Consider the following 72,089-nt stretch of genomic DNA (forward strand, 5'->3'; position numbering starts at 1 on the left):
TCCAATTTTCTTATAAATATGATCTGAAAGAGACCTTAGCATGTTTGTTCTTTTGTTTCTGGCTTGCTTTGCGCAACACATTGTAACTGTTCCACATTCCGTCATATAAATGTTATCACAGTTCACGATTCTGCTTCTCAGTCATTGTATAATTTGACTCCCTCCATCTTTTGGGTATCATGGATAATGTTCAAAATAAACAAACCATGTCTTATATTATTCTTACTTATTTGTACAATTAGAAGTGCTCTTGATTTTAGATAGTTTTCATTGGTCTTAGAGAGAAAGAACCAACAACACAAGTTCACCAAATATCAAATCAAATCTACCCCTTATCACTTGTCTCTCGCCCCCCCCCCCAATTAGTTGCCCCTGGTAGTATTGTGGTACTGTTGATGTCTTACTATTAACTGTTGGCCATAGCATGCAATTTAAATTTCCTCCCATGCCCCTCTTACTGTTGACTCTTTGTCTAATACCAAACCTTTGAAATAGTTCATATGAGAATTTGTTTATAATTTTAAATTTAATCAGAGGGCTACATGGCACTATACATCCCATTTCACCCATATTCACCTTCAAGATGGCAATGCTACTTATAACCCCACTAATGAGTTACCATCACTTCTATCTATTCCCTTGCATTTAAATTCAACCTCATTGGGTAGACTTTCCCCATCTCTAGCTTCTGTGCGCCTCTAGATTTGCTGTATTTTACAGTGTGACCTCTGAGATTACCTTTACCAGAGTCATAATAGTGAAATAATACAGCACCTGTCCTATTGCTTCTGACTTATTTCACCCAATATTATATCCTCAAGGATCATCCACATTGTCGCATGCTTTGGCAATTCATTTCATCATGCTGCTGCATAATATTCCATCACATACAAAATTCCATACTGCATTTTGTTTATCACTTGATTGCTGATGGGCACTTGGATTGTTTCCATCTTTTGGCAATTGTGAATAGTGATGCTATGAATATCGACATGCAAATATCAGTTGAAGTCTCCCTCTATAATGGTTGAAAATCTATAGCTCACTTAAATTTTTCTCCTGTTTGCTTTAAATACTTTGGCACTACTTGAAAAAAGCATAAACATTTAGGATTGTTATTTCCTTTTGGTGAATTATTTCTTTTATTAATATGTAATGTCCTTCTTTGGCTCTTATGATATCTTAACATTTAAACTCTATTTTATCTGATATTAGTATGGTTACTCCTACTTTGTTTTGGTTGCAGCTAGCATAGAACATCTTTTTCCACCCTTACACTTTCAATCTGTGTCCTTGCATCTATGATGCATCTCTTGTAAACAGCATATAGATGGATTATATTTTAATCCATTCTGCCAGTCTATATGGTTTATAAATGGTGAATGTAATCCATTAACATCCAAAGTTATTACTATAAAAGCAGATCTTGAATCTACCATCTTATCCTTATGTTTGTATTTGTTGGATCTATATATATTTTTTTCTCTCTCTCTATCTTTTCAGTCACCCTTACTGGTACTCTTTAATTCTGTGCCTTCCTCCAGACCTCCCTCTTTCTTTTTTTTCAGCTGATAGAATTTTCTCTAGCATTTCTTATAGAACAGGTTTCTTGTTGACTAGTTCTCTCAGTCTTTGTCTTTGAAAATTTTAATCTATCAATTTTGAAGGATAGCTCAATTGGATAAAGAATTCTTGGCTGTAAGACTTTGTCTTTCAGAATCTTAAATATATCATATCACTGCCTTATTGCCTCCATAGTGCGTGTTGAGTAGTCTGAACTCAGTTTTTTGTGTTTTCCTTTCTGTGTAGTAGATTGCTTTTCTCATGCTGCTTTCAGGATTCTTTGCTTCTCTTCAATGTTTGACAGTTTGATTAGTATGTGTCTTGGAGTTGGCTTGCTTTGATTTATTCTATTTGGGGTTTGTTGAAACTCTTTGATTTGTATATTTATTTATTTTGGAAGTGTTGGGATATTTTCCCCGATTATGTCTTCAGTTAACCTCCCCAGCCCTTTATTCTCCTCTTCTTCTGACACACCAGTGATTCTTATGTTTGTGAACCTTTTGTTGTCCATCATTTACCTAAGACCTAGTTCCATGCTTACCATTTTTCACGCCACTTGTTATTTTGTGTGCTCTAGTTCAACTATCCTGTCTTCTAGCTCACTTATTCTTTCTTTTTTTTTTTTTTTTTTTTTTGAATCTATCATGTCTCTAGTTCTGTTAGTCAGGGTTCTCTAGAGAAACAAAACCAACAGAGGAGATCTGTGAATATAAGATTTATAAAGGTGCCTCATGCAACAGCAGGGATGGTAGAGTCTAAAATCCATGCAGCAGGCTGTGAAGCTGGCCGCTCCAATGAAGAGTCTGAATGAACTCCAGCAGAGAGTCTCACTGGCTGAAGAAGCAGTGAAAGAATCTCTCTTCTCCCTTAAAAACCTTCAATGGATTGGATTATCTCCTTGTGGAAGACATCCTTTAGTTGATCACAGATGTAATCATCCATAGATGCAATCAACTGACTGATGACTTAATACACCAGCATTCTGGTTTATAAACCAGCCAAGAAATATCCTTGCAGCAATGGTCAGGTGATTGCCTCGCTGACCAGACAATTGGGTATAATCACTTGGCCAAGTTGACACCAGAGCCTAACAATCATAGTCACCCCAGTGACTGTCAACTTGGCAGCTATACAGATTACCTTGAAACATGCTTAATTTCCAAATAAAGCACTGTAATAGACATATATTTTGACTAACAATACTCAACTGTCCTGCATATAAACAAAAACACACTACATCTCTCCATAATAGGGTGCAGGTCCTTAGATAAAATTCACTATCAAACTTCATATCCTATGACTTAAATACTATAACATGAACAATACAATTTATGTCATGTAATAAGAGGAAAACAGGACATTTGCTTATGTACAAAAGCAAACATATCATAACAAAACTGGAGGAAATATTCATACAATCACAGTCCTTGTTTCTATAACTGGTGATGTGGTCATAGTTCATATGTATTACTACCTTCTTCTACTACCCGTTCCATGTTCCCTTTATCTTCAGCAAGCACATCAACTGGCCCTGGTTCTTTGCCAGGTGGGGTGACCCAGACCTTCATTCCTGAAGTTTTGGGCCATTGGTAGTCCTGCCTGATTTGGGTTGTTGCAGTTTCCCATTTATTTTAATCACAGGGCATGGTAGTACTAAGAGAAGCCCTAGGGGATCTCCTTTATTTCAAGAAAACTCTTCTTTACCTCCATTGTATAGTTGCAGTTCCTATTTCCCCTTGATAGGAGCAATCACCCCAGACAGAACAGTAATCCCCTTTAATGTCTGTTGATGCAGTGGTATGAGAATCCCAAAGTGACCAGGTGGCAGTCTTACTTTCCAGTTCAAAGGAATCATTGTTTTGTCTCCTAGAAGGAGCTCTCCTCCTTTTGGAACTAAGACATGCAGACTAGCAAAGCTTAGGATTTCAGAGACAGGAAGTAAGAATTTTCTTGTGGATTACTAAGGGTGACAGTAGTTTTACTCCCATTTCTATCCCTTGGTTCCTAGACCAGTGAATCCTGGCAAGGAGGAAAACAGCACTATAGAGTGGATGCTAATTCAGTGAGTACATCCTGGAGAACATTGTCCCAACCCTGTAAAGTTTGCCACCTAGTTGGCACCATAAATGGGTCTTCAAGAGGCCATTCCACCACTCTATCAACCCAGCTGCCTCTGTATGATGGGGAACATGGTAAGACTAAGAATTCCATGAGCATGTGCCCATTCCTGAACTTCATTTGCTGTGAAGTGGATTCCTTGATCGGAAGCAATGTTGTATAGAGTACCATGATGGCAAATAAGGTATTCTGTAAGCCCATGGATTGTAGTTTTGGCAGAAGCATTGTGTGCAGGAAATGCAAATCCATATCCAGAGTATGTGTCTATTCCAGTTAGAACAAATCACTGCTCCTTCCATGATGGAAGTGGTCCAGTGTAATCAAACTGCCACCAGGTAGCCAGCTGATCACCTGAGGAAATGATGCTATTTCGGGGACTGAGTACAGGTCTCTGATGCTGGTAGATTGGGCCCTCAGCAGTGGCCGTAGCAGGTCTGCTTTGATGCCTGAGAGTCCATGGTGCTGAGCCCATGCATAAAAACCATCCCTACCAGCATGACCACTTTATTCATGAGCCCATTGGGTAGTTGCATGAGTGGCTGAGGAAAGAGGATGACTTGTATCCACAGGACTGGTCATCTTATCCACTTGATTATTAAAACCTTCCTCTGCTGAAGTAACTCTTGGGTAAGCAATCACATGGGAACAAATATCTTCATGTTCTTGTCCACTTAGAAAGGTGTATCTACATACCTCTTCCCCAGATGTCTTTATCACTAATTTTCCAATCATGCTCCCCCCATATCCCTGACCATGCAGCCAAACCACTAGCAACTGCCCATGAGTCAGTATACAAACACACCTCTGGCCAGTTCTCCTTCTAAGCAAAATGAACAGCTAGATGAACTGCTCAAAGTTCTGCCTGCTGGGAAGATTTCCCCTCACCATTGTCCTTTAAGGACATCCCAGAATGGGGCTGTAGTGCTGGAGTTGTCCACAACCAGGTGGTCTCTGCATATTATGCATAACCATCTGTAAACCAGGCCCAAGTTTTCTTTTCCTCAGTCAATGTCCACCACCAGTGGAGATCATGCACCCTGCTTTTCCTATCTCGATCTCCCTTTCTTTGTCCTCCCTGTGAAATACTGCAGACACTCTTCAATCACATAACCCCAGGAATGGCAGTCCCAGTCATTTATCCCATCCCCTAGCTTGTTCTATGGAGCAAGTGAATCCAATTTACCTTACTCTGCTATCTTCCCAGAAGTCCAGTTTTTCCCTTTTATGAATCATGTTTTTGGTGTCAAGTTGATGAACTTTTTGCTTAACTATAGAGTCCAAGACTATTCTTCTGTGTTTTATTATCCTGATGTTTTGTTATTTTACATTTGAATCTATTATCCATTTTGAGCTAATTTTACATAAAAAGTGATATTTAGATTTTTTTCCCTCTATGGATGTCCAATTTCTCCAATACCATTGGATGAAAATAAATGGGTATCTCGCCTATGTTGTATTGATTTTGCATTTCTGCTGGTTTGAAAAGGTTTATGTACCCTAGAAAAGCCATGTTTTACTTCCAGTCGCATTTTGTAAAGGCAGCCGTTTCTTCTAATCCTTATTCAGTACTATAGATTTGAAACTTTAATTAGATCATCTCCCTAGAAATGCGAATCAATCAAGAGTGGTTGTTAAACTTGAATAGATAGAGATGTGTCTCCACCAAGTCTATCTGGGTCTTGATTGGTTTTACTGGAATCCTTTTAAAGAAGAAGCACTTTGGGAAAAGCTAGAGAATAAGAGAAAGCCACAAGATGCTGAGAGCAGAGAATACCACAGAACCGTGGAGTAGACAGTCCACCAACCAGTGACTATTGGAGATGAAGAAGGAAAACGCTTCCCGGGGAGCTGGAGAGGAAGCTAGCAGATGATACCATGTTCGCCATGTGCCTTTCTAGATGAGAGAGAAACCCTGATCACATTGGCCATGTACCTTTCCACTTGAGAGAGAAATTCTGAACTTCTTTGGGCTTCTTGAATGAAGGTATCTTTCCCTGGATGACTTAGATTGGATATTTCTATAGACTTGCTTTAATTGGGACATTTTCTTGGCCTTAGAACTGTAAACTAGCAACTTATTCAATTCCCCTTTTTAAAAGCCACTCCATTTCTAGTATATTGCATTCCGGCAGCTAGTAAACTAGAACAGCATCTGATTAAAAATCAAGTGTACATATTTGTGTGGGTCTATTTCTGTGTTGTATATTCAACTCCATCAATCTATGTGTTTATATATCTGCCAGTTATCAGTCTTGATTATTGTGGCTATAAAAGAATTCTTGAAATCAAGTGGACTGATTCTTCTCATTTTATCATTCTATTTCAGTAGATTTTTAGCTACATTTTTCCTTTGCCTTTCTATACAAATTCTGGGGTCACCTTGTCTATATTAGCAGAAATTCTCATGTGGCTCTTGACATTGCATTGAACCTATATATCAGTGAGGGAAGGATTGACAGCTCTACTTCTTTGAATCTTCCAATCCATGAATATGTATACTTCTCATTTGTTTATTTTTTCTTTGATTTATTTCATCAAGGATGTGTACTTTTCAGCATACACATTTTTATGTTTTCCTAGATTTATACCTGTTTTATTCTTATTTTTTGCATGTGATTGTAAATATTATCATTTGTGGCCATTGCCAGTATATAGAAAATTGATTTATTTATGTTTATTCTGTGTCCTAAAATCTGGCTGAACTCACTTATTAATTCTAGGAGTTGGGATTTTTCATGGATTCTTTATATTGTTCACTATAGACAGTCATGTCTTCTGCAAATAGGGACAGTTTTGTTTCTTCCTTTGTGAATTGTGTGCTTTTATTTCTTTTTGTTTCCTTATGGCACTGGCTAGTTGAATAAGAGCAGTGAAAGCTGATATCCTTGCTTGTTATAAGCTGAAGGATGTCCCAGTTTCCTATTTGGTGCTCTTTGATTCCTCCCCCATGGGGTGTTAGGGTGCCTCATTATGGTCTTTAGCTTGCTGATGTGGATGGGATAATATAACAGAGGGTTTTATGTGTGTGTTGTTTTATCTGGAGTAGAGTGTTGTGGCATAGTGCCTGTTGAAAGCCACCTTTTATTGAGGCTCATTTTCCTGTGACCATTGGTATTTCTGGGTTGCTAGCTTCTTCAGCTCCAAGTCTGGGACATATGACTCTAAAAGAAATTGCAGGTAATTCACCCCTGTATTATTCCTTGGGCCCCACATTCCCTAGTTGGTCCATCATCTTCCCTTGACCTTAAATAGTTTCCTTATCCTTGTTTTTTAAATACATAATGTCTAGGGTTTTTAGCTCTATTTAGGAGGAGAAAATGAAAAAAAAAAGTCCAAGTCATCTTCTCAAAAGTGAAAATCTCATATTATACATTTTTTAAATGTCTTAATTGGTTTGTTTTCTATTGTGGTAATTCTCAGTAACTTATATTACGATGCTATTTTGGTTTGTGTTATCTTTCCATTGTATTATACAACTGATTTTTCTGATGAATAAGAAAAGTATTGGCATAGACCAGAATATATATTCAACCATCTTTCTCAACTGATCAGTTTCAGTAGGGTTTCCTTAATTTTCTCAGATATTCTGGGTAGGCAAATCGTATTTTCTTGTTGACAGATACTATTATGTTTCCACCTGGCCAATCAATAGCCACAACTTTTGTTTTTGTTTCATTCTGGAGAAACTGCAGAAAGAAGTTAAATTATTTTAATAATGTAAAATTATTTTCCTGAGTTAATCAAATATTATTTCACATCCTCATCTCCCTTTCATCCCCCAACCCATTGCATTTAACAGTCAGCTCTTATGTTTAAGAAAACCAGTTATCCTAATATTTCCACCTTAAGTGGGTTGTTTTCGTCCTTCTCTTATTTGTTCTCCGTGTTCAGTATATATTCACAATCACTTTTGTTACTGAAACTTCAAAAATTTTTTCTGTGAGGATCTTCTACTAACTCTTTCATAATTTAATGGGCTATCTCCTCTTTTACTACAAGGAACCCCCATACACACACACTACCCCTGCAAACATGCTTTTCCTCAGTGTAAATGCTCTGTGATAATATCATTAGTCTATGATCAACCTGCTGAGATGTACACCTGAAATCCATTTACTTATTTTTATACACTCAAAAATAAAAATAAAATCTACCATCATAGAAATAATGTAGAAAGTATTTAGACATTAGCATAATAAGAGAAGATAGAACTCCCAGCGCTCTATTCACTGCTGATCTGGCCACAGTTGTGACACATATGCCAGCCATACATTTCCATCTAGATGTCCCAGTTGCTCTCACGTTCAGCATACCCAAAGACTTCTTATCTCCTCAAATCCACACCTTTCCTTGTTTTTCTATTCTTTTTCAAGTGGTGGTAACAACATTTTCTTGTTGGTTCTGATGTAATCCTTGCCAGAACCCCTGAGGGAATGAAGCCGCTGATATCTGAGGACCTCACTTTGGTAATTCTCATATATCTGCATTGCCTGGTTATCCCAGAATCCTGCTGTAGGAGGTTTGAAGAGGTGTGGACAGTTCTTTCATTGAGATGAGTGATTATTGGAAGTGGACATTCCAGTGTTGCTGGTGACAGTTTCTGTGGCTTGTACCTCTCAATTGCCTGAGCTAAGAAGTGAGATGCATTTTTGACCAGTCAGAGTTGTGTACCCTGAATTACATTTCTCATTCTTCCAAGAAAATAAAAAGTGGGGAGACTTTAGGTGTCTAGCATGTAATTTGGAGAAAACGTAAGTTTATCAGGTGGGCACCAATTTACCACAATGAAAGAGCAACAAAACATGCCTTGCACGTTCTGATTCCAGCATTACCAGTTGCTCCGAGATAGAGTAGAAGTCAAAGCTTCAGTGATAGAGCATCAAGATGTGCATGTTTGCACCACAGCTCAGAAGCTGACAGAGCTCCTCTCACCACCTTCTCAAACACAGTGGCCTCAGTTTTAGCACAGGATAGGCACAGCTGCTCAGTCCATGGTGGAATTCCAGCAGTAAACAGCAAACAGGAAAGTGCCTTTCCCTGTGTGTGTGTGTGTGTGTGTGTGTGTGCATGCGCGCGTGCGTGTGTATGTGTAAGGGTGGAGGGTTAACACTTATTCAGCCAAGCCTACCAAGTTTGAACTCTAAGCAGGATAGTGCCAACAATTAGAGTACAGACTCTGGAGCCACCATGTCTATGCTTCACTTACGCCTCTATGGTGTGATTTTCAGCGAGTTACCTAAACTTTGAGTTTAGTTTTCTCTTCTGTGAATTACTATTAGAACTTTCTTTCTCGCATCTTGTCCCCATTCAAATCCATCATCCACTGAGCTCCAATTCCAACCCAGACACTTCCCTTTTAAATCTTTTCACTGGCTTCCCATCAGCTTCCAATGAATTCCCAGCTGTTTCACATGGCACACAAGGAGCAAAGTCAGAGTTTTGCAAAGATTGAAGGAGTTGATCTATGGACACTACATATGGCAGTGCCTGGACATGTTCTGCAGTCCAATGTGTTGACTTTTATTACTGTGGCATCAGGGCTTCTTGGTTTCTAGATTGATAGCCTTAAGGGAATAGTGGATTTTCTTCAGTAATTGGCCTACTGTATTTTTTGTTTCCACTAAAATATTTGTTTTCCAGGAACCTAGAACTCAGGCTGGACCTCACCCTTTCTCTTTCCCTCTGCTAGATCTCCTTATCTTTCTGTTCCAGAAACCTGCTGATATTATTCCCTCAATCTTTTTCTCCTCTCTGTGCTTTTGCTCCACTCTGTTGAAGACTCTTTTGTCAATCATTTGAATAAGAGAACAAAGGGAGATGGGTTTTGACCAAAATTGAATCTCAGTGGAATTTAGCTTTTCTCTTCTATAAAATATTATTGCAAGTTTATTTCTCTAATTTTGCCCTTTTGAATACACCACCCATTGAGCTGCAATTCTGTTCAGAAAACTCCCCTTTAAAATCTTCTCACTGGCTTGCCATCAGCTCTACCATAAAGTCTAAGCCCCTGAAGCTGTGCACATCTCTATTCCCATTGGTTTAAAGTTTGAATTCCAGTAAAACTCAGCTTCTTGAAGATACCTGGATGCTATGGGCACCAGTACTTTTCGGTATCGGTGTGATAATGAAATGGTTTGTGTGGGAGTGGGTGCTTATTCGTGTTTTTGTAAGCAGGGATGGTAGAAAGAAATTAAGGGTACTTTCTTACCTTTTCATTACAATGGGGTAAAAGGACTAAATGGAACATAATCCCCTCAGGAAGATCTCTCCGATCTCAGTCTTCCAGCTGAGAAACTTTCCCTAGCCCTCTGGCTCATTTATCTGTACTTAAACTATTCCATTATCATTATTTGCTCATGCCAGACTGAAAAATTTGAGGACATGGGCTCACCTATACGCCATACCATGGTATAGAATAGATTTTCAATTAGAAATCCAGAAATTAATGAAGCTAAAATCACTAAATCCCAAAGAATCTTAGCATTTATCCTCACCCACCAAAAAGCAGTTCCTTTTTCTGCATTTCCTATTTTATTTTCTGAAGCCTGAAAAATGGGACTAATCTTTATTTCATTTTTTTTTCTTACTATCAACCTGTCTCATCTACTGATAGTTCACAAACAAGCTATTGGCATTTAATATATGAAAGAGTTTTCCCCTCTTCATTATATACCAGAGGAAGATGCTTAAATTTATTAGTACTGATAAAAATGAGAATCTCAATAACAATGAGAAACTATTTTACTCTCAAGAGTTTGACAACAATTAGGAAATTGGATACTGCCAAATGGTGGCAAGACTATGGGGTTATAAGAACTGCCATGCATGGTTTAATTGTCATGAAGTTTGGTGCAGCCATTCAGAAGTGTGCATATACTTTACTCAAATTAAATAACACAGGATCACTCTGAAACTTCAGTCTTATCTTTCTCACCTTGGAATATTAATGAATATGGATTATGATGCTCAATGCAGTTTTTTTTTTTGGTGGCAGAAGTTTGGAGCTTATTTGGGGTCTATGTGGAGGTGGCACAGAAGGGAATATCATGGCAGAAGCAATGGAAGATGTGCACAGGCAAAGTGTGGTGGACTCAAACCTCAGAGTGCTGAAGGAAAAATATAAGAAGCACACTGACGTCAGCCCAGTGTCATGTATGTGCCTCTATGACTCAATTTCCTCATCTGTATAGTTCAGATAATAATAGTGAGTGATTACCTTAAAATATCTTTGTGAGAATTGACTGGATCAATGCATGCAAAGCAATTAGCTAGATGACTAGGGCATAGTAAATGCTCTGTAATACTGGTTATTACTCATTTTGTTTTTATTGTACAAATTAGCAAACAAACAAGCTGGCATTTGATATTTGACACATATGCATATTAATGTAAAGTTGCACATCAAATCTTCAGAATTGTCTGTGAGGAATGGGAGTAGGAACTGAAATTAAAAGGTATAAACACTTAGATATAACAAGACAGAAAGGTATATATGTATATATATATGTATATGTGTGTATATAGATGTGTATATGTGTGTGTGTGTGTGTGTGTGTATACACACACACTATATACACACAAGATATTGCAAGACCTTGTGTTAGCAATTGAGGAGTATGATTAACTCAACTGTCAGGACCTAAATTCTCCAGAATGTTAGCACTTTCTTAGACATCCAAAGGGTTTGTATCTTGGGAGCATCTCAGTCGAGATGATTTCAGTTGCAAGCAAAATAAAGCCTGGTTCAAAGTGACTTAATCAATAAAAAGTTTTATGATCACTCAAAGATATTTGGAGATAAGAGGTCCCAGGGACAGTTCAGTTCTCAGTGATATTGTCTGTCTGTTCTCCAATCTTCAAAGCCTTGAGTTTCTCCTCTATGGCTTTTCTGTTATGGTTGTAATAGATGTTATATCTCAGAACCTAAAAAGTAGGAAAAGGGAAAGATTCATTTCACACATCTCTCTCTTTTCACCAGAGGGTCGCTTTGCCAGAATGTCCATCCACCAGCATCCATACATCACCTTGGGCCTAACCCATTAGAGAGGAACCACCAGTGGCTCATGGTTCAGTTGAAAGAATATGAAATCTAATACACAACATCATGAGCCGCTCTGCTGGAAGGCTGGCTTTTACTACAAGGTAGAAGGTTGAGAATGGCTGCTCTGTAGATCACCAAAAGTATTTGCCACTAAGAGGATATGGAATGGAGTGTTTAAAAACTGGATTTCACCCAGTACTGCCTGAGTTTAAATCACTGCTTCAATCCTTACAACCTACAACCTTGGAGAAATTATTTAATCATGCTGTGCCTCACTTTTTCTATCTGTGAACAAGGAATACTAATATCCACCTCACAAAAACTGTATCTCTAATTAGTTTATATGATAAAATTATATAAGGCAAAATGTTAAAATAATCACTAACAAATAATGTAGAAACACAATGAATTTTCAGTGTTTGGGATTTCTACTAGAAACCTAGGATGGCCACTTCACCTGTCATGGTTATCCACAGATATCAGTGATTCTTACCCAGGAGTGCTTTTGCTCTCCAGGGGATATCTGTCAATGTCTGATGTTTTTGGTTGTCACAACTGGCTGGGGGTAGTACAGGAATTTAGTACCTGGTAGAGACCAGGATACTGCTAAACATTCTGCAATGCACAGGGCAATCCCCAACAGCAAAGAATTAACCAGCCCAAAATGTCTCTAGCACCAAGATTCAGAAACATTTTTACCTATGTAGTTGAGATTCAAATGGGTCAGAAAACTGAGGTGCTGATCTCTGCCTTGGAATATTATTGAGAAAATTAAAATCTAACATGTATGTAACACGGCAAATATGATTAGTAAATGGTTGACATTCCTTTGACTCAGTTTGTTCAAATATAAAATGTGGATAATAATGCTTCATTGTAATGTTGCTGTAGGGATTAAATAAAATATGCTTACTTAACATTTCCAGCACACAGTAGATAATGTTGAGTATCTTTTGCTTTCTGGTTTCCTTTCATATTAATCTTCAAAAGAGAGAACTTTGGCCCACTCAGGTGATTAAGCAATGAAGAAACCTCTGAGAAGACAATTTAGTAATGCAGTTCATACTAAAGCTTGGACCCTGGAAATTAAGAAGTACTTTCACAATTAAACAGACACAATATGTCTCTCAGGAATTGTATTAAATCAACCAAACTGTAGTAAGAGTTTGTACATTCAGTTCCAGCATCAGAAGCATGAATTAGGAGCAGATTCTCTTTTCCATTTGATTTTTAATAGGTCACTACTTCCTTAACAGCATTAATGACAATTTGTAACTTCAATGGTTCACATGCTCACCAATCAATGCATTGTAAACTCAATTGTGCATATTTAGAAGAAAACTCTGAATTTTTTCATGTAATTAGTCTTGGTGATAAATAGCATCCAGTGATTCATTTCTCTGTGTGATTTCATGCTGTGAACGTTAAAGGTTTCAAATATGGAGAACATCTTCTCTAAAAAGAAAATTGCACAGAATAGAAACACTATCTGGATGCTGGTTAAAAACAAATGAGACCCGGGCTAATAAACGCTTTAAAGCCTGACCTTGCAGATATCCTCATGCCTTGCACCATTTCCAACTTGACAAAGTGTAATGGTCAATATAACCGTGCTCAAATTCCATTACCGCTTAAAGATTTCAAAATTGTCAGAAGATAAAATGGAAGAGAACCTGTGCAACCACATGTGGGAAATAAAGATAAAAATTAGGTGAAGAATATGGAGATTAGCATTGGGAGGGAGGAGACGGAGCACTCAAAACAAAGCACCAGATTCCAACAGTAAAATGGAAGAGAAAACTCGTGGTGGTCATTCTAACGCCCTTGGAATCATGCCACTAGGGGTAATGAAATCAGTCTGGGCTTGTAGTGTTTCATTTTTGCTGTTTGCATTATGTTCTGTTTGCTTTTTATCTCCTGTAATGATTATGAAGCAAACGTCCAGTAAAAGGGAAACATGCAGAATACACAGCAAAGTGCCAGGTTGATATTAGTTGACAAAATAAGTATAAATGGATTTCTTCCTTTTCTATTCACCTTTGGTGCTATAGAATTTACACCATCATCATCACCATCATAAATATTTGTATACGTTTCTTTCATCAGGTATTCTACATTCTATTGTGTTTAAATATATTTCTTTCTTTTTTTTTTTTCTCAAACTCTTGGTCCTGTTTTTAACATTTGAGTTTTCACATGACCAGCCTTTGAAGAATTTGAAGAGAAAAGCCATATTCCTTGTACACTATCCTATCTCTTGATTGAACATTTCTGTCCTGGTGATATTTCAAGTTGCCTAACCATTCTGACCAAATTTCCTTCAAATTTTTTGAGGTAGTTTAGAATTTTTTTTAAGATAGTCAGGCTCAAAAATGAAAGCAATATTTAAAGGATAGTCTAGAGCAGTGATTCTCAAATTTAATATCAATATAATTCCCTTGCAAATCTTGTCAAAATACTGATTGCTGGCATCTGCTACACATGAAGATTGTAAGCCAGGGCATATAGTGATCAACCCGCCCCATTTGTCCAGGACTGAGGGGCTTCACAGGTTGTGAGACTTGACAGTGATAAAAGTTGGATGATATTCAGCAAACTCAGAGGGTTTGTCACAATAGCCAATGTTGGCTGGATCTGGGATCTAGCATCTTCTTATAATATACTACAAAGGTCTGTTAAAAGAAGCTGTTACAGGTGAGTTATACCATAATTGGGATAGCAGCTTTCTAGATACAAAGGAGAAATGTGACTTAACAGACTTTATTGGTGCATCTGGACCTTCCAATTGATTGATCCCTTTTTACGTTATATTGGACTCACTGCCATTAAGGACCAGCTGTAGTGGAAAGATGCCCCTCCCCTCTTATTACTTTTTTGCTGATAATGGATTTTTCTATTTATAAGTAACAAGATTCTATCCCTATTCTGCAATATCAGCCATGGCAGTCATCTGATAGTAATAACTTAACCATCTGCAACTGCAATCATTTAGTAAAGTGTTTGCAAAAAATAAATCATAAGATGAAATGCAAGTTGCCTTTCAAGAGCCTGTATTTCTCTAATTAATATTGCTTCCTTAGGGAGTTATAGGCTTCTTTTTGTGAGATGCATTTTACTGAAATTTTCTCTGGAACCACCATTTAAAGACCTGAGCATTGCATTTTTAGAAGGAGATAGCATAGTTTCTTCAGAAATGTCTCCAACCAAAGTTCACAACTTAGAAAACAGGAGTATTAATTTTAGAAGTAGAAGTTTAGGAAGTGTCTGCTTCAGGAGAGATAAAAAGGCTTCCTAATGCCTAAGGATGAAATGGAAATGCTTAGTTTGGTTTTACAAAGATCTCCATTGGTAAACTGATAATCATCCCCCAAGTCCCGCCCTCATCTCTTGGCAAATATTCTCCATTTCTTCCTTATGCATCAACAACTGTTCTTCAGACACTGCTGGCACTGTGTCTTGCTCATAGTAGGACCTCAACAAAAATGTACTGAATGGTTGTATACATTATGGCGAAGGAAATGAAGATTTTTGTTCATGATTTGCCCCCTACCCAGAATGTGCTCCTTATTCCTGTCTATGTAAATACATTTTTTTGACCAGAACATCATTGATGTCTTTTAGTTCTGATAGATTATGATTGAACAAATTATTATGCCAAATGTTCACACATGTGGTTCAGATACTATGTGTTTTTATATTTTTGTATAATACTTGGAGATACCATCCAGATTTTAAACTCCTGGTTAGAAGAGTCCACAGTGGATGCCGGTAGACTATTTAGACCATTTATCCTAGAACTTGTCCACGTTTTTGTTGGAAAGATGATGTTTTGTTGATGATTCCCCCTTACGTGTTCTTCCCTGCCCACCAGTCTTCTTCTTTTTTCTAGTTTTTGCATGTTCCAAACTTAAGCATGCTCTTGCCCAAATAACTATATGCCTAAAAACCCCTCCTTCTACTGCCTTCTCTCCCCACTCTACTCCTCAACCCAAATTCCTAATCCTTGAATACATAATTACAACAAAAAGGAGATATAAAGGAGATTGATTAAATTATCAATGTTCACACAAAAGCAATGGCATGACTGCAAGTACGCTAATTTTCAAAAGGTCAGTTTTTAAACCAAATATTTATCTAAATTGTAAAATTTCAAACACTGTGAATTGATTGTTTTCAAAAATTTTGATTAGCTGGAAGAATGAATATGTGCATGAGTATGTGCGTGTTTGCATACCATATAAACATTTCTGTTTTGCTATTAGCCAAGGCTAACCATGGTTTATATCAACTGAAACATGGTCACACATTTGTAAGTGTAAATTGTGTGTATACCCCAGGATAAATGAGAATAAGAATTAAGAGATGGCAAGAACGTGTACCAACAATAGAGATAATAATAGAGATAAGGTAGTAGAGATAAATCTTAAATGAACCTTCCATTAACTGATTGTCAGTGGTAAAGAGTAAGGCTTGCTATGTCTTGCTTTTATTAAAAAGTGAGATATTCAAAGAAATAAAATAATCACAGGAAGCTCCTTTTTTAATTCTTGGGAGGGCTCTGATGTCAGAATAAATTCACATAATTACCTACGTTTTCTAACTTTCTAAGTTCTGAAAATTGTAATAGATATCCCAAATGATGTCCCTGAGCTCCTACATGGGCTGTGACAATGAGACATTGAAATACTATGGATGAAAGCATTCTGTGAATTACAGTGCACTGTGCATAGTAAATTCTCTTCTATCGTAAGACCTTTTAATGTCCACCTATTTCCAACAACTAGGATTTTCCTGTATAGTAAGGATGCCTCCATCTTGAAATTGCCTAATATGGCTGAATGGCCACCATGATTTTTTAAAATGCTATAGGAAAAGTTCCTTAAAGAGTCAGACATCAGCCTAAATCACTTCCATACTTCATTCCACCTCTGATATTCCTTGATAGATTGAAACATGAGCAAGGAAACAACTATTTCAATAATTACAATCCTGGATATGAAGCTGATTTAACTTTATTTCCATTAGCAAACCACTTTCCTTCTGGGAAGCAATGGTCTTGACACTACCAGGTAATCCATCCTAATTCACTGAGTTCTCCATCAACTCAGGATGTATAAGTCAGTTTCATTTCCATGCTTCTCCATGCATGATCTTCTCTGCAAGTGACTAGACCTTCAAGTTGCCAACAAGTGGCACTAATTCCACTGATAACAATTAAAAAAGGGTGAGCCTTTGGGGTTGGTTGCACAGAAGGAGGTTGTTTAAAGAAGGCTGTTACTGTATACCGTACTGCCCCACCGCTCATGTATACATATGTTTCCATTGCATCAGCCACACTTAGTATTGCTGGAGATCAAAATGGATACATGTAAGTGCTTTAAGTATAAACTTGGTTCTGTATATCTTGTTCCGCTTTGGGGATCCTCTGTAAGACTGAGATGACCTTCTTAAAGGCCTAAGACAGGGAGCCCAGCATAGAACTCCCCCAATGGACCTCTCCTTGTCCCATCCCCAAAGGTGCAACACATACTGGTCAGAGCAGTGGAATACGGCCTGACTATCTCACTCTAGCTTTTCAATTATGGTTATAACAGATGCCATATTTCAGAATCCATTCTATTTCATGTGAGTCCTGCCACAGTGGTGCTAGGGGAGGGACTGGGTTGTAGGAAACAATCAAGGACTAGGGTAGCTGTTGTTTTACTATCAGTCAGAAGAATTTCCATTTTAAGAACCAGTCAAGCTATATTGGGGTACATCAGATAGGCATTAGTCTTGTTAGAACCATGGTGGTCTCTGGAGAGGTTCTGCCGCCATCCACTACTAAAACCCAGAGAAATTTTTGATGTCCACTTCCAGGGCACTGTGGAGAATAGGGGTATGGTTTGTGGATTAACTGTAATAGACATAAGTATAGAGGAATTATAGCACAGACTTGCTTCCACATCCCACACTGTCTAACAGTGTGACATTGAGCAAGTTGCTTCACCTCTCTGTCCCCATTCCATTATTTGTAAAGTCAAATAATAATAATTCTATCTATATATTATGGTGAGGATTAAACTAGTTAATAGGCATAAAGTAGTTGGAAAAGTACCTAGCACACAGCAAACACTGTGCAATACAGACTGCTATTATGACTCTGTCATCTTTGCCCAAAGGTACAAGTAACATTTACAGAAATAAGAAGGTTACACTTTCTCTGGTAAGCCTGCACTACCCATTATACATGTGTATAGTCCCAAACTTTGATAGGCATTTACTGTGTTTCTTCTCTTACTTATTCATTACTGGCAGTTAGTACATTGGAGAGAGAAAAGCCAAATTTTCACATAACTCTTATCTTCTATGTCTTCTTTAATTCATTTCAAAAATCTATGTTGACACCTTTTGGGAATTTGAGCTATTCTTTGTCTTCTGGATCAAGGGGTGGAGAAAGCTCTATCTTACTGTGCCCGTGTGACCATCTAAGGAGCCTCAATACCAGGATCATACAGACTTAACCTCAGAGTGTAGTGAATCAGTGTATTGAATGGGGCTCTGTCTCCACAAGTAGGGGATTTCCTTCATGTAGGCTCCATAGACATGTGTCATCAACTAAACAATGGTGTGTACAAATGACACAGACATGGTATCTCAATGTGGTAGTAATATACATTTCCCTAATGGCTAATGATGTTGAGTATCTTTTCACATGCTTATTGTTTGTGGTAGTTAGATTCAGTTGTCAACTTGGCCAGGTGAAAGCACCTAGTTCTGTTGCTGTGGACATGAGCCAATGGTAGGTGAATCTCATCTGTTGCTAATTACATCTGCAGTCGGCTAGGAGGCGTGTCTGCTGCAATGAGTGACGTTTAACTTAATTGGCTTGTGCTTAAATGAGAGAACGCAATGTAGCACAGTCTAGCAGCTTGGCATTCCTCGTCTCAGCACTTGCAGCTCAGCCTGGGCCCTTGGAGATGGAGAAAGAAATCACCCCGGGAAAGTTGTTGGAACCCAGGGGCCTGGAGAGAAGACCAGCAGAGACCATCTTGTGCCTTCCACGTAAGAAAGAACCTCAGTGGAAAGTTAGCTGCCTTTCCTCTGAAGAACAAACAAAATAAATACCCTTTTATTAAAAGCCAATCCCTCTCTGGTGTGTTGCATTCCGGAAGCTAGCAAACCAGAACATTGTTCATTTATGTATGTAATATAAATGAGCTGTTGAAAGGAATGAAGTTCTGCCATAAGCTGCAAAATGAATAAAGCTTGAAGACCTCATGTTTTGTATCTTTTGAAATCATTAAGATACAAAAGGACACATTTGGCATGACTTTATTAAATAATTATAATAAACAAATTAACAGAATCAGAAACCAAAATATAGGTTACCAGGGGCCAGGGCGTGAGTAAGGAATGGGCAGTGAAGGCGTAATTGGTACGAGTTTCTGTTTGAGGTGATAGAAAAGTTTTGGTAATGGGTGGTGGTAATGGTAGCAGAATATTGTGAATGTAATTAACACCATTGAAATATGTATTTTAATGTCATTAAAAGGGGTGAAATTTTAAGCTGTATATTTGTTACCAGAATAAAAAAATTGTAAAAGCCATAGAATTCTATGATGCAATATGTGAACCTTAATGTAACTTATGGACATAGTTCACACTACAACTATAATAATGTTTCATCAATTATAACAAATGTACCATGCTAATAGAAATTATACATGGTTTTTCGGAAAAACTACAACTTCTCTCATGAAAAAATACGTTTTAAAATGGCATGTCGATGATCTAAACAGATATTGGCATGCCACAGTTCTCTGCCCCATCCTAAAGCAACTTTCCCAGTAGTTTTGAATGTTCAGTGGTTTGGGTTTGTTATCTTTTCTTATGTTTTCTAACCACAAATATTACAGAATCCTCATTCCTCCTAGTTTCTGAAATAATTGAACAATAACCAGTAAAGTCGTAGGTGAAGAAAGAGTTAAGAGATGCATAAGCTGGACTTGGAGACAGTAAGAAAGGATCAACAGACCTAGATCAGTTATTATTAGTGTATGGATTTCTACAACCCTCCAAGGGGGTAGATAAAGAGTAGTCTGCCAGAACCCATGTTAATTTAAGGAAACTAGGGGACTAAGTTATGGAGATGCTCAGTGAATTAGAGGGAGAGAGATTATGGAGAAATAAATTTGCTTTTTGGCTTCTTTAACCTCAAATGCCATTAGTTTAAATATGAGTTACTGAGTTTCATCAGCTCGTGCTTTTGGGTGGGAGATAAAATAAAGCATCAAAAGATTTGAATTTCCTTGGCAGTAAAACTAAGGAATAGAAGGAGATTGACATTGATCTCTCCTCAAGAACAGAGCATATATAGGCATTTTGTGACATTTACAGTTGTTATGCATATTTTCTTCAAAAGTGCACAAAAACATATGCTACCTATTGAGTCTATTGTTGAATTAGATGTTTTTCTGAATGGTCATAATGGACGTGATATGACCAGGTTTGTTTGCTCTTATTTTATCGAGCCTCAGATAAACCACAGCTGCAATGCCTCCACCTGTGTTCTCTGAGCTATGGCATACCACTATCCAGCCGGAATTGAACTTTGAGTCTCCTGAATGCTATTTATTACTTGTTTCTGAGTTAGTGATAACAGTCAACCTTTGATTAGAAAAGCCAAATGAAAGAAGCATTTGTAGTGATTAAAATGTATAGAATTAAAACACTGCAGTTTTGTCGATGGTCCTGATTCCTACATTGGTTCACTAGATACAGGCTTTTTATAGTCCTAAAACTCACCTTCCATCTCTAGGGCTGAGGCTAATCTATGAAATCTGAGCTTGGGTCAAATTATTGATAGTGTCGTTCTAGCTCCAGTTTCTATGGTTCTATGCATTACAGTAAAATATAAATTTTATTCAGAAACTGAGAAATAAATTTTCATCTAGGTTCAGACATTGTGAGGGGGCTGCAGATGACATTTCACCTTCCTTGTCTATTGCTTAAGAAAATATTTCTGGAAAACCACCAATTGCTGAAGTGGCAATCTATTCTGAAACTTCATGAGTATTATTTGCTCAGTGTAATAAAGCTTGGTGCTTCATATTGTTCAAATAAAGACAGTTTTATAGCATGATTTTTTAGATGGCCTTATGGAGATATAATATTTTTGGTCCAAACATCTACAAGAAGATGCAAGAGTTCATTGTTTAGGGCTTGATGGCGTTTTGGCTGGCAGGTTCCTTTATATCACAGTGTATTAACTTAGCATGTTAATGCACAGTTCATAGATTTTTACCTCTCTCTTTCCATTTTATTTATATTCTTGAATATCTACTAGAGCTTATTATTACGTCTCTAAATCTCAAGATCATAATGCATGCCAACCGTCTCACTATAAATCTAATCTCCTAAAGTCTGTTTACTCTGAGAAGGGTTTCTGTACCTTGAAAAATACTTACCTGAGACTGTTTAAACTACACAAAATGGGACAATGGGAAATGATTGGTCTGTAAAGGTTTTTGGAATTTTCCTGCTATGATGTCATTGTTTAGCATAATATCATATAATAATCATCTCTATAAACACGAGTTGCGGGGAAGAATGGAGCCAAAGGGAGAGGGAGTAAAGGAGGAAGAGGGAAGGGGGGAAGGGATAGAGAGAGGTGTGGGAAGAGAGAATGAAGGAGGAGGTCACAAAGGAGAAGGGGACACAAGAACAAGGCCAAAAAGGTCTTTGATTTCTCAAGAGTTCCTTTTAAAGGAGCCAACTGGAAGATAACTTAAAGCTGAAACTAGTGAGTGATGCCAGACCCCCTTAAATGGACTCTAGGAGGAGGAACCTACTGTTCCAGAGAAAACAAAGCAACTGGCCTGTTGAAAAGGCTGCTGTTTCATTCTGTTTGTGGTCAGCATGCTCATGAACTGATCTTTGCTTAATCAAGGCTTCATTAGTTAATTCCACAAATATATTTTGATGACACACTGACTTCAAAGCCTGCTATATGACAGTCTCCTTGATCAGTTTTAAGTACATCAGATAGGATGCTTTGTAGAAACACGTGCAGCCCTGAAACTAGCAAACAGATCAGTGCTAGATTAATTTTTCTGCCTCATTCTTAGTTCAAGTTTCAGGGCATGTTTCTTTTTATCCCATAAATAGTTGAGGAACTGGTGATATTTGTGAAATGTGTTTGTTTATATAACATACATATTTGTACAACAAATATTTGAAAGCATCTCCCTTCTAAACCTATGTATAGGGAATAAAGTAGCTCATCCTTATTTTGAAAATCACAGTGCCAAAGAGATATACAGATGTGTACAATCCTAATCCAACATCAATATTTATGAGTTAGTGATACAGATTCAAGCAGAATGCCTCAGAAACCATAAATGGAAATTAATAGATTCTTTGGGGTACCAGTAAAGGATCCAAGGAGGTGTATATTTATTTCTAGGCAGAGAAGGTGGGCTGTAACTTTCTAGGCACTGGAAACAGAAGGCACAAAGACATAGGGTTCTTTAACTTTCCCAAATGTTCATGGAAGGGTGAGAGATGCAGAATGGCTGAGTCACACACTGTACATGAGACATCATAAAAATGCTTGGAAGTTTGCAAAGTGAAAAGACCATATCATCTTAATGGAGGAAAAACATACTTGAATCATGTAAAAATTAGATCTACTTTTTCTCAGTAATGGGGTAGCATTGCTTGGCTGTCTAGTTGACCTGGAATAAATGGTCATTTTGGTACATGTTCCTAAAAGCTTTAAACTCACCTGTGAAATATACCTCAATTCTATCTACTTTCCTTTATAGCACTGCCCTACACTAGCTCATCTCTTGCCTGGATAACTGCTAATCATCTTTAACTCTGCCAACACATTGACTTCAGCTTCACGAGACGCTGAGCAGAGGACATAGTTGAACCCATCTGGACTTCTATCCTACAGAAACGGTGAGATAATTAACTTATTTTGTTTGATGCTGCTAAATTTGTAGTTATTTGTTACAGCAGCAATAGAAAACCAATACTCTACTTTCAAGCTTTACAAAGAGGAATAAACTGTTCATTTGTGTTTTAAAAAGAAAGTGCAGTCTTCAAGAGAGACACAGTAGAAGTAGACCAAAGGTGAGCATGGCTTGGATTAAGGTGATGGCAGTAGAGATGTAGAAGAATGGCTGGACTTGAACAAAGGGAAGTAAAATCTTCTGGGAGAGGGGAATTGGCTCATTCACATTTAGTCTTATGTCTCAAGTTTATGAAACTCATGGATGCTATCATTAGCCAATGATAAGGGAGCTCTCGCAGGAGGAACAGGCTGATGGGTGAACTTTTCCTGCCATTTCTCTAACTAACTAGCGATATATTCTTAAAGAATTGTTCTTACTGAAAAAAATGCCTATTTGTATTTGCAAATATACTTCTCCTGAACCGTTCATCTAACAGTCTTCATTTTTGAGCTACTAAAATGTTCCAATATTGGTGCTATATTTCAACCTCTGAAAACCTTCCCTTGCTTCTATAAAAAGTTAGCAAGATATTTAAACTCATTTACTCACTCAATCCTGAAATTCATATCTACAAATTCCTGGAAGCATTAAATGAACTTTTTGACGATGCAGGATGACATGTGGAATCAATGAAATTCTCCCCAAGTATCTTTACCTGTAAGAATTGTAATAGGAGACAGCACCCTGACTCTTCTCATCATCCATGGTCTGATTTCTTGAGTTCAATGCCCCATCAAAACATCAGAGTATTTTGCTTGGCTTAGCATCTAGTATAATTATATATTTATGATAGCTATGTTCCATATAATGTTTTATTGGTCTCAGAAATTCAGCTTGCTCTTGCCACTCTATTTACACAGAGCAGAGAGTCATAGAGGCAAGAAAACATAAATTTTAAGTGAATGCTCACTAGTATTAGCTTTCATTTGAACTGCATAGACATTTGGTGGCTGTGTGATTTGGGGAAGAAATCTTTTTCAGTCTCAGTTTATTCATATATTCAATGAAGATATAAATAATAACTGCTTCCAAGTGTCCTTTTTAGTATTAGATGAGTTAATGCATACAAAATTCTTAAGCATAGGACTTATCACCTAGAAAGCATTTGGAGATGTTCTTGCAGCTAGCCTACAGATAGTCTAATTCAACCCATTTAATTGACAGATGAAGAAATTAAAATGCAGACAAGTGAAGTGCCTTACACATACTCACCTGACATGAATAGAGGTTGCTTGCATTCTAATCAAGGACTCCAAGATACAGTGCTGCTGATTCCTGCCTTAGTGAAACATGTTTGTGGGCGAGGGTCACAGACATCAGAACCACCTGGAAGTCTTGTTAAAGTATGGATTTCTGGACCCCAGAGTTTCTGATTCAGTTGGTCTCTATCAAGTTCTCACATGAAGCTGATCCTGTGGCTTCCTGGACCATATTTGGAGAACTGAAGTAGACCTTGAGGAAAAGACTAGTTAAGAAGCTACTTCAAATGTGTTGATGTCAAGGATTAAAACAGTAATTTCAGACTTAAAAGAGACAAGAATTTAAAGACCCAGGGAGGTTAGGAAGAGGTATAAATGTTGACATGTCTCTGTTGGACAGCTAGGCAAATGTTGATGCTACCTACATTTTGAAAAGGGGAGTAAATGGGTGAAAGGGAGTGGTGATTGTGGGCTTAGTGTTGGATAAGCTAAATGTGAATTGCATATGTAGCCTGAAAAACAGGAAGAAAATGTCAATTAATCCATTAAAACTTGAATCTATAACATTGGCAAAAACACTGAACTAAAGTTAAAATCTAGAGCTATATATGGGATTCCTGTAGATGTGAAAGTGAAAGAACCCTAAAGAAATTGAAAAGAGGGGGCCTAGAACAAGAACATCAAAGTTCAATACGGGTTTAGAGAGTATAAAGAACGACAGAGACTGAGAAATATTTATCACAACAGAGATTAGGAACAAATAGTAAGTAGGGTGAACAAAAGGAAGAGTTTCAAAGAGAGGGTGATCGCCAGAAGTGTATCTTAGTATATATATATATATATATAGTAAAAAAAAAAAAAAATACAGTGCTTAAGAGGTTTCAATGGAGAAAAGAAATGGAAGCCAGATGGTAGGTGTTGTGTCCTACTCCAGAGTCATTAGCAAGCTAAGGCAGCTTAATTTACAAAGAGAAATTAGACCACAAGAGCCCTGAATTGATTTTTGGAGTCACATTCTCATTTGTCCACTAACATTTTAATGGGGGGGAGGGGGATGCATCACATTTAAAGATTTTCTGAGCCTTTCAGGTTGAATTGACCTAAAGATTAAAATGGCCCACAGATGAGTATTATCTCAGCTCATTCTCAAGCTACTGGTGCCACCAAACCTCCAAACCAGAAATCTGAAAGCACTTGTAGACTCTTTACTTTCCATCACTTCCCGACTCCAATTCCTGATGATGTCACATTGATTCTTCCTTCCTCCCAGACATGACACCCATCCCCATAGCCTTTCTGATGCTGCTAGCCTAGTTAAGATTTCAGTATTGCCTATAAATATTCAATTGTCACCTGCTATGCTACCCTTCCTCCAATCTCACCCTCTTCCAATCTGTCCATCACACAACTGTCAGAGCAATCCTTCTAAACACCCACTGACTGTAGGGTAATTTCCAATGGGCTTGGCCAATTATGCAAGACCTTTGGCAATCAATACCCCTTCCGGGATTCAATTTTCATTGTGACATTTTCCATACTGTGCACTGATGTCCATGCTCAGCCGACACCAGGCTGAGCCTCATTCCAGGCTTGGGGTCTCATAGCGGGAAAGAATTCATGGACAAGAAAGCAGACAGCAGCAAACAGTTAAGTTTATTGAAAGGATAGTACACAGTGGAGAAAGATCACGAGCACCAGGGTGAGGCATGCCAGATTAATCTAGGTATGCTGTCTTGTTACTGTGCTGTTAGGCTAAAGCTAAGTGTGGAAAATTCCAAATTCCATTTCTTGTTCAAGTGAGGCAAAGTCTCCAACATCTGAGGTTTTGCACCTTGCACTTAAGCTGTTTCTTATACTGTTCTAGTTTCTATTGCAGTCACAAAGCTAACCTAACCTTTTCATTCTATGACTAGACTGACGAATGCCCTTAGCCCCTGGGTGACCTATTCCAGCCTGCCTCAGAACTACTTGTAGATAACAATAATTTTTTATAATTACAATAAGAGCTGGTATTTATAGTATCCACTGCAAGTCTTAAACCCTGATAAATATTTTACATACATTATAATATTTAAGCTTTCACTTATTCCACTAGTATACCACATTTCTTCCCCTGCAGGCCTGCAACCAAATTAAGTTCTCAATCACAGTCCAAATCATAAGCCAGAAAGACATTTGGTTTTCAGAAACTTAGACCCAGGAATGCCATTATTGCTCAGGACTTAATGTCCTCTGGTCACTTCTGTGATAATACCTTGGGTCAGGATTACAGGAAATATAATATAATAATAATAAACTATTTGGATGAGGACTGGAAGAGGATTTGCATTTTCACTTCTATGACTTAATTTCAACGGCAACTTTTGGTAGTATGAATTTTTAGCTTGGATTAAAAAACAAAAAACAAAAAAAAACAAAAAAACTTTAAAAGAGAAACCTAGGGAAATGCAACCTGGCTCAGTGGCAAGAATCAAGAATTCTCTCCTGCCGAGCCAGACCTGAGTTTGATTCCTGGAGCCTGCCCACGCCAAAAAAAAAAAAAAAAAAAAAGAAAAAGAATCAGAAAAGAGAAGCCTAAGCCTAAGTGAATTTAGATGTCTGCCCAAGTTTAAATAGATTAAAAAGAGTTCAGACAGACTGCTTTATATGTTTTTAGTTTACATTTTATGGCTTTTGGAATTTTTCTTATGGAGACAAAATATTTCTAATTGTGGGCTATACACATCTTAAGAGTTCACTCACAGTATTGATAAAACAACATAGTAAATATAATTAATGACTGAATTATATACTTAAATGTGGTTGCAATTACATATTTTATGCTTTATATGTACCTTTTAGTTTTTATATACACTTATATAGCACATTTTTTAAGTACAATTATTTTACCAATGTAACCACACTGTACTCTTTATTGCTTTACCTTTATAAGTCTTGAAATCAGGGAATAAAAGTATTCTCGTTTTCTTATTCAAAGCTTTTTTTGTGTACTTTAGGTGATTTGTGTCTCCATGTAAATTTTACTATCAACTTGACAATTTCTACAAGAAAGCTTGCTAGGATTTGTGTTGAATACTTAAAGATTTAAAACTCAATTAAGACATTTGACACCTTTATGATATTGGGTGTCAATATTTTTTGCGATTTCTTGCAATTTTCAATATACATGATTGTCATACACAATTAAAACAATTTTACTTCTTCCTTTCCAAACCTTATTCCTTTAATTTTTCTTACCTTATTGTACAGGCTGGAACTTCTGGTACAGTTTTGAATTAAAGTGGTACTGGAGGACATCAGCGTCTTTTTATTGATCTTGCAAGGACAGCCTTCAGTATGTTGCCATTCAATATGGTGTTAATGGTAGATTTTTTGAGATACTCTGTTGCAGATTGAAGAAGTTCCCTTCAGTTCCTAGTCTCTTGAGAGATTTTATTATGAAAGGATGTTGAAATTTGTCAAATGCTTTTTCTGTATCAATTTAGATCATCATATATTTTCTTTTTACCTGTTATGGTTTGTAAAGAAGGATTTTATAAAGCTTAACAGTAACTAACTTTTCTTAGGTAAAGAAGGGTTTTATAAAGCTTAACAGTAGCTAACTTTTCTTATGTAAAGAAGGATTTTATAAAACTTAACTGTAGCTAACTTTTCTTATGTAAAGAAGGATTTTATAAAACTTAGCAGTAGCTAACTTTTCTTGCCTAATTTAGCTATTTACATGTATTTTAGCTTCTGAATGATAGAAATATCTAGCAAAAGGATTTGTGTCATTTTATATTCACTACTATGCATTTGGTGTGAGTTAAGGATTATAAAGGAAAGAGTTATGGGCCCTGTCAGGCTAAGAAAAACAACTCGGGACCTTCTGGGATGGTTATCTGCCTCTCGCAACCCCCATGACTCCTTGCACCAGAAATGCTTGTTGTGAAAATGATCGTTACCTGCTTCTTGCATGAAGCAACACCTATGACCCATGCTCGACCCCCACCCCCTCCTCCTCCCCCTTAAAAAGCTTCCCCAAACCCAGGCTAGGGGCTCTCTGTTCCTGCGTGTTCAGTGAGCCCCACGCATGTGTGGTAAATAAACCCCTTGCGTGTTGCATGAGAGAACGTCTCTTGGAGTCCTCCTTTGCATGGAAAAACTCTCGAATTCTTACAGGTTAATTACTTGAAATAATTTTCCAATGTTAACCCAACTCTTTATTCCTGGGATTAAATCTATCTGATCATATATTTTGTATCCTTTTATATATTGTTGTAATTGGTTTTCTAATATTTGTTTAAGATATTTAAAATCTGTGGTTATGAGGGTACTAGGTCTGTAGTGTCTTTTCCTGTAATATTCTTGTCTTATTTTGGTTCCAGGATTTTGCTGTCCTCTTAAAATGAGCTGACGAATGTGCCCTTCTTTAAATTTATAGCATAAAGTTATGCATAAAATCCCATTATTATCATTTTTATTCCTGAGAAATTGCATTTATGGCCCATCTTTCATTTATAATGCTGGAATTTTTTTTAAATCTCTTTCTTTCTTGTTCTGTCTTGCTAGAAATTTATCAGTTTTAAACCCTTAAAAAAAAAAACTTTAGCTTGTTAACTCTAGCATTTTTATACCTCATTGATATCAACTTTTTTTTTATTATTTCCTTTAATTTTAGTTTGGCTATATTCTGCTCTTCTTTTCTCCATTTTTAAGGAGGCAACATGAATCATTAAATTTGTACCTTTCCACAGCATTTAAATCTGCAAACCTCTCTCTGAGCACTACTTGAGTTGCATCCTTCAACTTTTGATAAGTTGTAGTTTAATAATCCTTTAGTTCATTATATTTTAACTCCTTGCACAATTTCTTTGACCCATTATTTATTTAAAAGTATTTTGTTAACATCCAGATATTTGAAGTTTTTCTAAACATCTTTTTTTTTATTTAAAACTACTATATTGCTTAAAAAATTCTATCTTCTCAGCTTCCAGTGATTCATAATCATTTTGCTGGTTGAGGATCTTTCTTTTTTAATATTTTTATTGAGAAACACACACATACAGTCCAACCATATTAAACAATCAATGACTCATAATATCATCATATAGTTGCATATTCTTTACCATGATCATTTTTAGAATATTTGCATCAGTCCAGAAAAAGAAATAAAAAGAAAAAAAAAGAACTCATGCATCCTATATCCCTTACCCCTCCCTCTCATTGAACCACAGTATTTCAATCTACCCAATTTTTACCCTTTATCTCCCCCTATTTTTAAATTTATTTTTATCATTATTTTTTTACTCATCTATCCATACCTTGGATAAAAGGAGCATAAAACACAATGTTTTCACAATGTAAAAGCTATATAGTTATATAGTCTACTTCAAAAATTAAGGCTACTAGAACACAGTTCAACAATTTCTAGCCACTCCAATACACCGTAAACTAAAAAGAAACATGTATATAATGAGTAAGAATAACCTCCAAGATAACCTCCTAACTCTGTTTGAAATTTCTCTGCCACTGAGACTTTATTTTGTATCATTTCTCTCTTCTCCTTTTTGGTCAAGAAAGCGTTCTCATTCCAATGATACCAGGTCCCCTCATCCCCAGGAGTCAGGTCCCAAGTTGCCAGGGAGATTTACACTCCTTGGAATCATATTGGGAGGGCAGTGAGTTAACCTGCTGAGTTGGCTTAGAGAGAGAAGCCACCTCTGAGAAACAAAAGAAGCTCACTGTAGCTACACTGGGGATAACTCTTTGATAATTATCAGTATGTTTAGGCTTTCTTTTGTAGGAATAAGCTTCCTAGGGGTAAACCCCAAGATTGGGGGCTCAGCCTATTGAATTTGTTTTCAAGGCTCTTTTCTTGATGTTGATGATTGCTGATTGCTCGGGGTGGTGGTTGCTGAAAGTTGGGGTGGCTGTGGCAATTTCTTAAAATAAGACAAAACTTAGGTTTCCTGATTCAATTGACTTTTCCTTTCCTGAAAAATTTCTTTATAGCATTTAATACTATTTGGTAGCATTTTACCCAAGTAGAACTTCTCTCAAAATTCGAGTTAATCCCTCAAACCCTGCTGCTACTTTATCAACTAAGTTAATGTAATACTCTAATCCTCTGTAGTAATTTCAACAATGTTCTCAACATTTTCAGCAGGAGTAGTTTCCCTCTCAAGAAACCAGTTTCTTTGCTCATCCATAAGAAGTAATTCCTTTCCATTTAAGTCTTATCACAAGATTGCAGCAATTCCATCACACCTTCAGGCTCTACTTCTAGTTCTTGTGCTCTTGCTCTTTTTACTGTATCTGAAGTTATTTTCTCCACTGAAATCTTGAATCCCTCAAAGTCATCCAGAAGCATTGAAATCAAACTCTCCCAAACTCCTGTTAATGTTGATATTTTGATCTTTCTCCATCAGTCATGAATATTCTTAATGGCATTTTGAATGTTAAACCTTTTTCAGAAAGTTTTCAATTTCCATTGCCCAGCTCCATCAGAGGAATCACTATTTATGGCAGCTAGACCATAGAGCCTTACAAAATGTATTTCTTATATGATAAGACTTGAAAGTTGAACTGACTTCTTTATCCACAAGCTGCAGAGTGTATATCATGTTTGCAGGCATGAAAACAACATTCACCTTCTAGTATATTTCCATCAGAGTTCTTCAGTGGCTAGGTGCATTGTCATTCAGTAATCATATTTTGTAAGAAATCTGTGTTTTTTGAGCAGCAAGTCTCAGCAGTGGGCTTAAAATAGTCAATAAACCATGTTGTAAACAGATATGCTGTCATCTGGGATTTTTTTCTTCCATTTTTAGAGTACAAGCAGAGTGAATTTAGCTTAATTCTTAAAGGCCCTAGGATTTTCAGAATGGTAAATCAGCATTGGCTCCAGACTTACATTTACAGCTGCCTTAGCTCCTTATAAGAGTCAGCTTATCTTTTGAAGCCTTGAAACCAGGCATTGACTTCTCTCTAGCTATGAAAGTCCTAGATGCCATTTTCTTCCAACATAAGGCTGTTTAATTTTGGTGGATAATATGTTGTTTAGTTTGGCTGCATTCATCCATTTTCTTAGCTAAATCTTCTGGACAACTTTCTGCAGCTTCTACATTAGAACTTGCTGCTTCACATTTCACTATTACATGATGGAAACAGCTTCTTTCCTTCAACTTCATGAACCAACATCTACTAGCTTCAAACTTTCCTTTTGCAAGTTTCTCATCTCATTCTCTGCTTTCATAGAATTGAAGAGAGTTAGGGTCTTGCTATGGATTAGGTTTTGGTTTAAGGAATTATTGTGCCTCATTTGATCTTCCATCCAGACCACTAAACCTCTCTCCATATCATCAATAAGACTGTTTGGCTCTCTTATCATTTGCATGCTCACTAGAGTAGCACTTTTAATTTCTTTGAAAACTTTTCCTTTGCATTCATAACTTGGCTAACTATTTGGCCCAACATGTCTAGCTTTTGGCCCATCTCAGCTTTAGACATGCTTTCCTTACTAACCTGAATCATTTTTAGCTGTTGATTTAAAGTGAGAGATGAATGACTCTTCCTCTCATTTGAATACGTACAGGCCATTGTGAAGTTACTGAGTGACCTAATTTCAACATCGTCGTGTCTGAGGAAATAGGAAGGCCATTGGTCTCTATGTTTGAGTTTATTTTCTCTGAATCCATGCTGTTGCAATAAACAGAAACGGCCATCTTTTGCCCATACTGAGGTCCTTCCTGCACGTACGGTTTTGGCACAAGGAGGTGTGTTGAATACAAGCACTAAATAGCATATTTTCCACATGCAGAGTGATCTTGTCTGCGAAGCTGGGAAAGAGCCATTCTTTCTTCCTCTGGGCTTCTTTCTCAGACAAAATCACTTTGTCTCCTTAGTTCCACTCAATCCACTTTCCAGTCTTCAGGAAACTCTTTTCTAAATATCTTACTGGTTATTTGTTTCCAGCGTAAGACATTTTGATCAGGGAATATATTCTTGTATGATTTTCAGTCCTTTGATATATTTACTGGAAATTGTTTTATGGTCCCGATTAAAGTTCTAGATACATAATTTGAATCTGTATTCTTGTTTTTGGGTAAAATAGTCATTACTTTAGAAAGAGATCAAGGTAAATTATAGTGTTGGTCAAGTCGCATGTATCTATATGCTTTGGGATCTTAGAATTTCATAGACATATAAGATTTCTATACATTGTTGATAAATGAACACTATTCTCACTATGTAATGCTTCTTTTATCTCTAATAATAGTCTTCATTTGAAGTCTATACTTTTTTATATTAATAATGCCTTATAAGCATTCTCATGTTTAATGTTTGCATTGTATTTGCTTTCAGCATGCTTGTATCTTTATGTTTAAAGTGTGTTTCTTGTGCACAATCTGCAGTAAGATATGTCAGACAAAATAATGTCCCTCCCTAAGATGCTCCACCCTAATCCCCGGAACTCATGAATGTGTCACCTTGTCTGGCAATAGGGCCTACATTAAGGATGTTGGCATGGGGAGAGTATCCTGGATTATCTGGGTAAGTCCAATGTCATCATCTGGGTCCTTGTAAGGGAAATAGGGAGGCAGGGGGGTCAAGGACAGAGAGGAGACGTGATGATGGAATCAGGGAAAGAAGCAATGCGGGGCCACGAGTCGAGAATCCCAGTTCTTAGAGGCTGGGAAAGGCAAGGACCTGTATTTTCCCTCAGAGCTCCAGAAAGAAGGCAGTGATGCCAACACATTTCAGACTGCTGACCTGCAGTGCAAAAAGATGCACTGTTAAATGATAAGTGTTCATTGTGTAAAGCCATTAAGTTTATAGAAAATTGTTACTGCAACAATAGGAAACTAAAACAGTTGGCTCTTGTTTATTTAACCAGTTTTATAATTTCTGCCTCATAGTTATAGCAATTCGTTTATTTAAATTTTGTGGAATTATTTGCAATATTTTCTTTTATTCTCCCTACTTGGTGTTTTGATTTCTATTTTGTTCCATCTGCTCTTTGTTCATCTGTTCTCCCTTTTTGTTAGTCATTAAGTGAATCAATTATTATTTATTATTCTCTTTTATGTTCTCTATTGACCTTTTCATATGCAACATACATCTTCAATTATCTTGCTATCCCTCCAAAATATTCTACTAATTCACAAAAATGTAATAAATTTATGACAGCATACTTCTACTTATCCCCCCACTTCCCCTAAGGGTTTTAAAAGTCCTTTATTTTATTTCTACCTACACTATAAAATAAACAATATGATCATTACAATTTTAACTCTTGACCATCAATAATCTTTTAAAGATTTTTAAAGGATCTTTATACTTACTGTTTTTTCACTATTTGGACGTTCTTAATTTCTTCCTGTCTAAAGTGGGATTTACCTGGAATCAGACTCTAAAGAACATCTTTAGTATTTCTGCAAATACAGGTCTTATGGAGACAAATTTGTTCTCAGGTTTTTTGTTTGTTTGCTTTTTGGTATCTGAAAATGTCTTTATTTTGCCTTCATTTTTCAACAATTTTTCACAGACGATTGCATTCTAGATTTTTTTTTCTTTCATCACTTAGATATGCTGTTCCATTATCTCCTGGCCTCACTTGTTGCTGATGAAACAGTAGCCCTCATTCTTATTATTCATTGTTTTCTTGTATAAAATATATTTTTCTCTCTTTTCAGAATTTTTCCCTTTCTCTTGGACTTTTAATCTACCAATAAGTTCTTTTTGTCTTGTGTATTTTTTCTGCTTGGAGTTCAGTGAGCTTCTTGGACCTGAAGTTGATGCTTTTCTTTAATCATGGAAAGTATTTCTACAACACTTTGTCTTTCCTCCTCAGAGTTTAATATTAAAACTTTTGATGTTTTCCGAATATATGGGAAATTTTATTCCATTTTCCCCCAGTACTTATGTGTGTGTGTTTCAGTTTTGGTCATTTCTCTTCACCTATTTTATATTTCACTGATACTTCCCTCTGCTCTGTCAGTCTATTGATTGATTTATCATAAGAATTCGTCTCTAATCTTGCATTTTCATTTTTCTCTAGCGTTTCTCTGCTATAATGTCTCATCTCTGTGTGTGTTGTCAACCCTTTTCATAAAATCTTTGGCATTTTAGTCATGGTTAATTTAAAATCCAACTCTGATCATTCCAAAAGCTGTGGCATTCTGGGTCATCTTTTCTTAAATTTTGTGCGTATCCTAATTTGTTATTATGTACTACTGGGCATTGCTTGTAGAAAATAAAGTAAATCATATTTACGGCCAGAAAAGAGCAGCCTCTTCTGTTTTTAAGCTGCTTATGTGGGATTTTGGGGCCACGAGGTCTGCAGTTAGAAGTGTCTGGCCTTCGTTTTTTTTGGTGCATGGTCTAGGAATTGAACCCGGGTCTCCCGCTTAGAAGGCGAGCATTCTGCCACTGAACCACCCGTGCACCTTAGAAGTGTCTGGCGTTTGATTTTGATTTAGCCTTCAAATTATTCATGGAGGCATCACAATCTTCATTTTATCAAGCTTCAGATCTGAGTGCCTGAAGGTTTTGTCTCGTGCTACTGACCTACTCCCAGACTTCGGCAGAACCCGCACATGTGCAGCCATGCAGTGTCTTCTCGCTGCCCTCTTCTTCTTGTCATCAGCCATAAATGGCCATGTTCTCACTGTACACCCAGAGTACCTGCTGTGTTTCCTCTCACTTTTCCACCTGCCATCTGTGCCTCTGTATTTCATTGTGTGGGTGTATGTACCCTGTCAGTTGTCTTGTCCCTTCCCAACCAGTAAACAGTTGTTGTCTTGTAATGATTGTAAGGTCTGGAATTTCTGTGGAGCTTCTCTCAGTGCTCCTCACCATTCTCAGAATTCAGTAAGCACCCTGTCACTTGAGCTGAGGTGAACTTCACTGCCTACAGACTTTCTTGTGCACACTCACTGTCTTAGTTTGCTCAGGCTGCTGGAACACAGCCCCACAATCTGCGTGGCATAAAACAGAAAATTATTGTCTCAGAGTTCTGGAGACTAAAACTTTGAAATTGAAATATCAATAGGGCAGTACTGCCTTTGAAGTCAGTGGGAAGAAATTATTCCATGCCCTTGTCCTGGCTTCTGGAGGTAGCTTGCTAACAATCCATGACACTCTTTGTCTCATTTGTCCCATGGTATTCTCCCCTCTGTGTGATTAACTGTCTGTGTCCAAGTTTCTTTTTCCCCTAGGAACACCAGTCATATTGGATTAAGGACCTACTCTACTCCAGTATGACCTCATTTGAACTTGCCTAATTCTATCTAAGGGGCTGGGCATTAGAATTTGTCTTTTGGTGGAAGGCACAATTCAATCCATAACAATTCACCCTCTGGGCCACAAAAATCCTTGTCCTTCCCTCATGCAAAATTCATTCACCTTGTCTCAGTAGCCAAAAGCAATAAGTCATCCACCGTCAACACTAAGTCCAAAACCTCATTGAAATTAGTTATGAGCATGCTCCATCCTGGAGAAAAGTTTCTTTGCAACTTTGGTTCTGTAAAAGCTGCCAAACGAGGTATCCAGTTCTAAAATACAACAGTGGGACAGATAGAAGATAGGCATTCCCATTCCAGAAGGGAGATAGTAGAAGGGAAAACAGGGTTATGAGTCCCAGCAGGGCAAATTGTGTTGGATTTAAGGGGTTGAAAGTAATCTTCTACAGCTCTATATCCTGTCCTCTGGGCCTGCTAGGGTGGCCAACCACCCCTTCTTATCATCTGGGTGGAGGACCTGCCCTGTCCAAATACCTGACATCAATAAGACTCATCAATAAGACTGTTTGGCTCTCTTATCATTTGCATGCTCACTAGAGTAGCACTTTTAATTTCTTTGAAAACTTTTCCTTTGCATTCATAACTTGGCTAACTATTTGGCCCAACATGTCTAGCTTTTGGCCCATCTCAGCTTTAGACATGCTTTCCTTACTAACCTGAATCATTTTTAGCTTTTGATTTAAAGTGAGAGATGAATGACTCTTCCTCTCACTTGAATACGTACAGGCCATTGTGAAGTTACTGAGTGACCTAATTTCAACATCGTCGTTGACTGACCAGTGGCCCCACCCTCGTGGTCTGAGGAGATGCCTTCTGCCTAGACCTCTGTCTCCATAGTTGGACCACTGGGGACATTCTTCCTTCACTTAGTCACATTTCTTACTCTTTTCAGTCACAGCCAGCTAGTAGTGTTTCTGCTGATGTTAAAATAAAGTTAATTGTCAATAACCCTATTTTCTTGCATTTCTGGAAATAAGCCAAAAATGGGGTATATATGTATTTTAGATTTGGTTTTGATGTGCTCATATAATTTCAAGGAGTCTTGCTTGCATATTTCGAGGGATATTTATCAGTAGTTTTTCTCTTGTAATATCTTTGTCGTATTTGTCCATGCTTGTCTCATCAAATGAGTTGAGAGTTTTTCCTCCTTCTCTGCTTTTTAAAAGTATTTGTATGATTGTAATATTATTCTTCCTTGAATATTTGATTGACTTCCTTGGTTAAACCTTATGGTGGTGGCATTTTCTTTGTATAAAAAACTAAAGTGTCAAATTCAGTTTCTGTAATTGATATAACCTATCATGATTCCCTTTATTATTACTCTTATTATTATCTTATTGTATTGTTTTGCGTGGGCAGGCACCAGCAATCGAACCCAAGTTTTCGTCATGGGAGGCAAGAATTCTGCCGCCGAGCCACCATCACACCGCCCGATTCTCATTATTTTGTTTGGTGTTTTTGACCAATTGTTTCTTTCAAAGCTTTTGGTCAGTGAATCTGTTGTTGGATTTATTGGTATAAAGAGGATTTTTCTTTTAATATCTGTAGTACCAAATGATACCCTTCCTTTCATTCCTGATGTAGATCATTTGTGTTTTCTCTTTCCTTGCTCAAAGTGGCTAACTCTTTTATCAGTTGTATTATTCTGTTTATATAATCTTTATTTTCTTAATTTTCATTATCTGTTTTCTATCATAAGGATTTCTATTATCTATAGTCTACTTACTTCAGATTTAATTTTCTCTTCATTTTCTAGCTTCTTAAACTAGGCACTTAGATTTTTTATTTCTAACAATTAATCTTTTCTTATATATATTTAAATATATTAACTAGCTTTTAAGCACTAAATACATTTGAATAAATTGCAATTTTATTATAATTCAGTTCAATAACTTTAATTTTCCTTATTTCTTCTTCAACTCATGAGTTATTTATCTGTAAGTTTTTAAAAATTGCTAAATGAAGATTTTCTACATATGTTATTGTTTTTAATATCTGATTTAATTCTACTATACATAGAACATGTAGTCTGTAAGATTTAAAGTTTAAACAATTCATTGATTTTATTTTACCAAATTATTGATAGAAATTTATTGATATACGGCATATGGTGTATCTTGGTGGTGAATGCACATTATGCACTTATAAAAGTATGCATTCAACGATTGCTAGGTAAGTCTTTTATAAATGTCAGGTAGATTATATCAGTTGAGAGGGTATTTAAAATTCTCTGCATTCTTACTAAATTTATTTTGTAGGGGTTAGGTTATTGTACTAGTTCATGACAGAGTTCTGTCAAAATTCCCGACTCAGAACTCTCTTCAGTTCTGTCAATTATGGCTTCACATATTTTGAATCTTCATTTTTAGGTGGAGCCATTTATGTTTACCATGTATTCTTGGTTAACTAACTCTCTTATCACTATGAAGTGCCAATCTTTATGCCTAGTAATGCTCCTGTTTGAGTCTATTTTATCTGATATTAAACAGCCATTCTTATTGCTGTTAATCATATGCTATATCTTTTCCACTACATTTTCCATTTCAGATTTTTAATTTAAAATGAAGCTAATGCAAATAGTTGATGGTCAGGACTTGATATTTATTGTTGTCCTGACAATCTCTGCTTTTAAATGGAAGCACTCACTCCACTGAAATTTAATATAGTCTTTGATATGCTTAGATTAAACCTATCACCTTTTTTAGGGACTCCAATTCCATATATGTTAGACTGCTTGATATTGTTCCACTGGTAATATAGGCTCATCTTATTTTTTTTTTCCAATTTTGCCTCTTTTTTTCAGAATAAACAATTTATACTAATCTGTCTTCAGATTTACTGATCCCTTCTTTTCTCATTCAGCGAATTTATTTCACATATTGTACTTTTTCCATTGTTTTATTATAGTTTTCATTTCTCTGCTGAGGTTTTTCTACTGGGTCACTCTTAATGACCAAGTTTTCCTATAAGTTCTACAATATATACATAATGGCTGCTTTAAAGTTTTTTTATGCTAAATTCAACTTTTGAAACTTCAAAGGGCTTGTTTCTAATCCACCTGATATTTTTTTCTTGATTATGCCTCATCTTTTTTGCCTCTCTCATATCTATCTATCTACCTACCTACCTTCCTATCTATCTATTGATCTATCTATCTATCATCTATCTATCTATCTAATCTCCCTCTCTAGATGTGTAACAATATTTTATGATAAATATTGAAATGCTTTGTAAAAAATCTGGATTATAATGACTTCTTTAGAGAGTATTATGTGATATTCTGTCAGGCAGTTGCATCCCTTGTTGATTATTTTGAACCTTGAAAGAAATTTTTGTTATTTGTTAACATTGTGGTGGTTTCTTCTTCTTTTTTTTTTTTCCTTAGTCTTAGAGCATGCCCCTTACTCTAGAGTATGTTCCTTACTTCCAAAGATATGATTTTTCTGTAATGTTACCTGAATGGCCAAGTACATACTCTGGCTGCATAACTCCACATTTTCTCAACACTTTGTGTCCTCGGGGACCTCCAGCTCCTTAATGGAACTGAATAGAATTTTGCCCTGCTATGCACAGCCTAGCAACTCCTTACTTTCTGGTATTTTTCTCCACAAATTATTATTGCTTCAGCATCCCAGAAATCTCAGCTCCTCCTCCTACTCTTAGCTGTAAAATCACTCTGCTTGGGCTTCTCTACCTGCTACCATAGTGGGGAAGAATCTCTATTAGAGAAAAGGAAAATTAAGGGCTTAACTCTTGAGACTTTTATTTTCTCAAGGATCAAAGATAAATGCTGTTTGTTTTCCAATGCAAGGAAGTAGCTGACTCATATGTTTTGTCCAGTTGCATGGTGTTTAAGGTAGGAAGGCAAGTTCAGAACTAGCTCTAGAGGTTGAAGTCTCTCCCAATCAGACATGCTTGACTTCAAGGTTTTTGATTATGCACATCAAGTACTGTTAACCCTTGAGGCCTTTTCTGTGCTATACATTATACTTGGAATACCTGTTGTCTCTTAGAGAATTCCTAATTCTTCTTTAATGATGACTTTTTTTTGAGGGGGGAGGTGCATGGTCCGAGAATCAAACCTGGGTCTCCCGCATGTAAAGCGAACATTCTACCACTGAATCACCTGTGTACCCTAATGATAACTTTTCTAATATTGTTTTCCTAATGAATATTTACAAACCATAAACCATGCACATGACCCTATCATTAAACTCTCTTCTCTTACTCTAAAGAATTTCCATCTTAATAAATACTTTTAAAGACAAAAGTTCAGGATGCATAATTTTAAGTTTGGAGAAATTCAAACAGAATATATTAATTACCTATTGCTACTATAATAAGCTACTATGAATTTAGTGGCTTAAAACCATGCAAATTTATTATGTTTCATTTCTGGGGTTTAGATATCCAAAATGGGTTTCACTGGATATCATGGCATAAAAGAAATTATATTTGATGTCTTGTCATTGTGTCTGGCTTAGTCATAAGTATTCCTTCTGAATAATCACCCTGAGCGTAATCACAATTAGAAAGACCTACACTTCTATATAGTTGGATAATTACCTCTAGCCTCTCCTAATGGTTCTTCCCCCTTCTGCCCTTTCTCACCACTTAATTTACTAGCAGGGCAGGTACTTCCATATGGTTTGTATTATAAGAGGCTGCCCTCAGCTCCTGCAAATAGCCCTTGCTGCTTCTGTTGTCCATGCTGTACAATTTCAAACTTTTAATCCCCAGTATCCACAGGAAAGCCCTACCCTTCTGCTCTGGGTCATAATAAAGGTAAAAGCCTTAGAGCCACATAGAGCCTTTATTCCTCCCTCCCCAGCCCTCGCAGAAGCCTAGATTAGGTAAATCCCTCAGGTCTCTCTATTGCCCTCTTTCTCTCTACTCCCCTCCTTGGTCTTTGATCTAACAAAGCCGTCCTTTCATGCATTGCCAGCTGGCTATCTGTGTTTGCACCTCCTCACCCAAAGAAATTTCACATAACATCCGAAATATCAGGTTAACATTAAGTCTTCATCTTGCTGCATTCCTTCTGAAGGTTGTAGGGGATAACCCATTCCCTTGCCTTTTTCAGCTTCTTGAGGCCAGGTGCGTTCCTTGGCTTGTGACCCCTTTCCCCTCCTCAGAGCCACATGTAAAATCTTCAAATCTACAGCATATCATATTGACACTCTGCTTAAACCTTCAGATATTCTTTTTTCTTGGACCCTCCTGCCTCTCTCTGATAAGAACTCATGATTTCATTGGCCCACCCAGATAATCCACTATAATCTCCCCATCTCAAGATCCTTAATTTAACCATGTCTACAAAGTCCCTTTGTCCATGTAAAGTGATATGTTTATAGGTTCTTGGGACTTGGGCATCTTTCAGAGGCCATTATTCTGCCTAGCACACGAAGTTAAAAATAAATTAAAAAAAAAACTTTCTTTGAATTTCTACAGTGGTGGCCTAGCGTTATGACAGGTAGGGATAAGATGACGAGCCCAAAATAATGAAGTAAGCAGGTGTATTACTGATTAATTATTTAGCGTATATTAGTAAGTATGAAGAAACTGGGCAACGAAGTTCTTCTTTGCTTATATCATGCAGTGATTCAAGTTTCTTTCTGTTTCTTTCTCATTCCTTTTAAACAGTCCTAATCAGAAGCTATCATTTTACGTACAATAACAGAGAAGTATATATATTAGTATTCCTAGGCTCTAAGCAAAAAAGACATTAGCAATAAAAGTCATTTATTGCTGACATTTTTCCTAAGAGATGTTGATGATTTCTAGATATGCAGAGCAAAAAGGTAGCACCCCCATTATTCCTAGAGTCCCACATTTGGCAGTTGTTTGGAAGCTGTTGCATTCCTCGTCATCTGTTTTAGCTCTCTAGTTTTCCATCAATTGATGTTCTTTACCAGAATTTGGAATGGATACAGGAATGCTAATGATGCAAAGGAAAATGAAAATAATAAATACATCTAGTTAAAACTATAAAAATTTTGTATGGCCAAAGAAATGGTATGAAAATTTTTTTAAAAGGGGAATATTCACTTTATATTTTTAGTGCAAGAATTCTCATTGTTCTCCAAATATGTGCCAAATATTATGATGAATATCAGAGAACCAAATATGAAAAACACAACCTTTATTCTAAGGAAGCTGCCAAATTCTGGGTTAGACAGAAATAAACCAAAATTTTAGAATATACGATAGCCATGACATATTTTGCATAGGTATCATTGAAAATCAGAGATAGAGAATTTGGTAAGACTGAGACATCAAAAGTAGAGCTTCCAAATTAAAGTAAACCATAAAGAAAGTGTAGTGATTCTACAGATGAAGTTAGGGGAAGATTTTTTTCAGACAGAGAACAGTAATTCACAAAGGTGTGGTGTCAAGTCAGTATTGGATAAACTTGGGAAAGTGCTGTCATTGGGGATCTCTGAAAAATACATTTTTTGTGTGACATTTGACAAAAGGATACCATTGGGCAAGTAAGAATCACATCATGAATGACCTTATAGGAGATGTTAAAAACTTAGATTTGGAATCAATTTTTATATTGTCTATCCATTATTATCACAAATAAAAATAGTTAAAAGAGGGCGGGTCATAGTGGCTCAGCGGGCAGAGTTCTTACCTGCCAGCTGGAGACCTAAATTTGATTCCCGGTGCCTGTCCATGCAAAAAATATAATAATTAAAGGAAACTTGTTACTGAGAATGGGAGTTGTGAAACATGTGTTCTTTCTTTTGCTCTCTGTAGCTCCTTAAATGGAAGGTACATTCATGAGAACATTCCTCTAATCCTGACAATACATTCTGCATTGTCTTGGAGCTATGCACACATCTTGATTCATAAAAATTTACATTTCCTTCCATTGGACTGATACTTAGGAGAACAAACTCTAGAATCTGAAGAACACCGTCTTTACTATCATATTTCATTTCAAATTCTTATAAATAATTCCGAATGTGGTACTTTCTATGTGTTCTATTGGTGCTAAAACAGCCACTTCTAGTATCCATGTAAATAGGTGATATTATCAATGCTCACTTATTGGACATAAAATAATATTTTCCACTGGCAATCTTATTTCCCAACCTCCAAATTAAATATGAAGCAGTAGAAACTAAAAACTTTTTTTGGGGTGGGGAAGCATACATTGATAATTGAAGGTTTTCTTCATGTAGTAAAAAGAGAACAGATTTTCGAGTCAAATAACTCTGGGTTTGAATCCCAGTTTTGGTATTTTAATATGTGACCTTCAGCAAATTACTTTACCTCACTGGACTTCACTTTCTTCATCTCCAAAAAGAGAAGAGTGACATCTACTTTGTTTGGGCATTGTGTATTAAATCATACATGGACTAAGCATGACACTGAGTAGGATTCAGTAATTTTCAGTTACTAACGTCATTATGGTCATTTACTGCATTCAGCATCTAGTCTTTTTCTCCTAAAAGATTAATTTCTAACCCCTGCTATAAAGTATTCTCATAAACTTGAAAGAATGGGTAGTCACTGAAATAATTATATGCGTACACTTTCCTTCTGCCAGCTATTCTTACTGATTAATTTTATTTGCAAATGCAAATTAAAACACTGTGTACTCATTACTTTAAATATGTTTTTCATTAGGTAAATGAAATGATTATTGAAGATAAGGCTAAAAGAAGATTATCATCAAAACAAGTTATAGGATGCATTTTTTAAAATTTCTTTTCTAAATATGGCAACAACATTTTCACTTTTATCATTTAGCATATATTTATATATATATGCATATATATATTATATATATTCACTTTATTCAATATTTTTGTCAATCTATGTACTTTCCTATAATCAAATTCGATGAATAATTAGGATTCTATGGCACCACAGATATTATTTAAGCATTCTTTAAATGTCATTTTAATTATTCAGTGACACATCAGATCTTTTCTTTTTTATTCTTGACTACAGGCTATACCGGAGATGAAGACAAGGGCAGAAAATGACCTCTTTGAAAACTGAATCCAATAAAAATCTGTTAAAAAAAAACAACAAAAGACTATCCATCTGCAGAGCATCCCCACCAAAGACAGTTGGAAACTCCTAAATGTTATTAAAATGATTGTAATAACTGGTTCCCATGCAATCTCTCCCAACACAACAGTCAACATCTCTTCTCATTTATCTAAACCCAAATGCACCTGAATTTATCTTCTTTCTTATTAAAACAACAAAAAATCCTTTCCTGGCTCTCTCCTCCATGCCCCAGGTGACTTCCCTTTCCTGATGATCTTCTATACACTTTCACAGATATGGTTTGACTCCAGGCACATGATTTTCTATACTCTTTAGTATCTCAGAAGCATCTACATGAGGTGCCTCCTGTTTACCACTTCTCTACCAGTGAGTCCCCAGCTCACCTCTGCTGCCTCTGGCTTCACATCTCCCCATCCCTCTCCCCATCCCCAGTCTAATCCATTCCACAAAGAGCTATTCTGGTTGGACGACAGATGGTATAAAGGAAGAGCCAAGTTTTCCATATTACTTTAATGAAAGTTAAAACATCCACTGCCCCATGCTCCATACAAATTGAATTTTTATTGTTGGCTATGATGTCTACTGCCTGGGTCTGGGACTTCACTGGGGACCTGGACACCCTCATGTGCAGGTCATGTTATCCTCCCAGTAGGGGTCATATGTTTGGAGGTTTGCTAATTTTCTAATGATGGTTTCATGGACTTTGCCATTTCAAGGCCAGGTTATATTTTTCAGAGCCATACCTAAAATTGCTTAAGATCTCGTTGTAAGCAGGAAAACCACATCAAACAGGAGAAAACAAAAACTGGAGATGAGGGTCTCTAGATCAGTCATAAGGTGTAAAGAGAGTGAGAGAACAAGGAAAGTTTGGCTGACTGTTGCCTCACAGTTAAGCTTCCATCTGAATTCACAGGGGGAATCCCTGCCCTTGGAAGGTGTTCTTTTGCTGCTCCATTGATGTTTATCCTTCAGTAAGTTAAGTCTTTAAAAACGCTATTAGCGTTGCTCTTTATATAATGTCATCTGAGTCTAGTGGGTCTCTCCCCTTGAATTTCTCTCACCTGGAAAAGGAATCATTTTCTTTTCTTTTGGTATCACTTTCTTCTACTTATCTCTCTCACAAACATCCATTCCATTCTTCCCACCTTTCTCTGGATTTTTCCTTCTGATTTGTCTTTTCAAACACAGGAAGATATACTATATATGGACTCCCATCTTCCAACCTTTTAATCTTCTTGTTGTGTGCTCTGAAGCAAAGGCAACGCAAAGTGTACTTTATGATATTTAGGGGAAAATGTGGCATACTTCAAACAAGAGTTGCAATATTTGTGCTATTATGTCAGCAAAATGTTTTTACAAAATACCTTGGGTCTGGGTAGCACTTTGAACCAAACTGAGCATTCCTAGTTTAGATTTGTTCTGCCTTACTGGATTCCCATGAAGGCAATTTTCTTATTTTGCCAAGTTTTCTGTAAGAAAGTACCACAGGCTAGTTGGCTTAAACAGCAGTAACTTATTGTCTTAATATTTTTGGTGCTTGAAGTCTAAAATCAAGGTGTCGGAACGGTCATGCTTTCTCTGGAATCTGTAGCATTCTGATAGTAGCTTGCTGACATTCCATAACTCAACTTCTACCTCCATCACATGGACACTTCTTTCCCCATCTGTCACCTGCTGACTATGTTCAAATTTCTTCTGCTTATAAGGACACCTGTCATATCCAATTAAGGCCCGTCCTAATCCAGTTTGAGCTCATCTGAACTAATAACATACTCGACAATCCTATTAACAAATGAGTTCCTATTCATGGGATCCAGAGAAGAGAGGGGTTGCACTTGAACCTTTTATGGGACATGATTCACTCTGTATTAACAATGTGAAAGGAAAAGGAAAAAAATGTGGAAACACCTCCTAAAATACTTTTTATGATGAAAAGTTGCACATTTACAGCCTGATGCAGGTGGTAGGATTCTGTGAATGTTATCCAGAAAGAGGGTGTGAAGTCTACATGTGTGAATGCTATTCAGTTTTGCTCGATGTCAGAGGCCAATGGAAGTTTAGGCTCCTTAAATGGAGATTTCCTTGGGCAAACATCCTGGAAGTACAAATTATGGGCTATTTTTCTATCATGCCAATTTTCTAGCATCAGTATGCATAAAATTCTAGGTCTCCTGCCATCTAGAAATTTATTTATTGAAGAAAATTAACCCTGCATATGTCTCACCTTACCTAGAGAAATGGGTTGGTTTCTTGTTCTCATATGGGTATCTTTGCTTTTGATGAACAATGCAGGTTCTAGTTTCCAAAAGTTTGAGAAGCAGGGTTCTATCTGTCTTTAACTCTACATACCACTACTGAACTCCATATTATTTCAAAGGGTGAGAAAAATTATTTCCTGACAAATCTTCTACATGATATATATATACACATATAACACATATTCTTTTTGCATGGGTAGGCATCGGGAATCAAACCCCAGTTTCTGACATGGCAGGCAAGAATTCTGCCACTGAGCCACTGTCCCACCGCCCTACCTGAGATTTATCTAATGTTGAAATTTTTACAGATTTTAGATTCCAACTGATCCAGATTTGCCCCTGAGGTTTGCCTCTTACTCCTGTGTGGGTTTTGATTTGTTAGGTAAGCTCCTGAATTCAGATAGTATAGCTAGGGGTTACCCAGTAAGAAAAGTCTCGTGGCTCTCCTGGGTGATGACAACACCATCCAGCAATGACATCAAAGCTCTCTAAGCCCAGGATGATGAGCTTATCGCCCTCCATTCCAATCTGCCCTCTAAGAATGACTCTACATGTATTTGGATAATTATTTTCTCCATGCATTTCTCCTTTCACTTATTTAACCGCCATTTATTAAATGCCAACTCAATGCTAAGGACATAATGGTAGGATTACTGCCTATAAAATGTTTACAGCCAGGTTATGGAAGAGCAAGATTATCAAATGGGATAGAGCAGTGAATATTCCAGAGCAACAGTTACCATCACAAAAAGAAAATGGCACACTCAATATAAGGTAATTTGACTAGGATTAATTTGCAAAGAGACCATTTATAGAGATGAAATTGAAAGCAAAGTAAGGATGTTTTAGTATCCCAGAGCCAGGAGTATGAAACTGTTGTCACTCAAAACAATGAGAGGAGTGAGTGGCTAACAGAATTTTAAAGGAGGAGTATTGTTCAGAGAAAACACTCCATTGGTGGACTCTTTGGACAAGAGAAATAACCAGAACAAAATGAATTTGAAGGAAGTCAGAGTAGCAAGCTGTGGCGGTTTGAAAGTATGTACTCCAGAAAATCTATGTCTTAATCCTGATCCAATCTGGTGGAAACAGCCATTTCTTTTCATCCTGATTCAATGATGTAGGTTGGAATCTTTTGATTAGGTTATCTCCATGGATATGTGATACACCCAATTCTGGATATTACCTTTTAATTAGATGGAGATATGATTCCACCCATTTCAGGTAGGTCTTGGTTAGTTTGCTGGAATCCTAAAAAAGAGGAAACATTTTGGAAAGAGTCAGAAATAACAGAGCTAACAGAAATGACAGAAGACTCAAAGCTGAAAGAACCTTCACAGCAGAGCTGACACAGATGCTGATACTTGGAGAACAGAGACACGGATGGTTAGAGATACTGGGATCCCAGCAGACACTGCCGTGGAGATGTTAAGCAAGCCAGAACCTGGGGGGAGTCAAGGGAAGCCAAGATATTAAAGCCATCCCTGGAGTAGAAACATGAGGAACCCCCACAGGCACAGAGGCTGAAAGCAATGGGGTCCAAGAACAAGGGTCCAGCAGATGCCAGCCATGTGATTCCCAGCTGACAGAAATGTTCCTGACTCATCGACCTTTCCTCCATCCAACAATGTAACCTCTTCTTGGTGCCTTAATTTGGACACTTTCACTTTCCTTAGAACTGTAAACATACAACTTTTTAAATTCCCCTTTATAAAAGCTGTTCTAGATCTGGTATATAGCATCCCTACAGCTTGCAAACTAACACACAAGTCCTCAGTCTCCAGGCATGACTTCCTCTTGATTGAAGCCAACCAGAAGACTGAAGACAAGAGATCCCATTGCCATATTTATGCAAATAAGGTGCCAAATAGTGAGGTGGAAAAAGAAAGGCAGATAGTATACAGAGAGGACATATAAATGGCATCCTTTACAGTTCATTGTATTTCCCCGAAAGATTGAATTATATTCCCAGAAAGATATGTTCACCTTCTAACCCCTGGTTCTGAAAACATGAACCTTTTGAATCTTTGAAGATGATTTTAGTTGAGGAGGTCAAACTTGATTAGTTCACTTAATCCAATATGAGTTTTGACCTTATAAGCAGAGGAAGTTTGAACAAAGTGAGTAGTGGTAGTAGAAGACAGACAGAGAGAAGGCAACTATGTGACAGAGGCAAAGATTGAGTGGTATCATACATTACTGGCATATCCCAGTCAGAACCCTAAAAATCTGATAAGAGGCCTGATTGCACTAACACTTTGACGCAGACTTCTAGACTCAAAGACGGTGAGACAATAAAGTGCTCTAGTGTAAGCCAGCTAACCGGAGGTACTTTGTTACAGCAATCCTCAAAAATAATGACAATCTTTTTAACTGCTCAACATTGTATATTTCCTTTTATCTTCAGGGAAGTTTTCTGCCCCTGCCTCAAATTGGGAACATATTAGTAAATTTTCTCCAGTTTCTATTAGAATAGATGGATCCTTCATTTTGGTCATACTGACATCTGAAACCTTAACAGTTATGAGTGGGTATTCTTGTCATATAGTATTGAGGATATAAGTGGGAGAAAGGTAGAATAAAAGCATTAAGTAACATAAAATGTGCCTATTATATCTAGTGCATGATTTTGCAAAATACATATTTTATTAGGCTCATACATATATCCTAATATAACAGAAACATCTGCGTTTGTTGCTTCCAAAATACTAAGGGCCCACAAAGTGTTAATACTTGTTTTATTTTTCATTCAACACAAGCTTTAACAACTTGTCTTTACTATAAAAGGGATATGTCATCATGCCCAAGATCTCTGGACCCCTAGAAATGCCAATTACATGACAGTATCCTTAATTTTTTCTGTATTGTATCCTCCCCACTGTGTCTGTATCCATTGATTGTTTAGCAATATTACATAACAACAACAACAACAACAAGTACAAAAAACCCTGCCAGAATCTTAGGCACATAAACAAATGATCATTTGTTTCTTAATTCAGTTTGCAGATTAGTTGGTGTGGCTCTTTGGGTTGTGGCAGCTTGAATGACTCAATGTGTGCAACCCTACCTGGCTATCTCATCTTCCACCTGGAATCTAGGGAACTAGCAGATACATGTCCTTCTTGTGGTAATGGCAAAAGGGACAAGATAACAAGCAGAAGACACCTTAAGCCTTAGGTCAAAACAGACAATCTTTTCTGTCTCCATGCACTGGCCAAATAAGGTAATGGGTTGAGCTTAACGATAGCAGGTAGCAAAATAAATTTGCCTTTCAGTAGAAACACCAAAGTCACATGGAAAAAAACTTATATAATAATGATTTGTAATGTCATCAGTCAAATGGCCAATGCTAAATTCTGTGGGATAGGAGAAATATTAAGGTCTTTAGATGATATTTTGATATAGAATTTGAATTCTGAAATATCCCTGAGACAAGAGAGAAATGACTTCTGAGTTTCCTTACTGATGGTAAGGCCTTATAACTCTTCTGTTTGGTAAGCCATCTCTTCTTATACTTGTACATCTAGGAGGTGTTCAGATCTTTGTAAGGGTGAGAGACAATAAGAAGTGATAGAGGTAAGTTCATGGGGCAACTTCCCAGGTGCAGGCATGGGAAGACTCTTGAAGGAGACACTGTTTGTCTCAGCTGAAAGGAAATACTGCTTCTGCTGGCAAAGAGTTTGCAAAGAAGTTTGGAGACTCATGTTTTCCAGCTTTATCCTTGTCTGATCAAATATCTCCACCTCATTTCTTAAGATCTTATCTTCTTCCTTGACTCAGTGTATGAACCTTGGCAGGATTGGGTATCTAATTGGTACCACAGTTTGCAACTCTTCTCATCAGACCATGAACTTGGTTTCACCATTTCTGTCATGTGACTACAGGAAAAGAGAGGCTTTGGCAAAGCTACAACAGAGCCCTAAAGGTTTTCCATATGTGTTCATAGACTTTATTTCTCTTTGCCCTTATGGATGTCTTCTAAGATTGTTAGAAACTGGAAAATTATTCTACCATTTTTATAATCACTATTCTTGCCCTAGAAACTCATTACCATATTCAATGATCTTCCAGTGACTGCTTTTTGTGAATATACCACTGGTGGTATTGTGATAACTATAATATGACTGCATGCAATAGATAATCCAAATTCCATCACTCTGAAAAGTAGATTAACTTTGTACCACTTAAATACTTGGCTAATGTGAATTCAAAAATCCCATTTTAAAGGTCTGTCTCCTGGAGCTTCTTCTGATACCCATTATTGTGTCAGTTAGGGTCTAAAAAAAACAGGTAAAAATATTCAAATTAAGATCACTCTCAAAGGTTTTTTACAGGGAGCTGTGGTAGATTAAGGAGGGTATACTGTCTTAGTTTGCCAAGTCTGCTATAACTAATACCTTAGTCTGGTTGGTGTAAATAACAGGAATTTATTGTTTCACTAGAAGTCTAAACTCATGGTATCATCAGACTATGCTTTCTCCAGAGTCTGTACTGTTCTGGTGCTGGCTTGCCGTTAACCCACAACTCATTCTCTGCCTCCATCACATGGCCATTGGTCTCCTTTTCTGCAACTACTGTGTACATTTTTCCTCTGCCTATAAGCACTTCAATCATATTGGATTAAGGTCCATCTCATTCAGGTTGGCCTCATCAAAATAGGATCTGTGAACATCTATTTACAGGTCAGTTCAAATCCACAGGACCAGGGGTTAGGACTTAAAGATCCTATTTCTATCTTACAAATAAGTTAACACCCATAGAACCAAGGGTTAGGATTTATGGGGCACATGATTCAATCCATAACAGTTACCAGTTCTTTGAAACTCCTTCATCAAAAGATGGGGTCTATTCGCCTCTTCTTAAATTTTGACAGCCCTGTAATTACTTTGAACAAAAATATATTGCAGATATGACACCAAGCCAGTTGTGGGCTTCAGCTTTTCAAAAACTAGAAGCTTCCACTTTAGTCTATGTAAAAGCCCTAAATTACCAGGTAATAAAACTAACCTGCTGTGAGGGCCACATAGATATGTCACAAGACAGCGTTTAAAAGGAAAGGGGCCCAGTCAAATCCAGTGTTCAAGCCCTCCCCATTAAAATGCCAGAAACATGAGTAAAACTTTCTTAGACATTCCACACCAGACCAGCTACCAGGGTCATACCACTAGCTAAAGGAACATGAGGCAGAAGAACTGGCCTGCCAAAGCTTGCCCCAATTCGTGACTCACGAAATTGTTGAGATAACATGAGTTGTTTTTTTTAAGTCAGTGATTTGGGGTCAGTTTTTTACACAACACAGATAACAGGGATGTGATTTGGTGCCTGGAAATTTGAAAAATCACATAATACTGACTTTAGGACAAGTCAATGGAAGCTGAAAGTAGCTCAAGGAAACATGTCCCAAGCTGGAAGGGCCTCATGGAGACTGTTGAAGGTTTGGTGGACATATGACAGTGTTATTAGAGGCTGGAGAAAAAGGACCATATTTATGTAATAACAGTTTGGCAACATGGTTACCTGTGGTAGCATGATAAATATAGAAATTATATCTTATTTTATGGATGTTAATGGAAAAATGTATAGGTGAAATATAGAAAGTGTTAAATGGCTTTTTTTTTTTTTTTTTAGCTATTTATGAGAACAGAGAGAGAACCTTTAGTGGAGTTTTGGTTTTTGAGAATAATTTGCAAAGAATTTAGAAGGCCCAGGATACTCTTTTTAACTTCAAAATGTTCTCAAAGTGAGTATTAACCTTAGAGCAAAATTCAAATCCAGGGCAGAAAAGTATACTCTAGGGGTAAAGATAAAGTCAAAATTCTGGTTTTAAAGTTTTTATTAAAACCTCAGAAAGATTTGGGTTTTTAAGGATATTTAGGGTATGCCTTATAGACGGTTTTAGATATAAAAGAGAGCTTCTAAGATTATTAAGTACAGTGTCTCACATCAGTCTCACAAGGACCCCAGGATATAGAAAAGATTATCTCAAGATTTGTGAGTGCTGCTTTATTTAATGGAATTAATTATAATCTGACATAAAAGAAGCCAACAAATATTTTAGAGGACAAGGATCGAAAAGAACAGAGTCAGAACAAAATGATTATGGGCAGGTAACAGTCTGAGAAACCTACTCAGCTTCACTAGCCATTTATTATGGAGAGGATGGGTGACTTAGCAGGTAAGGCCAAAAGCCACAGAGAATCATTTTAAGGGAGCAGGACTGGGTCCAGTTAAAGCTCTGACCACATGTGCCCAACTGGGTTTTAGAAACATTATTGATCAGTGTTTTAGTTTATCAATACTGCCAGAATGCAATACACCAGAAATAGTCTGGCCTTTATAAAGAGGATTTATTAATTAACAAATTTGCAGTTCTTCCCAGGAAAGGCAGTTGGCTTTCCTATGGCTCTCTCTGTCTCAGGGGAAGGCACACAGCTACGTCTGCTGGCCTTCTCTCCCAGCTTCTGGATTCAAAAAGCTTCCCCAGGATGATTCCTTTGGAGATCTCCAAATGTCTGTGTCTGTCTCAGCTCAGATCTCTGAACTGACTTGTGCTGGGATGTGCTGAGCTTCAGAGTTCTCTTCTGACCTCACTCTCTGAAGCCTTCAGCTAATAAAATTAAATATCTCTCATTTCAGAAGGCGCTCTTCATAGCCAACCACAGATGTAATCAACCATAGATGAATTTCACATGCTGATGACTGAAGCCCACACTAACAGAACAACTTGATACCATCACCTAGGCAAGTTGATACCTGAACCTAACTACTACAACCAGTAATTGCTAAGTGCTTTCCTTTTTCTTTTTTCTGAAATACAGCTGCCTGGTAGTTATCCTCTCTCATTTCACCATTGTAAGCTTTGACATGTGGGGAACAGAAAACATGCCAGCTTTCCACACTGAGAGGAACCAAACTCCAAGAACTGTACTTAAGGAAACTTATTTGTACCTTAAATTGATTTATAGGCGATCCTGAACTTAAGTCACTGCCAGAATGTGATGAGACTCTGAGGTTATTGGAAGTAACTGAGTGTTTTTGCATACTGGAAGAATATTAATAATTTGTGGCCAGAACGTAGATTGAAGTGGCTTAATAAAAGTCACACATTCTTTGAGACAATAGTCATTGAAAGATGAGGATTCTTTCCTCCACCTTTGAATCTGTGCATCTGGGAATGCTCTGACCAGTTGAATACTATGGATATGTCATAAGGTCAGTGTGGAAGACAAAATTCTGACATGTCCTCCAAGATTCTACCTTCCGGTATGTGAGCCTGTATAATCCCTTTCCTTAAGTGTGAGTAGGACCAGAGACTCTATTGGGATGCCACTCCCATGATCATGTTTCATAACAAGGGAAAGGCATTTTGTAGAGGAACTTAAGACCCCCAAGTCAGTTGACTTTTGCATATCAAAAGGGAGATTGTGCTGGATAGGCATGAACTCATTAAATAAGACCTGTAAAACACTGTGCCTTTAATAAAGGAAGAGACTCAAAACATGAGGAAAAACTCTCCTGCTGGTCTCCACATTGCAAGCAGCTCTGCTGTGAGCTATGGAGCTGGACATGTGGCCCTCAGAAGCTGTGAGTAGTCCCTGAATGATGTCAACCAGAATGAGGAACCGCAGTCCTGTAACCACAAGGAAGTGAACCACAACCTGGATGAGCTTGGAAGTGGACCCTAAGCCACAGATGACACCCCAACCCAGCCATCATCTTGATTTCAGCTTTGTGAGACAAGGAGCAGGGGTGAGCCCATGCCATGCCCAGACGTCCAACCTACAGAAACCGTGAGACAGTAAGTTTGCATTGTTTAAGCCTGCTCTAATAGGGCTGGGGTGGGGCACCAAAAATCTGCTTTCTAACCTACTGAAATGTAGGCTCTGGGAACGAGGTCAAACAACTTGTGTTTATAAAAAAGCCTACCAGGTGATTCTGATGGGTGCCCAACTTAAGAACATAGTAAACTTGAATTATAAATTGGCTTATGGACATAACTGTAATCATCTTAAATAAAGCACAGTTAATAAAATCTATGCATTAGAGTGAAATGAAACAATATTGTAAAGATGTTGACTGCTCCAAAATTATTCTATAAATTCAATTTAAAGCTAATCAGCATTAGCTTTTTTTTTCTATATAAAAAATATTGAGAACATGCTAAATTTAGTATTGATATTTTACGAAAGAATTAAATTCCACTAAGAGCAAAATTACTTGGTAAAAGAAAAGTAAATTTCATGGGTATAAAAACTAGTATTATAATAAAAATCCATGATAATAAAAGCAGTAGAACACGTAAATAGACTACTAGAGCAGAAAATCCAGATAAATGGACATTTGACATGATAAATGTGGTGACAATATGAATCGTAAGAAAACTACTATTTTTTTAATAGGTGAAGTTAGGAAAACCCCCTTTCTAATCTATAAACAAAATGGACTCTAGATGGATTAAAGTAAAATGTGAAAGTAAAACCACAATGTTTATAGACGATATCAAGATGAAGGGGGCCAAAAGATAAATGTAGAGTAAAAATTGGAGGTGGGGAAGAAAGAAATGACTTTGATTGCATCTGTATTATTTTTTTAAGTTGTCAGAATGCAAGATACAGAAATGGAATGGCTTTTATAAAGGGAATTTAATAAGTTAAAAGTTTACAGATCTAAGGCCAAAAGAATGTTCAAATTAAGGCACCAACGAGAGGTCGCCTTCACTCAAGAAAGGCTGGCACCATCTGGAACATCTCTATCAACTGGAAAGGAATGTGGCTGGCATCTGCTGGTCCTTGTTCCTGGTTCTGTGGCTTCCAGCTTCTGATGCCAGTGGTTTCCTCTCTAAGCATCTGTGGGCTTCACTTAGCTCCTCTGGGACACAACCCTGGGTTCTGGCTTTCTTGGCATCTCATGGGAAGGCACATGGCAATGTCTGCTGGGGTCCAAGCATCTCCAAACGTCTAGATCTTCTGTTGGCTCTGTCAGCTCTGAACCAACTGTTCTCCAAGTATCTGCATTGGCTCTGAGGTTTCTTCAAAATGCTTCCCTTTGTAAAGGACTCTGGTAAGCTAATCAGGACCCACTTTGAATAGGTGGAGTCACATCTCCATCTAATCAAAAGGCCACACCCACAATTGGGCATGCCAGGTCTCAGTGGAGATAATCTAATCATACATTTCAACCCTGCAGTGTTGAATCAGGATTAAAAGAAATGGCTGCCTCCACAAGATTGCGTCAGGATTAAAGCATGGCTTTTCTGAGGTGCATAATAGCTTCAAACCAGCACAGCATCAAAATTATTTTTGCGCAGTGAGAAGCAACATGGACAAAATGCAGAAACAGATTTTAGATTGGAGGTTAAACTTAAAAGTTTAAAGTGGATGAGATCCTATCATCTGGGAAATAAATAGAAATCCTATAAATCAACAAGCCAAAGACACAAAACCTAACACAAAGCTGAATAAGTGATATGGACAGGTTATTCATTGGTGAAGAATTCCAAATAACTAAAAACCACAGGTAGAGATGTTCAACATCATTAGGAACATAAATTGAAATCTTTATATTCATTAGTTGTAAAATAATCCTACAGCTAGATAGAACCAAGCATTGCTTGGATATGGAATGCAGGAATATTCCCACTATATGTTTTTCTTTTTACCTGCAGTTTATTTTTGGGGGGTGGGATGGGGTAGGGGTGCATGATCTGGGAATCGAACTCGGGTCTCTTGCATGAAAACTGAGCATTCTGCCACTGAACCACCCATGCACCCTTTACCTGCAGTTTTAAAAAGTGATTTCATATAAAAGGTTTTAGCAAACTTCATACATAATAGTGAACTGGTAGACACATGTTAAAATGAGGAAAAAACAGGAATGGCTGCTTTACCATGACAATTTTAGTATTAGGTAGCCATGCCAATACAATAAGGAATGAAAAGAAAATAGGGAGAGAAAAAAGAATGATAAACATCAGAAAGGAAGAAAAATACAATTATTTACAGAGAAACTAATTACTTTTACAGAAAATGCAAATTATTAGAACAAGGTGTCTGGATCCTCATTAGAGATATATCTATTTGTTGATACACCAGCAATGGCAAACTTACAAATGTAAAATAAAATATAAAAAATATATTTGCAATGAAATATTAGATAAAATACAATGAAATTTAGATAAAAGTGAGTTAACAAGAAAAATATAAAACATTAATGGAGAAAAATAAACAACTCTAAAGAAAAATATTAACTCAATCTCAATCAAATCCCAAGAAAGTATTTAAGATGCTTGAATGGCTAAACATATAAATATGGAACTCCATAGATGCTGTAATAATCAAGAACAATGAGATGGGATAGAAATCACATTGTAAAAAAAGGCTAAGAGCTGGAGTAAGGGTAACCTTGTGGTCATTGGCACAGGAATAAACAAATAGTTCTGAACATAGAATAGAGAAATGTAGCCAGCTGCACAAAGGATGAAATGCATGATAATGCTAATGCCATTAATTCAATTCTATAGGGAAAAAATTATCTTGTAACTAAAGAGTATTGGGAAAATTTGCAGTCATGTTATTTCCACTGATAATAAGCTTTACTATGAAATGGCCAATGGGCATGAAAAGAAATTTCACATTAAAAGTAATATGTCCAATAAGCTGTATTAAGACGGTCACCTCACTTCATTAGGAACAAGTTAGATAATTAGTCAAAGATATTAATTCAATCCCAATAAAGAACATAACTTGTGTGTGTGTGTGTGTGTGTTTCATTAGGATTGAATTAACAGTCTTGATGACTATATGTGTGTGTGTGTGTGTGTATAGAGTGAAAATGCTGGCCATTGTAGCTTATATAAAAGGATACTCCAGTACAAAGATGGAGGAAATAATAACACACACACACACACACACACACACACACACACGTATAGAGAGAGATGCATGCATAAATATATATATATATATATTCATTTCACATGTGTAAAAATATATATATATATAAACACACTTCGAAACATATGAATTTATGGAAAAGGTTTGATGAAGATGCATACTTCATGCACACATTAGGTTCATGTGTCAACTTGGCCAGGTGGTGGTACCTGTTTGTCTGGTTAGGCAAGTGCAGGCCTATCTGCTGCGTTGAGGACATTTCATAGAATTAAATCATGATCACGTCAGCTACATCCACAGCTGATTCCATTTGTAATCAGCCAAAGGGGAGTGTCTTCCGCAATGAGTAATGCTTAATCTGATCACTGGAAGCCTTTTAAGGAGGATTCAGAACAGACAGGCTCCTCTTGTTTCAGCTGGTAAGCCTCTCCTGTGGAATTCGTCCAGACCCTCCATCGAAATTGTCGGCTTCACACCCTCCCTGCAGATTTTGGACTCTGCATTCCCACAGTCACGTGAGACACTTCTATAAATTTTATATTTGAGAGTGTTCCCTGTTGATTCTGTTTCTCTAGAGAACCCTAACTAATACAGCTGGGGAGACCATAGGCAGCAAACCCCACAGTGAAGTGTATTTAGTCCCCACATTGGTGCCCCTTGGTAAAAACTTCAGGAGAGAGACCCAATATGTCATTGTAAAATTGTAGGAAAGTTGAAAGGGATTGCATGGAACATCTAGTCACATAATACATAATAACAAAAGCTTCCTAGTGGAGCAACTCGTCTTGCTAGAAAGGGAGAATTTCTGGAACTCATGGGCTGATGTTTAACGTATACGTCACTGGGGACTAAGACCCAAATACTCAACAAAATACCATAAAGAAGGAGGAAATAAGCCTTCAAGGCCATGCAGCTCTGTCTCTACTCACAACAAAATGATAATGCTGGTCATCTCTGGGCAAAGGTCAGGGAAGTGCAGAGAGGAGTGTAATGATGGACTGTCACTTTATGTATTATGTATTCTCTATGGTGTGAATGTGTTTGCTAGAAGAAAAAAACTGCCATTCAAAATTAATATAACAGAATTTCTATTTTCTTTTTAGAGCAGTGATTCCTCGTGTAGAATTCTTGATTTTTCTGGACTTTGGATTTCCCTCCTTCCTTTCTTCTTTCTAATCTGTGGATTCACTGATCCTCAATCTTTCTGACTCAATCTTTACTTGTCCTTGGGGCCTGATGATCGATATAAAGCAACACAGTCACAAGTCTTTTATTCCTTTCTTCTCTCAATTAGGAAATTTATATGCCTATGGACTTTTGAATAGACTGAAAGTCAGTTCAGTATGAATCTACCAAAATGAGCCTGTATTAAAATATCTTACAAGGAAACTACAAAGATGAAGCAAAAAGTAACCAAGGACTTCCAGGAAGATATCAGAATAGGATAGGCAGAGCTCACTCCTTACCATATGTTCTAGTTTGCTAGCTGCTGGAATGCAACACACCAGAGATGGATTGGCTTTTAATAAAAGGGGATTTATTTTGTTGGTTCTTCAGAGGAAAGGCAGCTAACTTTCCACTGAGGTTCTTTCTTACGTGGAAGGCACAGGATGGTCTCTGCTGGTCTTCTCTCCAGGCCCCTGGGTTCCAACAACTTTCCCCGGGGTGACTTCTTTCTGCATCTCCAAGGGCCTGGGCTGAGCTGCGAGTGCTGAGATGAGGAATGCCAAGCTGCTAGACTGTGCTACATTGCGTTCTCTCATTTAAGTACCAGCCAATTAAGTCAAACAGCACTCATTGCAGCAGACAAGCCTCCTAGCCGACTGCAGATGTAATTAGCAACAGATGAGATTCACCTACCATTGGCTCATGTCCACAGCAACAGAACTAGGTGCCTTCACTTGGCCAAGTTGACAACTGAATCTAACTACCACACCACGGAACAACGGTAGAAAAGTCAGAAAAAGACCAGGACAGCAGTCCAGTGTTCAGGCGACCAGAGAAGGACCGCTGCATTATACAGGGAAGATCTGGTGAAAGAATGGAGCAACTACACAATGGGAAGTTGGGTTGAGTGTGCTCAGTCAAAACCACCTCTAGGCTCATGACTGCATGTCAGCTGGTTTAGGTGGCCAAGGAATGGCACACCCTTACTTCACTACTGGCTTAGTCCCAAAGCTTGGAGTTCCCGTGTGGGAACCCAGGAGCAGCAGCCTCAATTTATCCTCATACAGAGACCCTGCAGCAGTGCCCAGTGCCTACCCCTCATCCATAAGGCAGGCCACTGTGGATGCCTGGTTTGGGGGAATCCAGGAGATTCCAGCAGGAGAGGAGAGGAATGCAGAACAGTATCGATCTGATACATGGTCGATGAGAAAGACACTTTGGGTTCTGGTGTCTTGATCTTTTCTCTGCTGAGCCCCAACTTGCTCACTGCATACACAAGTGGAGAGATCAGTGAAAGTGAGGTTCATTGCAACTCCAGGTGCCTTTCTCCCATCCCTGAGGCCCATGGGTGCGCACCAGCCTTGGTCTTGCAGGCCAGTGAAAAGCAGTGCATTCCTCGGCCAGCTGTATGCTAGGGAAGTTCTTTTGGTCCTGGAGGTCTGAAATTTTTATACACAGAAGCCTGAGAATTAACAGATCCATTGTACCTGCAAGTGGAATCTCCCCCAAGGTGCACAGTGCCAAACCCCCACCACTAGAGCTGGTGGTCGCTGCCAGCGCACATGGAAGCCTGGAAGCCTGACTGAGTTGTTGCCTGGTTGGGTCTCTGCCCAATGGGCTGCCACAATTGGGGAGAGACAGGGTTGTGGGGAAGAGGTAGACCAAGAGCACCATTGCTGGTACAACAGGGGAAGTGCACACTGGCAACCTGCTTTTCCGCCCAGCCTCCAACAGAGCTCTGAAAAGTGCTGCACCCCTTGCATTAGTTCCCAGCCTTGATTTGGCTAGAAATTACTCCAAATGTCAAAGGAGACTTTCAGTGCAAATCCAAGCAACTACAAAACTTTAGACAAGTGAGGAAAATTTCAAAATAACCTTATTAAGATAAGCAAATGCCAAGAAACCCGCAAAAAAACACAGTACATGAAAAATCAAGAAGATATGGACAAGCAAGCCACATGAACAAATTAAAAAGCTGGAGGAAATAAAGAATAGGGAACAATTAATCAAAGGTGGTCAAACAAATCTAAAAGTAACTTCAGTGAGATGGGTAAAGAGATAAAGAATATAAGGAAGACACTGGATTAGTGCTCTGCAGCTCTGAAAGTCAGCAATACTCTATATAGCAACTGTTAAAGAAGCTGAGAAAAAGATCAGACTTCAATTAGAGATATGAATGAAGCTGATCTGGCTAGGATTAAAGTAAATCAGAATACAGGGCAAAGGATGATAATGTCTACATTTTAAAACTCCAACCTCTGTGTGAAACCAAAGAAAGAGAAGTTTATTTTCTCCAGTATTTAAATTTTCTGTAGTACACTACCCAATTTAACCTTTCTGGTCAGTTGTATTTAAACTACCTAATTACATGGAACCTAGAATAGGGAATGAGATTTTGTTACTCTGTACAGGTTAGCATAGTATCCTGATATATTCTTGAGTACTTGGGGCAGAAAATAAAAAAAAGTATTTTCAAAGTTCTCTTGAAGGACTGGAGAAAAAAAGTGTGGAAATATTAGACTTCTGCACCTGGAGAATTTCTGATATTCTCTCAAGAATTAGGGACTCCCAGTTTAATAAACCAAGTTCTCATCTTGAGGCTTGCCTTTCAGAAAATTATTTCTGCAATGCTGAAGCTAACTCTATATAATTATGTGAAAGAATAACCCCCGGATAACCTCTTCTGTGGCTCAGACATGGCCTCTGTATCTCTAAGCCAATTCTGCAAATGAACTCACCACCCTCCCCCACGTGTGGGACATGACTCCCAGGTTATAAATCTCCCTGCCAATGTGGGACATGATTCCCAGGGATGAGCCTGGTCCTGGCAATGTGGAATTGAGAAAGCCTTCTGCTCAAAAGGGGAAAAAGAAATGGAGCAAAACAGTCAGTGGCTAAGAGATTTCAAATAGAGTCTATAGGTCATTCTGGAGGTTACACTTATGTAAGTTTCAGCCAGATATCGCAAATTGCCACAGTATACCAAGCCCCAACCAACTGTATAACTGGAAATCCTAAGGAAAACCCTGGGCTCTGTCTAAGACTCAATAAATGTTTTACTTAGTCAATTTATTTTTTAAAAACTTAAGGCATCCATATTTTTCTATGCAAGATAAGCCCTAAAACCCAGAGATAACAATCTCTCCAACAGCATCAACCAGATTCATTCCTCTATCCCATAAGACTCACATCCTTTTTCAGCACAGTGAAGCTAAAATGGTCATTGCCCAGATATCAATGAAGACTGAATGATCAAATGAGAGGAGGAAGGAGGTTTAACTGAAAATTAGAATTTAATAAATGATTATGATGACTGATTCATTATATCGGTATTTCTTTTTAGTTTCTAGTATATCAGAATAGCCAGAAGGAAATACCTGAGATTGTTGTGAATGAGTAGATGAGTAATGAAATGAAGATGTGCATGAAAATAATAGTAATACTTTGAGAATATGGGGGGAAATATCCCTATGTAAACTATTAACAATAATTATAGTACTACTTTAATAATTTTTCATTAATTATAACAAATGTAATTACTGTTAAAAAAACAGAAGAATTACAAAATAATGTTATCATCAATTATAATAAATTTTCTACACCAATGCAAGTGTTGGTGGTGGGAATACATGGGAATCCTATATTTTATGCTTGATTGTTCTTTATAACCACAACTTCTCTAATAAAAATTTTAAAAAGAGAAGACACTAGAGGAATATAAAGAAGAATTCAAAAGAATAAATGGAAAAACAGCAGATTTTATGGAAATTAAAGATACTGTAGATCAAATTAAAAATATACTAAAAACGCACAACAGCATATTTGAAGAGACAGAAGAAAGAATAAGGGAACTAAAGGACAGAGCAATTGAATTCGAATGCACAAAAGAACAAACAGCAAAAAATATGGAGAAATTTGAATTGGGTCTCAGGGAATTGACTGACAACATGAAGCACAGAAATATAAGAATCATCTCCCAGAAGGAGAGTAGAGAAGCAAAGGGCTAGGAAGATTATTTGAGGCAAGAATTGGGGAAAAACTTCTCAACCTTCATAACAGACATAAATATGCAAATCAAATAAACCAAAACAGAATAAATCCAAATAAACCCACTCTAAGATACATACTAACCAGACTGTCAAATGCTGAACACAAGGAGAGAGTCCTGAAAGCAGCAAGAGAAAACTGAATCTATACATACAAGGAAAGTCACATAAGACTAAGTGCTGACTACTCATCGGGCACTGTGGAAGTGAGAAAGCAGGGTTATGTTATATTTAAAATTCTGAAAGAGAAAAATCGCCAGCTCAGAATTCTTTATCCAGCAAAGCTGTCCTTGAAAAGTGAGGGAGAGTTCAAAATTTCCACATAAAAAGAAATGCTGAGAGAATTTGTTAACAAGCGATTTGCCCTGCGAGAAATACAAAGGGAAGGGTGTCAGCTGAAAAACAAAACAAAACAAACAAAAAAACATATATAGGAAAGAGAGTTCTGGAGGAAGGTAGAGGAACCAGTATCCATAAGGGTAACTTAAAGGATAAGAAGAGAGAGAAGAAATTAATCTGACAAAAACCAAAGGAAAAAAATTGGTGAATCCAGAATTGCCTTTATAGTAATAACTTTGATTGTCGATGGACTAAATTCCCCAATCAAAAGATGCAGATTGGCAGAATGGATTAAAAAATATGATCCCTCTATATGCTGTTTGCAAGGACTCATCTTATATCCAAGGATATAAATAGGTTGAATGTGAAAAGATGGAAAAAGATATTCCATGCAAGTAGTAACCAAAAGAAAGCTGGAGTAGCTATATTAATACCATGCAAAATAGACTTTAAATGCTAAGATATCATAAGGGACAAGGGAAGGACACTATATATAAACAAAAAGGATAATTCAACAAGAAGAAATAACAGTCATAAATGTTTATGCACCCAATCAGTGTGGTCCAAAGTACATGAGATAAACACTGGCAAAATTGAAGGGAGCAATAGACCTTTCTACATTAATGGTAAGATACTTCAACACATCACTTTTCAATATATAGAACAACAGGACAGAGGACCATTAAGGAAATAGAGAACCTAAAGTATATGATAAATGAATTAGTCCTACCAGACACATATAGATCACTGTACCCCCAAAAGAGGAGGATATTCAGTCTTCTCAAGTGCTCATGGATTATATATCCCCGGATGGACCATATGCTAAGGCACAAAATGGGTCTTAATGATTTGAAAAAAATTGAAATCATTCAAAGCATTTTCTCTGATCATAATGGAATAAAGCTGAAACTCAATAACCATCAAAGAACCAGAATTTTCACAAATATATGGAGGTTAAACAACATATTCTTAAACAATTAGTGGGTCAAAGAGAAATTGCAAGATGAATCAGTAAATATCTGGAGATGAATGGAAACGTGAATACAACATATCAAAACCTATGGAATGCAGTGAAGTCAGTGCATGGGGGAAATTTATAGCCTTAAACACCTATACTAAAAAGAAAGAAAGAACTAAAACCAAAGACTTTACTGAACAGCTGAAGAATCTAAAGGAAAAGCAGCAAAACAACAGTAAAACAAATAGAAGAAAAGATAACAAAGTTTAAAGCAGAAATAAGTGAATTGGAGAACAAAAACCAATAGAAGTCAATAAAAGCAAAAATTGGTTTTATGAGATAATCAAAGACTGACAAACCCTTAGCTAGACTGACAAAGACAAAAAGAGAGAAGATGCAAATAAATAAAGTCAGAAATGAGATGAAGGTCATTACCGTGGACCCCAAAGAAATAAAAAAAAAAAAAAATTAAAGGATACTATGAACAATTATATGCGAATAAATTAGACAACTTAGATGAAAAGGACAATTTCTTAGAAACACATGAACAACCTATACTGACTGGAGAAGAAATAGAGGACCTCATCAATCCAATCACAACAAAAGAGATTCAATCTGTCATCAAAAACTTCCATACAAAGAAAAGCCCCTGTCATCAAAAATCTCCAAATAAAGAAAAGCCCAGGGCCAAATGGCTTCATGGGGGAATTTTGCCAAACATACCAAGAAGTTTGAGCAACACCATCCCTGCTCAAACTATCCAAAAAATATGAAGAAAATTATTTTCACTCATTCTGTGATGCAAACATCACTCTAATACCAAAACCTGATAAAGACACTACAAGAAAGGAAAACTACAGGTCAATCTCCCTAATGAATATAGATGCAAAAATCCTCAACAAAATACTTGCAAATGAAATTCAATGGCACATTAAAAGAATTATATACCACTACTAAGTGGGGTTCATTCCAGGCATACAAGGGAGGTTCAACACAGCAAATCAATTAGTGTAATACATCGCATTAACAAATCAAAAGGGAAAAGTCACATGATCATATCGATTGATGCTTAGAAAGCATCTGACAACATTTAGCATCTTTTCTAGCTAAAAGCACTTCAAAAGATAGGAATTAAAGGAAACTTCCTCAATAAGATAAAGATCATATATGCAAAACCCACAGCCAACATTATACTCAATGGTGAGGGGCTGAAAACATTCCCTTTAATATCAGGAATGAGACAAGGATGCCTACTGTCACCACTGTTATTCAAGATTGTACTAGAAGTCCTAGCTGGGGGAATTAGCTAAGAAAAAGAAATACAAGCCTTTTAAATTGGAAAGGAAGAAGTAAAACTCTCATTATTTACAGGTGACATGACCCTGTATTTTGGAAATCCCAAGAAATCTATGACAAAGCTACTTGACCCAATAAACAAATGCAGCAAAGTTTCAGGATACAAGATTAATGTTCAAAAATCACTAGTGTTTCTACACACTAAGGATGACCTAAATAAGGCGGCAATTAAGAAAAAATTCCATTCACGATAGCACTAAAAGAATCAAGTAGCTAGGAATAAACTTAACCAAGAATATGAAGAGTCTATACATAGAAAACTACAGAACATTGCTACAGGAAATCAAAGAAGGCCTAAGTACATTGAAACAAATTATATGTTCAAGGACTGAAAGGCTAAATATTGTTAAGATGTCAGTTGTACCCAAATTGATCCAGAGATTCAATGTGATACCAATCAAAGTTCCAACAACCTACTTTCAGACATGAAAAGCAAATTATCAAATATATTTGGAATAGAAAGGGGTCTTTAATAGCCAAAAAAAATCCTAGAAAAAGAAGGAGGTGGAGGACTTATACTTCCCGACATTAAATCTTATTATAAAGCCCCAGCATGGTACTAGCACAAAGATGGACAAATTGATCAATAGAATTGAATTGTCAGTTTAGAAATTGACCCCCATGTATCTGGTAAATGGAATTTTGACAGGTCCCCAAATCCACTGAACTGGGACAGAATGGGCTCTTAAAAAAATAAGGCTGGAAGAACTGGATATCCATATCTGAAGGAATGAAAGAAGACTTCTACCTCACACCCTATATGAAAATTAAGTCAAAGTGGATCAAAGACCTAAATATAAGGGCCGGTAACATAAAACTCTTAGAAGAAAATATAGGGAAACAACGTAGTGATAGACCTAGTAACAGATGGTCTCTTCTTTGACCTTACACCCAAAGCACAGGCAACAAAAGAAAAAAAAAAATAAGTGGGAAATCCTCAAGGCTGAAAACTTCTTTGCTTCAAAGGGCTTTGTCAAAAGGATGAAAAGGAAGCCAACTCAATGGGAGAGAATATTTGAAAATCATGTATCTGGTAAGGGTTTTAATATTCATTATATATAAAAAAATTCTACAACTCAACAATAAAATAGCAAACAGCCCAATTATAAAATGGGAAAATGATATGAATAGACATTTCTCTAGAGAGGAAATAAAAGTAGCTAAAAAGCAGGTGAAAAGATGCTCATCTTTGCTAGCTATTAGGGAAATGCAAATAAAAACAACAGTGAGATATCATCTCACATCTTTAATAATAGCCACTATTAAACAAACAAGAAACTGCAGGTATTGGAGAAGATATGGAGAAATAGGAACACTTATTCAATGTAAAATGGCACAGCCACCGTGAATGGCAGTTTGGTAGTTCCTCAGAAAACTAAATATTGACTTGCCTTTTGTCCCGGCAATTCCACTACTTGGTATATACTCAGAAGATATGAAAGCAGGGACACAATCAGACATTTGCACACTGATGTTCATAGAAGCATTACTCACAATTGCTAGAAGATAGAAACAATCTAAGAGTTCATCAACACATGAATGGATAAACAAAATGTGTTATATACATATGTTCAAGTTTTCTAGCTTCCAGAATGCAATATACCAGAAACAGAATGGCTTTTAAAAAGGGGAATTTACTAAAACAAGTTTAAATTTCTAAGGCTGTGAAAAATTTCCAAATTAAAGCATGTCTATAAAAATGTCCAAACCAAGGCACTATCAAGAGGTTACCTTCACTCAGGAAAGACCGATGACAAGCCTACTTAAAATTAGGTCTAAGAGTCACCCCCAAGAGAACCTCTTTTGTTGCTCAGATGTGGCCTCTCTCTCTTAGCCAACACAACAAGCAAGCTCACTGCCCTTCCCCTGTCTATGTGGGACATGACTCCAACATGTGTGGACCTTCCTGGCAATGTGGGACAGAAATCCTGGAATGAGCTGAGACTCAGCATCAAGAGATTCAGAAAACTTTCTCAACCAAAAGGGGGAAGAGTGAAATGAGACAAATTAAGTATCAACGGCTGGGAGATTCCAAACAGAGTTGAGAGGCTATCCTGGAGGTTATTCTTACACATTTAATAGATATCACCTTGTTAATCAAGATGTAGTGGAGAGGCTGGAGAGAACTGCCTGAAAATGTAGAGCTGTATTCCAGTAACCATGTTTCTTGAAGATGATTGTATAATGACATAGCTTTCACAGTGTGACTATGTGATTGTGAAAACCTTGTGTCTGATCCTCCTTTTATCTACCTTATCAACAGACAAGTAAAACATATGGAATAAAGATGAATAATAGGGGGAACAAATGTTAAAATAAATTTAGAGTGAAATGCTGGTGATCGGTGAGGGGGAGGGGTGGGGGGTAATGGTATGTATGAATTTTTTCTGTTTTATTTTTATTTCTTTTTCTGAATAGATGCAAATGTTCCAGGAAATGATCATGCTGATGACTATGCAACTATGTGATGATATTGTGAATTACTGATTATATATGTAGAACAGAATGATCAAAAGTTACGAATGTTTGTGTTTGGTGTTTTTAGGTATTTAAAAAAATTTTTTTTAATTAAAAAAAAAGAAAGAAAGACTGATGAGTTCAGTATTCAGTGTTTCTCTCTCAACAGGAAAGGCGCATGGTGAACCTGATGACAATCTGCTAGCTTCCTCTCTCAGCTTCCTGCTTCATGAAGCTCCCTAGGAGGCCTTTTCCTTCCTTATCCCCAAAGGTCACTGGCTGGTGTACTACGCCATGGTTCTGAGGCATTCTCTGCTCTCTCAGAATCTCCTTGTTCTCCCGTCATTCTCTTTGTTCTCCTCTTTTATAGGATTCCAGTAAACTAATCAAGACCCACATAGAATAGGTGGAGACACATCTCCATCTAATCAAGTCTAATACCCACAATTGAGTTACAGCTCCGTGGAGATAACCTAATCAAGTTTCCAGTTTATAGTACTGAATAGGGATCTGAAGAAACCATTGTTTCCAAAAGACTGATTAAGATTAGAACATGGCTTTCCTAGTATGCATAAATCCTTTCAAACCAGCACAACATGCAATGGAATATTATGCAACAGAAAGAAGGAATGAGTCCTGGATCATGCAACATTGATGGACCTTAAGGACATAAAGCTGAGCGAAACAAGCAAGACACAAAACAACAGATATGGTCTGATATCACGAATAGGAACTAACTAAAATATGTAAACTCAGATTCTTAAAACATAGGGTGTAGGATACCTAGAGATAGGCAGAAGCTAGAGAAAGGGGAGTGGTTACCTAATAAAGGTTGAATTTGAATGTTTGGGGATGTATAGAAGTGAGGGTAAGTCGTTATTGGGATTATAAATAATAGTGCCATTTAGAAGGTGAATTTGGTTGAAAGAGTTGTTTAGATTCATGCATGTCATTGATTAACACTACAAATATAATTAAGTTCTTGCATGAATGAGTACAAACATATGACACTTGTACAAAGAGTCAATAATAGAGTGGTATGTCCATAACCTTTTCCCAGTTATGGACTATACTTGACAGTAACACCTAATATTCTTTCATCAAGATTAACAGGTGCACCTCACAAATACTATGGGTCAATAACGAATGGGGAATAAGGGATATGGGGTGTTTTGAGTTTTCTTTTTTGTGTCTATCAGACATTTTTCTTTTTGGAGCAATGAAAACGGTCCAAAATTGAGTGTGATGATGATTCCACAACTAATGATACTGTAAGACATTGATTGTATACTTTGGATGGAATGCATGGCATGCAAATATATCTCAAAAAAAATCTGCAGATTAAAAAAAACAAACATAAGAAGTAACTCTTGCCGTAGAATGCTGGGAGGGATGAACACGCTTTGTTCTTTCCAATGGGAAACAGTATGAACTTAAAGGTGTTCTAAATGTCTGGGTAGATAAGGAATGTTTGAATATGAGCAAATGCACAGAAAAATAAATGTAACACTATCCTCAGGGCACTATCTGGAAATTTTTTCAGGCTCTCAGCTGAATCCCTTAACGAAGAACATAAAACTATCCCGGGTTGCTTCTTTAAGGAAATAATCACAGGTATTCTGCTAACAGGCCAGGCCTTTTGTAACTCTTTTGTCCTACAAAGAAATTTATGCTGAATATTTGGCTTATTTCCAATGGAGACTCTAGCAGCTGAGAGAAGATGACAGAAAATAACCCTAAAGCAGATCAGCAAGTCACTGCTGCTTTGCATCTGACCACAAACACTAGAGAGAAGCGTTTATTAAATCTGGCAGAACATAAAATCTTCCCTGGCTTTGGAGCAGCAGCTGCATGTAAAGTGAAGTATTTACGAACACAAACCCACATCTTCATACCTTGAGCATCTCCTGGTGCATTCTTGCTAAGCTATGACCCTGGTGCATACAAACAATTTTTTCCCCCTAACATTTATCTTTTGAAAGGGAATCTAGATAATCTGTGATTGCTGTATTCATTTTACAGATGCAAGATCTGTTTTGCTTTGTGAGCTCAGCAGTCAGGACAATGGGCCTTCCATCCTATTCAGGAAGTGGGTCATCTCATGAATACTATGAAAGAGGCAAAACAAAAATCCCTTCCCAAGTACTACTGTGTTGCAAAGACCTGGATTGAAAAATTATTTCCCCACCCCTACCTCGATCCCTGATCACAGTCTCTACTTCCTGTCCCATTAAACCCTATTCTGTTCTTTCTTTTCTTTTTTACTGATGTTGACCTACAAATAAACCATTTATAATAGGTAGGGGGATAAAATAAATGTGGGGGTGTCAGGGCGAGAGAGTGGATGTCTCCCAAATGGTTCCGTTTGCTGAAGCTCAGGCCCTGAAAATGCAAGTTAATGGAAAGATGGGATGTGATAAATTGTTCCAAAGCTGACATACAGCCTATTTCATCAATAAGTCATTTAATAATAAACAAAAATACTAATGATGCTTTATCCTAAATGCTATCACTAATTGCTCTGTTCTAATTACCCAGATAGAGCTACAATAAATAATCTGATATCTTTATTTTGTCTCTGTGACTTTTCCTGCTGTTCGCTCATCATGTATTGTCTCCTCCTTAACTCCGCTTTTAGAGCTTGTACCCATCTTCCAAGCAACAGATACTCAAGAAAGCTAAATTAATGCCCAACTGCTGTGATACATTCATTGACCTTTAGTGTCTGACACAGTGTATGCCTCCAGCCTAATAACTCCTTCAGGTGGGTTGGACAGCTTTCCTATGCCCCTTCAGATTTACTGTCCATTCCTTTCAACTGTACTTTCTATTCTAGAAGGCTGACTTGTATTAACTACTACATGGGCTTTATTTACCAATGAAATAATTGGTATGTTAACACAGAACATGAAAAAAGAAGGAAAAGCCAACAGAGCTATATGGGAGTTACATTTCTACACTTCCTAGAATTAAGTTAATATAAATCTGAAGTTGATTCTGATGAGATAAAAATTGCATGATATTGTATTTATATACACTAGCAATGAACTGTCTGAAAAGGAAATTAAGAAATCAATCCCATTTGCAATCACACCTAAATGAATAAATCACCTTAGAATAAATTTAACCAAGACAATAAAAGACTTTTACATGGAAAACTACAAAACATTGCTGAAATAAACTGAAGAAACCTAAAGAAATAGAAAGGCATCTGTGACCATGCATTGGAAAACTTAATAGTACAAGATGATAAAACTACCCAAAGCAATCTACAGATTCAATGCAGTCGCTATCAGAATTCTGACAGCTTTTTTTTTTTTCTTTGCAGAAATGGAAAAGCTGCTCCTCAAATTCTTATGGAATTGCAAGGGCCCCAAATAGACAAAAGAATCTTGAAAAGGAAGAACAAAGTTGGATGAATCCCATTTCTGAATTTTGAAATTTACTACAGATCTACAGTGAGCAAAACAGGGTGGTGCTAGCATAAAGATGACATAGACTAATAGAATAGAATTGAGGTCCAGAAATAAACTCTTTCATTCATGGCCAACTGATTTTTTGACAGAGATTCTCAGATTATTTAATGGGGAAAAAATTGTCTCTTCATATTTCTGTTTCAGGAAATATTGGTAAGTAAATACCCGAACAAATATTTTCAGTGCAGAATATATAACATTTTCTCTAAAATAGAAAAAATATTATATCTATAACATTAAATATGATAAAATGGTCACCTGCATTGTAACCGCTTGCCACTTAGAAACCTTCACCCCAAACTCTCCAGTTTGAGATGTCCCTGCTCGGGCAGTTTTTCTTTTAATAAACCTGCAGCTACTGATTTTGCTGATTTTATTTCTTTTGACGATATCCATATCTATTTGTGTATCCATATCTGTAGCCATTTATAAAAAAATCCTCAGTGATTGGGAACACTGAATCTGGGAAGGTAAATAACACTTAGGTTGTGAAGAGCCCTGGTAACGTCAGGAAGTCAAATGGCTAAAGCAGGCTTTAACATGTGCAGAAGGACAGAAGACATGAGTTTCAGGTCTCTGCAGAGTGGAAGTTCAAGTTGGAATTCTCCTATCAGAATGAAACACCTCAAAACCAACTACTCCAGGCATGGATTTTGGTAAAGGGGGAAAGAGAGCTAACCACAAAATTGTGGTGACCCAATGCATCTGAAAAAAAGCAAAATAAATCCTGTACTAAGGGGAAGAATTTTGACCCAGTCCTTTGAATTTCATTAAGTGAAATGTCAATGGAAATGAGCTCAAATTTAAAAAACCAAAATCACAAACAACTTCAAGACCCAAGAGAAATCATATCATGAGCAAATTACAGCAGAAATATTATCTGCTCAATGATATTAAATATAATTAAAAATGAAAGATAGTATTGGGTATATAGCTAGTTAGCAAGAGACTATCAACGTTGAGGAAGGCATGTTTGTCAAAGAAACATACAACTGTCCAAACAGAAAAAGAACGTTACAGACTCAATGAGTATTTTGTAGAGATTAAACACAGAAGAAGATAAATTAGAGCATTAGAAGATCTGGATACATTATCCAGAATGCAACCAACTGGAAAAGCTCATGAACTTGAAATAGAAATGATGGTTTATATGTGAAAGGATGTAAAGTTTAATCTTAGAAACAATAGGGGAATGTAATAGTTGAATAGAAGTCTTTATGAATGAAAATATCCCCACAAATCCTCAGAAGACAAGTGAAAATAGGAGCTGTCCTCAGTGTACGGCAACAAAACTGTAGAATACTCGAAGAAAATATCTTCAAAATAATCATAGATAAAAGAGTTTCCTGCAGAGTGTAGCTAAGGTCATAGCTATAATGGACATCAAAAAAAGTTTTTAAATAAGAGAAATCTAGTTATCTTTTAGAGATCTTGAGGATTCTCTGCTGGGTCTGTGTAGAAAAGCGGATTGTTAAGTTACAAGTAACGAAAACACACTCCAAGTAATGAAAACACACTCCCTCTAGCCTCAACAAAACATGGGACATTTATTGGAAGGATACTAGAGAGTTTCATGTACCCCAAAGGCCAGCCACATACACAGGCCTTTCTCCCTTCTTCCTCTTCTCTCTCTCTCTTATCTCCTCCCCTCCCCTCCTTTCCTCTTCTCTCTCTCTCTTTCTCTCTCGCTCTCCTGATTCTACTGTCTAATTCCATATTCCCTCTATAGACTTCTTCCACATGACCCATATATAATTCAGTCTCAGAACTTGATGTTCCAGGTTGCTGTTGCGTATTCTGAATATTGTCAAGGAAAATATTAAGTACTATTTTATCATGTATGACAATTGTTCCCTCAGTCTCATTCTTTAAAATGTCGATTGCTCTATTAACCTAGGCT

General features: G+C 37.1%; 2 long non-coding RNA genes across 2 annotated transcripts; one reads left to right on the top strand and one right to left on the bottom strand.

Annotated features, from left to right (window-relative positions):
• Window positions 1-11,326: 11,326 nt before the first annotated feature.
• On the bottom strand, window positions 11,327-21,234 carry LOC143653027 (uncharacterized). The gene is made up of 4 exons (XR_013161032.1): window positions 21,172-21,234; window positions 13,269-13,395; window positions 12,636-12,756; window positions 11,327-11,604 (listed from the first exon to the last, which is right to left on the bottom strand). It is a non-coding gene; the product is annotated as an uncharacterized LOC143653027 (long non-coding RNA).
• An 84-nt stretch (window positions 21,235-21,318) lies between these two features.
• Window positions 21,319-43,340, top strand: LOC143653592 (uncharacterized). The gene is made up of 3 exons (XR_013161387.1): window positions 21,319-21,506; window positions 22,531-22,669; window positions 43,175-43,340. It is a non-coding gene; the product is annotated as an uncharacterized LOC143653592 (long non-coding RNA).
• Window positions 43,341-72,089: the final 28,749 nt, after the last annotated feature.

The sequence above is a fragment of the Tamandua tetradactyla genome, chromosome 13, assembly GCF_023851605.1.
Source record: "Tamandua tetradactyla isolate mTamTet1 chromosome 13, mTamTet1.pri, whole genome shotgun sequence".
Classification (NCBI taxonomy): domain Eukaryota; kingdom Metazoa; phylum Chordata; class Mammalia; order Pilosa; family Myrmecophagidae; genus Tamandua; species Tamandua tetradactyla.